The sequence below is a fragment of the Papaver somniferum genome, chromosome 7 (assembly GCF_003573695.1).
Source record: "Papaver somniferum cultivar HN1 chromosome 7, ASM357369v1, whole genome shotgun sequence".
Classification (NCBI taxonomy): Eukaryota; Viridiplantae; Streptophyta; class Magnoliopsida; order Ranunculales; family Papaveraceae; genus Papaver; species Papaver somniferum.
Window position 1 is genome coordinate 45,960,866 of NC_039364.1, and position 72,089 is coordinate 46,032,954.

A 72,089-nucleotide genomic window follows, 5' to 3' on the forward strand; every position below is an offset into this window, starting at 1 on the left:
GTTCTCTCTCTTTCTCTCTCCAGAAAAAAAAAACAAAAATTTTTCATCTTGCTCAGATTTGGTCCTTTTGGACCAGATCTGAGCAAGGATTATTGTTTTTCTTTAGTTTTAATAGATTTTCTAATAAAATAAGATGTTGTTTTTTAATTTATGGTGTCTTTTGACACATTTCTTCACCATTTGGATGATTTTGTCTTCGCTTTTTGGGCGATTTTTTTTATCGCTTTGGGAGCGATTATTTCTTCACTTTGATGGTGATTTGTTCAATCTTTGTTGGTTGTTTCATGGCTTGTTATTCTAGATTTGAGAACATCGGCGATTCAACACGGCATAGCTTTGAGTTCATCTTCAACAAAAGGGATTTAGGATATCCGGGGTTTTCGTTCACATATACAAGATTAAGGGCTAATAACTCCTTTGTTTTTGGAGCATCTCTTGTTATAGAAGACAAACATTCAAAATGGTCGGAATTGATTCCAGATTATACCATCTTTTCTCTCTACTTTTCATACAAAAATTGGATACCTTTGGGGTATTTTGCTCTTTCTCTTCGCGAATTACATGTAATTGGTATCTTTATTTGTATTTGGGTTTTAAGTTATTTGTATTTTGATGTTCTTTTTCTTGTAAATAATCATGTAATCATCTTTTTGGATTGAATGAAATGTGATCTGATTGTTCATCAAAAAAAAAAAAGTAATATATTCTTATTATCGTGCTCTATACGCCTATCAAAACTGAATACACTCCAGATGCGTATCCCATTCATCCACCACTTTGAAAGCCAACTATTAAAAATTAACGATCAAATTAAAATTGGTGGTATGCGGTAAGATTTCGTATTTCGGGATATGCTAATTTTTTGCAAAATTATAGAGCTTACAAAGAGTAACATACCACCACAAATTAGCTTCAGAATCATAATCGTTCGGGTTTTATAAAAAAAGTTAGTACCAAAAATTAAGAAATAGTACAAGAACAACTACGTCAGCAGATTTTCCCCATCAAAGGGTGAAAATCCGTTAAAAACTTAGGCTAATAATACGTACAAACAAATTTATGACCATTGTAAGTATAAATCCAAAAACTTATTTTTCTTTAGCTGTTAATTCTTTGACGCGTCTATTGTAATTCCTTCAAAGTAAAAAGTACAAGCTTACATCAAAATAAAATAAAGTAAGTAGAAATTAACAAAATTTATAACCGCAGTAAGTAAAAATTCAATTCAAACAGAAAATGCGTAAAAGAAAAATCTAAGAGCTTCTTCAATGGTTGTTGTGTGTGTTTCTTAGGTGGCAACACAAACAAGACATCCTCATTTCAATTTTTCCTTAAGTTTAGGGGTAAAAAATAATTCATCTCCAGTGGTGTTGTTTGCAATATTTTTTTGATTAAATATAAAATTTTATTTTTAGTAATTTTAAGATTTTATAAGAGCTAAAATGGTTATTTAATATATTAGAATTAATTTTACTTAAGCAAAAGCTTACTACCATAGCTTGACATCCTCGAGGTGAATGTGTAAAACTAGACATTTTCCTTGAAAATATCTAACAAAATTAAGTGATGTCACTGTTGAGATATATGTTTTAAAAACATTAATTAATTTCCGAATAGTTGTCTCTCATTTAAATGGTTTAATGTGACTTTTATTCTTTCTTTTAAAGAATAAATTTATTTCATTTTTAATGCCAAAAACTGTTTTTTGTTGAATAGGTTAATGGTGCTAATTAAGAACTTAATAATGCATGTCATTTAATCTTATTTAATTTTTTGGTTATTGAAAATCAGTTTTTGATAAAAAAAGAATTTGGAGAGTTGTAAAAAGTCTTTTTCTTATTGTGAGAGTTTTCTATCATGTTTCTTGAGTTTATTAGAAAATGAACTTTGTGAGAAAGAAAAACAAGTGTGTGATCATCCTTGGTTTTTTTAAAGAGTTTCTGAGCAAGAACGAAGTGTAGAAGTTTCACATCCTCTCAACGTGTAAGAGCGATTGTGTAAGAGATTGATCTCGGCTGTTTTATCCTGGGGACGACGCGTAATTGGAGAACTGCTTGCACAATCTTGGGCAGAGCCGCGAAACGTCTTAAAGAAAGCGACCTAGTCCGCGACTCAGCCATAACGTTAATTGTTTCGTGTTTGATTTTATTTTTTGTGCATGCATAATTCAACAATGATTCTAACAGTCACCTTCACAGTAATTTAAGATTTGAAAAACATATTCATGGAAAATGAATATCTATCTTATGTGGATTTAAATATTTATCTTCACATACGAGAAGCTCTAAGCAATAATCCTAATAAGATAATGTTTTATATGATAAACTTCCAAATCAGTTAGGCTTTCTGCTACTGATCCTTTCATTTACTTAGTTTAGCGAATAAAAGATAACAGAGTTTGGCTTTTATGTCCGACGATTGACCGAGACCAACATTCATGAAAACATGGAAACCAAATGATTCTTAAAATACGACCCATGCTTTATGGGAATGGTTTAGACTACCCCCTTCAATTATTTATTAAAATCTTGAGCAAAATTTTAAAATAATAAAAAACGTACAATATATAGTGGCAACATAACTTGGAGTTTTGTGCTTTCAAACTTTAGGGTCATTCATAAAATTTAAAATTTTCATATTTTCCATTATCTATGGCATGTAAAAATTATGCTCACCCTATGAGAAAACACAATGATGGCTCTCCGGTACTGGGATAAGCGCATTATACTTGGGTATAATAATCTGCTCAGTCTGTATTATAACCATGCAGGTGAGCTCAACTTCGATGACGCTATTCTCAATTATAGGTCCTTTCATCAGTTGTTGCTAGGGATTCAACTACTACTTATCAAGTTACAACTTCGTGTATTTTCAACCAAAATGATTCTTCAATTGACGAGGGTACCAAGTACACCACAATTTTTTCGATATTCACCTATAAGTCTGATATTTTGTGTGATATAATATAGACATGGGTTGTCAAGAAGATGACAACAACAAGGTACTTAAACTATATGGATCAACCCAAGTATTTGGATTAACGTATAAATGTAATTACTTTATTATAACTAAAACGATGATAATTATAATGTGGAACGTAAAGTAAAAGCACGCAACAAGATTTTGTTAACGAGGAAACCACAAAAGTAGAAAAACCCCGGGACATAATCCAGTTTGTAACTCTCAGAATTAAACCGCTTTACAAAGACTACTACCAATTTTGTATAGTTGAGACCAAGCAAACTACGTACCCCTAGTTACCTATGAAAAGACGAGGGTACCCAAATATACCTCAATCTAAAACTTTTCCACCTATAAGTCCTTTCTCCGAAAGTGATTGTCTATGGACGGAGTCGAGACAATACAACTAATCGGTTCACACTTCGTGTGATCATCTATGGATACGAGATCGAGACAATACGAAAACAAGATAACTTGTGTGATTGACTATGGATACAAGATCGAGTCAATACAACAACGAAGTATGTTTACTTGATAATAGGTTCGGACTTAACCAAACACAATAGAATTGCTATTAAGTAAATAAGAATTAATGTTTGTGTATTTTACTTCTAATTATAATTGTGGAAATAGAAAAGTAAAAGACACAACAAGATTTTGTTAACATGGAAACCGCAGATGCAAAAAAACCCCGGGACCTTGTCCAGAATTGAGTACTCTCAGGATTAAGCCGCTATACAAAATCTAAACCAACTTCGTATAGTTGAGACCAAGCAACTAAACCTATAGTTCACCTAGTTCCGTTTGTATCCCTGCGCCTCCAACTTGCAATAAGTCACGCACTTGGAACAATTTCTTTGGTTCGTATTCCAAACAGTAAAGGAATAACAAATATTTCGGTAACAACTCTTTTCAAACAAGTGATATGTGTTTGACAAAAGGCTCTTCCGTTTATCCCAATAAACTCCTTTGTCAGGTTCTTAGATCTATCCAATAACAATTACCAAAGTAATTGTAAAGATTTTGCAATCAATACTTCTTAGTCACAAAGACAATATATTGATGTCGATCTACTCAACTAATCAATCAAGGTTATCACAAAGATAAACCGATTATAGTAGGATCCCCAGCCGATCAAGTTTTGTGCACACCAAAGATTATGAACCCAAATCATAAATCTTCTTCGTCTTCAAATCTTCTTAGATCTTCAATAAACACATGCACACAATCAACTTGAATCTCTTGTGATCAATCACACACAGAACGGAGTCTGTTAACAATGGATTATTACAAGACGTATTTAGTTCTACAAACAGTCTAAAGATCCCCATCGAAACTTCGATCTAGTTTGAGTGAATCTTATATCAGAAGAGAAGATTCTCAAGCATAAACAAACCAGGTGCAATCAAAGTTCAACAACCGTTAGTCAATCAAATCAATCGAAAACTAATAATAAACTACAATTATCTAGTTTCCCACCAACGGTACTCGTGGAGCTTCCCAATACCAAAGAAGTCTTTAAAACGAGCGGTCGTAAGAGATTTCGCCTAATTAGGGTACTTTCCTCTCCGATTAGACGACTCCACCAGTAACAACACAACTAGGTAGTTTTGCTGGCTCTGAGGATTAGTTTTCTCGAAATGTAAACTTCAATATTTATAGACCAAGGAAGTTTGGACACCAAGGAATTTCCAAAATCGAATATTCTCAAAGATATGCAATAAATCCAAAAACTGTTTTCATAATTCCTGGAAATGCACTGTCCAAATATTGACCGAAATCTCAGTAGAAAATCTCCAACTCGTAAATGCACATTACTAATTTTTATTTTCTAAAGATATGCATTTAATTGCTGGAAATTAAAAGCATATAAAACTAAAAACCTTAATTAAAAGATTCTCAATTTATTTCGATCCGGGATTCTTTCCTTTAGCTATTAAGGAATATCTTTGAAGAATAAAATATAAGAGTTACTGCACATGTTCAAAGTATGTCGACATCTTTACTTTGTAAATCCTTTTTCATATTTACAATCTTGGAACTGATTTGCCACACTTCCAAACGACTTTAGAATTGGTTCATCTGATTTCCAAGAACTATGTGATTGATCAAAAACATTCAATCACCATTCATGGGTTTAATGGTTCTACCAAAACAAGTTTCGGTTCTACCTCCATGTGGGTACTAGGATCGGTCACACTAGTTACCAAAAGTTGGTTGACTAGGTACTAGGATCGGTTACCACATATATATGGTATAAACTTGTATTCGGTTGCACAAGTTACAGGATCGGTCATACCAATTACTAAAACTTGTTAACCTACTACAAGGATCGATTACACATCTTGTGATTAGTCCTAACCAAGTTCTAGGATTGGTTACTCAATTACTAGGAATGGTCACACCGATTACAAATATCAATCATACCATCTCATGTGATTACTTAAGATCGGTTTCACTAATAAAAGTCATCCAATACAAAAGTCAGGCCTTGTGAATAGTTTTACCAAGATACATAAACAAGTTATGAGCAGTTATACTAGACAGACATATTGGTAATCCAAAGATTTGCAATGAATAACAATACCAATAAGCCTAGCGATTTCCCTTTCGATTCACAAAACAAGTTTATGAATTGTACTTCCTTTAAACGAATGTAAAACACTGTTTCCTAGGACAGAATCTTCACCCATACCCATACACATTATCACAATAGCGTTCATATGATTATGTTGATGTCTTATATACGAATTCCAAAAGATAGACGTTATACTTCATATTGTAATTCCTTAATACTATGTCTAACTAGAGTATAATCATTCACAGCTTGGCAGTTATGTTTTCAATATGCACGACTTGAAAGATACGTTAGGAATGAAACAGTTCGAGTCAAATATTACTAACCTCAAGTGGAAGGATGATGTCGTCGTTGTAGCTCTTCACTTCTTCACATTCTTCAAGTCTTCACGTAATACTTGTAAGTCTCATATCCTAGTAACTTTCTAGCTAACCTATACGAAGTTGACTCTAGTAAATAATCAAGTGACTCTTTAAATGAGTTTCGATTCACTAAAAATATGACAACCAAACTTGACATACCAACGCTTGGTGGGTTCAACCGAGCTATGCTCTAACAATCTCCCTCTTTGTCAATTTTAGTGACAAAACTCTTACATCATATGGATAAACAAATTACAAGAATTCATTACACATACGCTTGATTCCAAGTTTCAACAACACAATAACATGTATACATTCAATCCATAAAATACCGATGTTGACATTATAATAACAAAGCTAATACTCCCCCCAAAGGTAAGATAGGTAGATTTTCAATCTACACATCTTTGTTATTCACTTTGTAGTCCATATAACTACAAGTATCAATATGATATGTTACTCCCCCTTAGTCTATGATTTACTCTTTCGTTAGATATAACATTTAATCATCATTGTCCTTTCCTTAGTGATACCAAATCACTTGTTTACTATATATATTTCTCCCCCTTTTTGTCACAAAATGATAAAGGTACGAGCAAATAAAGGACAAACCGAAAGGATCTTACAAATCTCAAAAGACTTGCAAAACCTATAAGAGTTAAGCACGAGGGTTCCACACACCATTTTTGATAACCAATATCAAAATCGAAACTACAAAGTAATTTTGTTTTGATATGTTACCAAGGAAACAGTTGCCCGAAGAAATTTTCCCTAATAGTTTAGCAAACCAAAAATCGAGTAAGCACTTTAGTTCCTTTGCTAAACCGATTGTACAAATACAATCGCTTGTTCGATAAGACCACAATAAAGATCAGAATTAACTTTATTTTTCTCATCAGACTCTAATTATTCAAATAATAACTTAGACCTTTCACTTTTAAACAAGACAAATACTAGGTTAGTTAACTAGCATTTCTTGTTAAGGCATTCGATTAGACTTGAATAACCGAAACTTCCACTTTGATAAGTCTAACTAAGATCAAATAACTTAGTTTCTCTTATCCGGAATCGAATTGGACTAAACAATTCATACCGAAAACTCTTTTGTTATGCCATAAACAATTCATACAAACCAGACAAATCAACTTGTAATTATTTACCTCAACCGGAAGCAATTGAAACAAACATAGACATTATAGTACCACAATTGCACCGAAATTTTGTAAGCCTAAACAATTGATACCAAACAATAAAGCAAGATAACAATAGTTTTTCTTAACCGGAAACAATTGGATTAAACACACATCCATACAAAAATAATGGAACAAACATCAATTGTACAGAAATTTTGTTAAGCAAAAGCAATAAATATATGCAATAAAATTAGGCTTTTCTTAAACAGGAAAACGATTAACTAACAATTTTTTTTACCTCAAGCTCCGCATCCTCTTATCCCCAGAAAGATATATCATTAAGCGGAAGTTCACATAGAACTCTCCCCCATTGTGTTGCCATCCTCTCGCAAGAAAAAAGAACAACAACAAGGACCAACCTTTACCAGATAAAGGTTGAAAATCGGTTCTAACTAATGCGATGCAAAAGTTGAAACCCCGAAACACATATGATTTTATGATAAACCAAATGATTCAACATATTGTAACTTTTTCACATATTTGTTTCAATCTTAACCCCTTATGATCCTTTGATAAAGCCTACCAACATGGGCTAAAACTTAATCCCGCTAAACCAAAAAGTCACCCAAACCATAAGGGTTCACACAGTATGATATCGAATATTAAGGTCATGAAAACCTAAATCAAACATCTCATAAACATACGTAGCATAAAATAAAGCATTCAAGTACATGCTATGTAATCGAAAACTATCACAAGAAAAATTATAAAATAATAATTTTATTCATAATAGACCTTATACAATTATTGAAAGAAATCAAAAACTGATGTCTATTCTCCTGGGACTTAATTAGTACCCTTCATGATCATGGGACCTCTTTCGCTTGACAGGAGTAATTTTTCGAATTCACTCTTTTAGTGAGCAAAGCTAATTGCTTGAGAAGATGAGCTTGAACAAGTAATGATTTCTCAAGACTTCGTTTCACTAATAAAACTTCCAACTTCGTTTCAGCACAGGTTCGAGCCATCTTGTGAAACTCTTTTTGATAATCGATCATACACGGAGTATGATTCATATCAATGTAGGATGGAGTTCCGTTTTCTTCGAAAATATGGAGACCGAAAGGATCACCGATCATATTTTCAGCATACCTTTCTGAGACCTTTGCATAAAGCTTTGCATGGTAATCGGTATTGTTCATGATTCTTTGTTCCAAATAGATGGACAAAAATCTCAACGACTACCGAAACTTTAAATACCAAAAGTTTCCTAAAACTTGTTCATCGATTATGGGAAAAACAAATATTCTTTCTTAATATGGAATAATCGAAATTAATCAATATTAAGATTTTAAGGAAGTGCAATCCTTGATTATTTTCGTAAATCTTGCAAGTTTTACACACTTGTGCAATAGACTCATCAAACATATGTTTGAGCACATCATGAGCCAGTGTGTTTCCCAACAGATACTAGGTATCCGGTTGAGACAGATTACTCTTTGCACAAGTTAGAGAGAAACTCCCCTTATCCGTTCTCTTAAGAATTTTATTCCTTTTGGTGGACAATAAAAACTTATCATAGAAATAACTATCATCAAGATATTTAGGTATTACCTTATGTGTTGATTATCTGGAAAGATTTTCACTCTTTTGTTTGTTTAGCTCCATTTTCTTCTTTGGGATCCACTTCCAGGTGTTTCCAGTCTTCAGATCTTCTGTCTTTCTACGATGAATGGACTTGGTTGAACTTTTTAAACTAAGGAGATCAGCCTTATGTAGGATGTTTCTTGAAGAATATTTCAAATTACATCTTTGACCAGAAAAAGAATGAGCCAATAGTTGACATTCTTTAATAACATGTCCCTTGATTCCACAACGATAGCATCGCCAGTGATGATGTTGAACACTCTGGTATGAGTTGTTTATCTTGGAATTTTCCGAGAATATCAATGCACTTCTAGGTGATGAAACTTTCTTTATAGAGTTTCTAATACCATTTTTTTTTCTTTTTGAGGGAAATATTAGATCATAAATATTGGATTTTTTCGGTGGAAGTTTCTGACTGCTTTTCTGATATTAAAGAATGCATTTCATCTTTAAGACACTTGACATGTTTCGTGACAGTGCTTAACTCAGAGTCATATGAGTTTTTTACAGCATTATACTCATCTCTAGTTGTTTTTCTCAAGATCTCAGTCTTCTTTTCTTGATCAATGCTTTTCTTTAGCTTTGATTCTAAGGATTGAATCCTTGAAGAAGACGTGATCTTGAGAGAGTCTAACTCAGCTTTTAAGGTTGTTAGATCAAGATTGAGTTGATCATTTTCAGCTTTCATATGACATAAGTCTTCAAGGAACTTCCTTCTCTTTTTAGTGCAAGAGTGAGTTCTGTTGCACATGCGAGGAATTCTTTACTTAGTCCATCCAGCTGAGAAGCCTTTATATTCACATAATCACTTTATTCTTTATCCTCATGAAGTAATTCAGAATCTGAATCATTGATTGTGATTACAGGACTTAACTTAACTTCTTCTTGAGAATATGAGGACATATTTTCGGAAGAGTAGGTAGAACTTGTATAAGATGCTCCTTCTAAACATTTTCTGAAATTAAACCCATAGAGAGTTATGCCCAAATCTTGTGGTACGTTAACTAAGTCTCTCTTTATAAGTTTAGCCTTGCTTTTCTTTTCTTGATTCATATCTTGATTCATATCTTATAGGTTGGATCGCACAAAACACAGATTTTTAGATCTTTTCATGTTTACCTGCTCTGATACCAATTGAAAAGACGAGGGTACCCAAATATACCTCAATATAAAACTTTTCCACCTATAAGTCCCTTTCCGAAAGTGATTGTATATGGGCTGAGTTGAGACAATACAACTAATCGGCTCATACTTCGTGTGATCGTCTATGGATACAAGATCGATATAATACGACAACAAGATAACTTGTGTGATTGACTATGGATACAAGATTGAGACAATACAACAACGAAGTATGTTTACTTGATAATAGGTTCGGACTTAACCAAACACAATAGGATTGCTATCAAGTAAATAGGAATTAACGTTTGTGTATTTTACTTCTAATTATAATAAAATATAATTTTAATTGCGGAAATAGAAAAGTAAAAGACACAACAAAATTTTGTTAACGAGGAAACCACAAATGTAGAAAAACCCCGGGACCTTTTCCAGAATTGAATACTCTCAGGATTAAGCCGCGATACAAAATCTAAACCAACTTCGTATAGTTGAGACTAAGCAACTAAACCTATAGTTCACCTAGTTCCGTATGTATCCCTGCGCCTCCAACTTGCAATAAGTCACGCACTTGGAACAATTCTTTTGGTTCGTATTCCAAACAGTAAAGGAACAACAAATCTGTTCGGTAACAACTCTTTTCAAACAAGTGATATGAGTTTGACAAAAGGCTCTTCCGTTTATCCCAATAAACTCCTTTGTCAGGTTCTTAGATCTGTCCAATAACAATTACCAAAGTAATTATCAAGATTTTGCAATCAATACTTCTTAGTCACAAAGACAATATATTGATGCCGATCTACTCAACTAATCAATCAAGGTTATCACAAAGATAACCCTATTATAGTTGGATCCCCAGCCGATCAAGTTTTGTGCACACCAAATATTATGAACCCAAATCAGAAATCTTCTTCGTCTTCAAATCTTCTTAGATCTTCAATAAACGCCTGCACACAATCAACTTGAATCTCTTGTGATCAATCACAAACAGAACGGAGTCTGTTAACAATGGATTATCACAAGACGTCTTTAGATCTACAAATATTCTAAATATCCACGTCGAAACTTCGATCTAGTTTGAGTGAATCTTATATCAGAAGAGAAGATTCTCAAGCATAAACAAACTAGGTGAAAGCAAAGTTCAACAACCGTTAATCAATCAAATCAATCGAAAACTAATAATAAACTGCAATTATCTAGTTTCCCACCAACGGTACTCGTAGAGCTTCCCAATCCCAAAGAAGTCTTTAAAACGAGCGGTTGTAAGAGATTTTTCCTAATTAGGGTACTTTCCTCTCTGAATAGACGGCTCCACCAGTAACAACACAACTAGGTAATTTTGCTGGCTCTGAGGATTAGTTTGCTCGAAATGCAAACTTCAATATTTTTAGACCAAGGAAGTTTGGACACCAGGGAATTTCCAAAAACGAATATTCTCAAAGATATGCAATAAAGCCAAAAACGGTTTTCATAATTCCTGGAAATGCACTGTCCAAATATTGACTGAAATCTCAGTAGTAAATCTCCAACTAGTAAATGCACATTACTAATTTTTATTTTCTAAAGATATGCATTTTAATTGCTGGAAATTAAAAGCATGTAAAACTAAAACCTTAATTAAAATATTCTCAATTTATTTCGATTCGGGATTCTTTCCTTTAGCTATTAAGGAATATCTTTGAATAATAAAAGATAAGAGTTACTGCACATGTTCAAAATATGTCGACATCTTTACTTTGTAAATCCTTTTTCATATTTACAATCTTTGAACCGATTTGCCACACTTCCAAACGAGTTTAGAATTGGTTCATCTGATTTCCAAGAACTATGTGATTGATCGAAAACCTTCAATCACCATTCATGGGTTTAATGGTTCTACCAAAACAAGTTTCGGTTCTACCTCCATGTGGGTACTAGGATCGGTCACACTAGTTACCAAAAGTTGGTTGACTAGGTACTAGGATCGGTTACCACATATATATGGTATAAAATTGTATTCGGTTGAACAAGTTATATGATCGGTCACACCAATTACTAAAACTTGTTAACCTACTACAAGGATCGATTACACATCTTGTGATTAGTCCCAACCAAGTTCTAGGATCGGTTACCCAATGACTAGGAATGGTCACACCAATTTAAAATATCGATCATAACATCTCAGGTGATTACTTAAGATCGGTTTCACTAATTAAAGTCATACCAAAACAAAAGTCAGGCCTTGTGAATAGTTTTACCAAGATACATAAACAAGTTATGAGCGGTTATACTAAACACACATATTGGTAATCCAAAATCTGCAATGAATAACAATACCAATAAGCCCAGAGATTTCTCTTTCGATTCACAAAAACAAGTTTATGAATTGTACTTCCTTTAAACGAATGTAAAACACTGTTTCCTAGGAAGAAATCTTCACCTGTACCCATACACATAATCACAATAGCGTTCATATGATTATGTTGATGTCTTATATACGAATTCCAAAAGATAGACGTTATACTTCGTATTGTAATTCCTTAATACTATGTCTAACTAGAGTATAATCATTCACAGCTTGGCAGTTATGTTTTCAATATGCACGACTTGAAAGATACGTTAGGAATGAAACAGTTCGAGTCAAATATTACTAACCTCATGTGGAAGGATGATATCGTCGTTATAGCTCTTTACTTCTTCACATTCTTCAAATATTCACGTAATACTTGTAAGTCTCATATCCTAGTAACTTTCTATCTTACCTATACGAAGTTGACTCTAGTAAATAATCAAGCGACTCTTTAAATGAGTTATGATTCATTAAAATACGACAACCAAACTTGACATACCAACGCTTGGTGGGTTCAACCGAGCTATGCTCTAACAACCTAGTTTCCTCAGTATCCTTGCTCCTACAACAAATATAGACAAGCACGCGAATCCCAAGATAGAGTCCACTATCTTAAGTTACTCCAGCCGCTGTGAAGACTTCAAGCACTCAACTCTTTTGGATCGTCTTCCGAAATAGTAAAGGACTAATATTTTTGGTAACCACTCTTCCAATCTCAAGAATTAAATCAGAGATTTGTGTTGATTTCAACAAAGGCTCTTTCGTTTAATCAAATAAACTCCTTTGATGGGTAAGATCGATCAAAATCTGAATTACCGATATAATCAGATCTAGATTTACAAACTATCAGATCCGGATACCGAAGAATACCACCAAATGATAGCTTGTCGATCTACTACGACTAGTAAATCAACTTTCTATCAAAGGTAAATAAGATTTAGTTGGATCCCAGCCGATCAAGTTTGTGCACAAAGTTAAATCACAAAGATACGAAACCAATAAGATATTTTTATGTCTTCAAATCTTCAATGTTTTCTTCTGTACATGCACAACCAAACTTGATTCCAACTTATGATTGATCACACATAGAATAGAGTCTATTAACAATTGATGATCACAAGTCAACGTCAGATCAAAAACATACCTGAACTACCACTAATCCCCTGATCTTGTTTGAGTGACCTAATGTGAGAAGAGAATAGGTTCTCAAGAATAATCAAACCAGGTGTAATCAAGGTTTAACAACTGTTAGTCAATCAAATCAATAATCAAAAGCTAAAATAACGATGCAATTCTAGTTTCCCACCAACGGTACTACTTAGACGCTTCTTTATCCCAAATAGTCTTCTAACTAGTGGATGTAAGAGGTTTCGCATAATTAGGTTACTCTCATCTCCAAGATAGTATTACAAGTAATACTATTAGTCGGCTATAACAGTGACTACAAAATGAAGTGCTTACCTCATGATAAGTTTGTAAGAAGAACAAACTTCAATATTTATAAACTAAGGATACCAAGGAATTTCCTTAACCGAAAATATTCTCAAGATATGCAATAAGCACCTAAATTCGGTTTTGTCTAATTCCAACCAATAGCCAACTGTCATACCAAAATCCCTCTTGGATTACTACTCAATAATAGATAGTGTACAAGATACTTAACTAATATATCTTCCAGAAATAGGTTTTTTTTGCAGGAAAAATAAACACATATATATTCGGAAATCTTAATAAAAAGATTCTTAAACATTTCGGTTTGGGATGTCACCTTGAGTATCAAGGAATATCTTTGAACAACAAAATATAAGATTTGCGCACATGTTCAAATTACTCACTATGTCGACACCTTGAAATTTCTTATTTTGTAAACCCAATTTCCAAAATCACACAAGCCCTAAAGTGTACGTGACAAGAGAAATCGATTTTGCTTATGGGGATCGGTTCTACCTTGACTCTCAAAGTAGGTAGGGATCGGTTTTTACTTAGTTCCCCATATAGGTAAGGATTGGTTCTACCATGGTTCCCAACATAAGTAGGGACCGGTACTACCATAATTTCCAACATAAGTAGGAATCAGTCCCGTCTTAGATCTTCAATGAAAACCGGACCACCAATCAATTTGATTTCTTTCAACTGTGAAACAAGTTCGTAAGTCTACTTTCTTAAACTTATACAATTAAACATAGTTTTCTAGGCATGGAATTAATCCTAAGTTGTGACGGACCGGAAAATTACGCCTGGCGCTCCCAGGTCATAACTTCCCCGATGCGCCATGATGATGCTACGATACATGCCTTAACACTAGGCAAATGCACGTTCATTCCCTTGCAAGCATGCTCGTGGAGCATGATGCGACTAACTTATCTTCCACACCGTTCCAATTTACCCTTGTTCTGCAAAGGGTAATAATCCTTGCCTCAACGTAGGGAATTCATCACTGAATTTCCTATCTAGCTGAAAAACTGTCATACTGCCGAATCTTTTCTAGGTATAAGGCATGGCTTGGGCTTACACATAGGCCATTGCAGGCCTAATACCCCTTCTTCACTTAGCTTAGGCATTGCTGAAAGAATGCACTTGTCTTGCTCGTGTCAAGGGTGCATCAATCAGGCTCATGCCGTACTCTCCTTAGGCTTATGCAAGATCCGCTAACTTTCCTCTCGATATAGCTTACTTTCGTGGCCACGCCCAATGCACTATTGGTAAGTGCCTATGTCGAACACCTTGATATGAAGTATGAACATCTAGTGAACGACATGCAACTAGCCTCATCATGTTTGGACACAATCATCTCTTACGTCGAACTGCGGAGCCATATGATATGAGAGGCCAAAATGTCGCAATCATCTCGCATTTAGATGATATGAGCGACAAGACGCTGGACCGGCAATGCTGCGACTCATTGCGTCTGCCTACGTACCCTTCCATACTCTAAAGGGATCAAGCGCAAACCGTAGTTCATCCTCGAAGGGATAAGCAACTTAAGCCAACTCGTTTGCAAGGTCGTGGTCAAGCAATAATTGTAATGGCCTAGTCCGTATAGGCCGTTCCGTCAAAATGCATCCAAGGAATGCATATTTGTTCCGAGGCATGGCATAGTGATGCCCATGCTTGGTACGCTCCATTGGCTAGGCTACGCAACTATAAATGAGGCCTAAGCATCATTTATACTCTTTCGGCTAAGCTATGAAGATTACTTGGTGCATGGTCCGCATATGCACCTTCAACCAACTACCCCTCCCTATATACGTTTTAAAGACATTTTTACAACTTAGATTAGTGGAGCAAAAATCATTCATCAAGTCCCAAGGACGTGATGGTTGCACATTACTACCCTGGACAACTAAAATGTACGGCCGTGATGGTTGTACATTCAGTTCTGGCTCACAAACCAGTTCTGATGTCCGGCCATGATGGCTTAACATTTCTATCCTGGCCAACCGCAATGTAAGGCCGTGATTGATGTACATTCAGTTTTGGATCTCGGACCAGTTCTAATGTCCGACCATTATGGTTGAACATTTCCTCCTTGGACCATAGGCCACTCCAATGTGCAGCCGCGATGGATGTATATTGGCAAGGCCAGCATGCTCTGGCCTGATGCAACATAGTGATGCGATATTGGCCTTAGGTGAATGACATGGTAATGTGCTATGTTAGCACTAATTTTTTTCAAGGCCATATATCCAACTGTCCTAATGCATCCTTTGATGCGAGATTTGCCTTTGGCCAATATATCTTACAACTTACACTCTCTTGGTGCCATATTGGCCTTGACCAATATGCCATTTTTGGCAGCGAATTGGCCTAGGACAATGTTCCTTTACTACGCAATATAATCTTTGGATGAAGCTTCATCTCATGTCATGATGCATCTATTAGCATGCGCCATGCTAAAAATAAGGGGTGTTACATAAGTTCATTACACAATATAATAACAAGTTATAAATATTATGTTTATGTCGCAATTACGAAGTTCAAAATTTCGTAATTCAATACACCAAGGTTGTGAAACAACTCGTATACTCTTCCTTGACACTTTGATCATAATAAGATGATCAAGTCTCTAATACTAGAGTTTCATGTTTTGTTTTCAATCTCAACAACTTAAAAGTAACGTAATATAAATGGAAACAAGTCAATTCCTTTATCACTAACCTCAAGTTGAATGATGATGTCTTCGCTGATGTCGATACGTCTTCAGAATCTTCAGGTCTTCAGAGTAATACTTGTATGTCTCAACATTTCTACACTTTCTAGTCTAACCTAACAAAATTGAGTCTAGTAATCTAATCAAGCGACTTTTGAGTTTTGGTACTAAAATATGACAACCAACCTTAACATACCAACGCTTGGCGGGTTCAACCGAGCAATGATCTAACAATCCCCTTATTGTTGAAATTCAAGGGGTGATATTAGCGCTAAAACTAGCTCTAAGAATGCAATTTGAAAACATTATTACAGAAGGTGAGTGTCTCCAGCTGATAACAATTTTGAAGTGTAAAGCGTTGGCTACTCTTAAGAAAAATGACGTTCGGTCGAAGACATCAACGATCTCTCCAATCAGTTTGGATCAATAACATACTCCTATGTTGAACAAGATGCCAACTCGATAGCTTACAATCTCGCAAAAAACTCGCTACGCCATGGGTCTTATACATGATGGACTTTTCCAATCCTTCATTGATCAATTAGCTAATAACGCGTTCAGTTTTTTGCTTTTTCGTTGTTCATAATATGAAAAAAATAAATAATATTTTTTTGTTTATAAAAAGAAAAAAAAAGACAAAAAGATTCCTCTTCACATATATAGTGAACCTTGATTGTAGTTGGGTACCAGGGGTTTATAATAGCACCTTGGACAACTTTTTCAAAAATTATCAAAAAGGATTTGTCTTTTGCAACTATTATAGTTCTTAACGTTTGTAACTATTTTAATTCTTAGTTTCTAATACAGTCTTAATATTTCATGTCAAATAGAAAATCCTCCGGAATATGAACAACTTTGAATAAGGATATGGAGATAAATTTGTCGCACATGGAGGAAAGTGATGCAAATGGATGGTAAAAAAACCCAAAACCATTGATTGTAGAACATCGTCGTTCAATCTGATCATTTATTTTTAATATCTCTTCGAATCCTAGAAATACCTCCAAACAAAGAAATATTAAAAAAAAAAACCTTAATATTTAAAACAATATCTAGTTTTAGAATTCGTCATTTAATCTTGAATAATTGATCTTTTTAGTGTTTGTTTTAGGATGGACCGGTCAATATGATAATTGTCAGACGTTTAGTTTTAGACTGTTGGATATTTTTCCCTATATTTTTGAAAAAATGAATAAAAATAGTTCATTAGTTTGTTTATGTCTCGGAAAACTAAATGGTAAGCAACAAAACGAATACCAAGTTTTAATATTCGTATTAAACATAAACCCAAATTAGGGTTTCCGACTTGATACTCTCTCTTTCCTTGGAAAATGAGTCTTTTTTTGATATTCGTACAATTCGGAAGCAAGTAAAGGTAACGATTGTAGGAAGTTTTCATTTATTCCCTAATCCAACAATCTAAGGAAACTTCGAAACGACATATCTCTCAAAATAGAGGCCAGAATCTAAATATGGAAAAATCTATTTTCACCTATAACAATTTATAGTGGAAGGTATCATTTAATATGGGGAATTTTTAAAAAAATGAAAAGACCTATTATCCAGAGACAGAGGTAACACTTTCAATGGTAAAAAAAAGAAAAGAATGAGAGAAGTAAATAATCAATCCTAATCCAATTGATTTGACTTTTGAAGGTGGTAAATAAGACAATCCAAGGACTGAAAAGCAAATTTTTTTATTTACTTGTGAGAGATAAAAAATAGGAAGATCTAGGGTGAAAAATAAGAAAAAGCTTGTTAAATTTCATATATTAATTTTACCTTTATGTTTTTTTTCCACCAATTGTTATCTCGCAAAAAATTACTTTTATATGTTTTTTAACTCATGTTATGTTGCAAAATCCTCCTTCGACTGATAAAATTCCAGCAACCATGTACAGTTTATGGCCATAATATACGAAATCTCGAAATTTTACCTTTTTTTTCCTTTTTTTTCTCAGTTGTCGATACAAATGTTTTTGAGGTAGAAAATTTTAAAACTCTTCATGGAGTGAACCAAATTTTTTTTTTGAACTTTGTCTCCAACATTTAAGAAACATTATTTATTAGGCGGATGTACGAGTTTTTCTTTCTAAAATGAAACCATGTTTTTAGTTATGATATAACTGAGTTTAATGGAGACTACTACTTGATGATAGAAAATGGGTATTGGAATTTGACGCTACAACTAAAGTTGCACAGGAACCGGATCAGAGTCGGGGAACTAGACCAGAACCGATAAATCCAGATCGGAACTGGACCAGAACCGATTGAAGAGGTGCATGTAATGGGACAAAAAATAGTAAACGATCTATAGGGGTACAACTACTCGGTTCTTAAGGAAAACAAGAAGTACCTAATCGGAAAGACCAATTAATACTGACAGTTGACTATCATTTTAGAAATGAATCTTAGTCATCCAATGTAGGTATTGTGATAGGAATGATAAAATAGTTACCCGATTTGTTTCTTAGTTCTTCTTCACTTATTTGTTCGTTGCGACTGCGATAACACCACCAACACAACAAATTCTTAAGATAGTTTACTTATTCTTAACTCAGTATGTTAGTCTGTTTTTTTTTTCATTTCTTTTTCTCTGTTCACTTCTTTTGTTTCAGCTGATTGGTATATTTAGGGTTCTTTTGTTATTCACCTGCTACTGCTAGCTACTAAGGTAAAATTTGCCTTGGGGTTTATTTTATTACTTATTGTTGTACTTCTCAATGTTCTTATGAATTACATGCATGTTTGATTTAGGGTTAGATTGAATCGATTTATTTTGTGGAACTGGAAATTAAACAACATCAAGTCGAGAAATGATTGAACTAATGTGTTTTCTGATATGGTTTTTTAATAATATAATCTAGCTAATGTTTAATTTTTTCAATTTTTTAGAGAACATATCAATTTCTACTATTTTCGGTTCTCATAATTAGGGTTTACATAGTTTTGTTTGTGTATGATTCCATAAACTCTTCTTACATGATTTTAATTTTGTTTCGCTTACAAAAAATTGGAGTTTAATCGGTTTGTGTTGTACGTGGGATTGTTTGTATCGTCACTTCTTCCGTCCTTGTGATTATATCATAAGGAATAATAGTAAGAACAACATATTTAGGGACTAAACGACTTAATGGCTAATGCTGATTATTTAGTATGAACTAATTTATTTCTTTCATCCAAATGTTACTGAAATTCCAAATATTTCAATTGAATATTGTAATGGTGGTCAATTGAATTTGATGATATGTGAGACTATAAGCATGTTAACTAAACTTGGTTAGCATGAATCTTATAGTCCCGTTCATTAAGATCATTGAGTTTTGTTTGTTTGTGGTATTTCAATGATGGTGCTCTAATTTACAGAATATTCATTGTTCATTAAGTTCTGATAGTTTGTGGTATTTCAATGTTTGCTGATTGTTGTTAGATGGATACATCAAATTCAAGTCAAGATACACCAACTACAACTCAACAAACTCAAGTTGGATCGTTCTCCAATAAACCTGCATCTTGTTGGCTATTATAGACATATTAGGTGTTTTACAAATGTCAGACGTTTATGGTCCTTGATGTTTGATATTCATTTTTTGTCGCAGTCTCGCAAACTTATGGAACAGAAGTGGAAGTGTGGAATTGAGAACTATGGAAATACTGTTTTAATTTATTTTTTTAATGTTGAACATTTGAATTTAAACTTTAAACTAAACTTGTTTTAAACCTTTGTTGGTAATGTACTTGTTATCTTAAAAACATAAGTAGTTTTTTTTGATGAAAAATAACAAGATTTATTTAATCTAAAAAGATATTGTTGTAAACCAGCCCAATAATTACAATATCCCGGACCACAACCTCAATCTCAGAAACAAAATTATAAATAATCTTCTAACCATTTTCAATGGCAATTTTCCAATTCCATATTATATCTCCCAGATGGACATTATTGAACCAACAGAACAAGTTTTCCCATTGATATGTTAGCCTATTGATCTCAATTATTAACATCTCCTTGTCTCTCCTTTTTTTCTTAGCCATAACCCTTCAGTTTCTTTCTCCCCAAAAGAGCCCATATAATGGGAAAGGGCAGTATATACCAAACATTCTTTACTAATTTTCTATATGTATTTGAGTGCCAAGATTTGAACTGATCTTTAAGATCCAGTTTGTGTGTGCAGAGGGCATAGAGAGTGAGAGAAGTATCTCCATATCTTTTTTGAGAAAGGGAATAATAACAAAGAGTGGTTTACCTCTTCATCATTTTGATTGCAAAAAATGCATGTAATCTCTTGAATCTTGCATCCTCTCTTGTTGAAATTGTCATTTGTGGGGATTGCATTATGAATGGCTAACAAGACCATGATTTGATCTTTAGGTGGCACCTTCTTTCTCCAGACATACTTGAAATGATCTCCAGAGTTTACATGTTGATGTTGCATTAGCCAATGATATCCCTCTTTTGCTGAATATGTTGAAGTAATGATGTCTTCTGTATCAGACAAATATGGAGGTGTACCCAACAGGTTCAATAAGTTGAGAGTTCAGCTCTTATCTATGCATTAGGATGTTGTCCCAATTGGATATTCCAACTTATGTTTTGATTATATCTGCCACTTTGGCTTCCTTGTTGTTAGCTGCTTTGAAAACTTTCTTGTGAGTCTGACCGAAGGGAATTTGGCTCTTCTAAGGATCCATACAAAATTTGGCATGAGAGCTGTCACTAAACCTTTTTCATTTTCGATTCCTCTCCAGAAACCTCTGCCATAGACCTCCTTGTATTCCTTCGAAAACAAATCGTCTTTGTCCGAGAGAGTTTGTACCAGATGATTTTTCCACAAGGCATCCTTTTACTGTGTATATCTCCATCTCTATTTAGCTAATAAAGATTTATTGGATGCTCATAAATTTCTAATCCCTAAACCTTCATACTTCTTTGGATTCATTGCTCTTTCCCAACCTATCGACACATTTTCTTTTTATCAGTAGATGTACCCCATAAGAAGTCTCTCATACATTTAATCATCTGATTTCTATTGACACGGGCTTTCAAATGAGAGACATAAGGTAAATAGGAAGACTTCCAAGTGCACAATTGATTAGATCAATTCTGGCTGCTTTGGAGAGGAATCTTCTCATTAATTTTGCAAGTTTTGCTTTGAACTTCACTAGAATATCTCCTCAGATGCTATTTTGCTTTCTTGTTGCACCTAAGACCATGCCAAGATTCTTGAAAGAGAGGTTTTTAACTTCGCAGTTAAGAATTCTGGACAAATCTTGAATCTTGTTGTCTGCACCAATACTCATAATTGTGCCTTTCTTTAGATTGATGATGGTATTTTTCAATGATGTTGTAGTAAGATGATTCGTTCACTCAGATTTGTTGAGAATTTGTTTTAAGACTTAATAAAGAAAATAAGGAAAAATATATACACACAATTTGTCACAAGATGAAGAGACGCTGAGACGCGGGATTCCACTACTTTTCATATTGTTATGGTTTAGTCATTAACTCTAGACAATATAGCTCAAACAAAAGAAGTTGTGACTCTAGTTCTTTGCCAAAAATGGATTTCGTAAAATATTATTTGTAAGTTAAAAGCATGACGCATCTAAAGCATATAGAACTAAGCATGCGACATCTAACAAAATAACAAATAATTAATAGAAATCAAAAAAACAATTAAATTAATGCAAATAGTCAATAAAAGAGTTAATTCATTTACCACAATCATGAAAGGTTGCTTCCTCCGTCGTCCCAGTGATGGGGTTTAGCTCCACATGGTGAAAACACACTCAGAATAATTTTTCATTGCTCAAAAGTGCTTACAAGAGGTGAAAATATTATAAAACAGAAAAACTCTCTGCACCTTTCTATTATACGCTCTGTTTCTTCCCCTAACTCTTCATTCCCTCTCTGGCTCCCAGAAATCATTTATATACCCAACAGTCAACAAATATTTTGAATAAATGCTCATAATCTCCTCGGTAATGACATTAAACTCGAGAATATTTTCTTTATTCTCACGCGATTCTGAGTTGGCAAAGAAATCTCTTTTAATCAATATAATATAATCCAGAGAATAAAATCTTCTTGTTTTAGTCAAGTATCTCCCATAATAAACACAACATATACGTACTTCCCATTCTTGTTTTGTCGATAATAAATGGAGATTTTCCTTTTTATCCGATCTGAATATGTTACCCTTCCTGTTTTAGTCAATCAGGGTAATGCCAACTCATTCCCATGCAAAACTCTCCAAATCAGCACGTATCTTCATGAACAAAACCTTGAAAATATCTTCACAACTGTTTTCTTCAAACCAAGAATATATCCTTCCTTTTACGAATCAAAGGAAATTATTGCCCCTGTTTTACTGTTACAGCTCATCACCAACCAATCCGTGCCACAAATCTCCAAAAAAAGTCTCATAAAATTATAACCAAAAATACGTTGTTGAAGCCAAAACTTTCCCGCCAAATTCTGTTCATTCCGTGGAGAAGAAGATGGTTCTCCCCCTAACATAAATGGGGTGCGAATATCCATGGGGTGTGCATAGTACATAGTGTGCCCCTTAGTAACTGAGGTGCCCCTTAACCAACACTGAGAGTTCGAATAACACGTGTCCTCCGGGGTGCAAAAACCACTTTTCGAGCAACTTTTTCCACATAAGTGTTTATTGGCCAAAAATACCTACAAGGACATAAAATACCATAATTAATACATAATCGAGCACTAACAGTACAGAACATTGAGAACAAAATAGACACAAAAATGCGTCTATCAAATACCCCCAAACTTATTATTTGCTAGTCCTCGAGCAAAAACTAAAAAATAAAACCGAGTTAATCTCGGGTGGGTTTATCAGAGGTGTACCCACAAAAACCATGACTTCTAATTGGTCACAAGTATCGAAAGAGCTAAGAGGACATACATATTCTCAATCTATCTCCAAGTAACTAGAATGCCAGAGAAATTAAAGGTGTCAGCTCTAAAGCTGACTGAAGAAAAGGGGAGACACATCCACACCACTGCTAGATAAAGAGATATCCGCTACACAGCTAGATAAACATTGCAAGATGCGTCCGCTGCTTTACAGCTGGATAAGATTAGGAGAGAGATAAAAATGAGAGGGACATCTGCTACACAGCTGGACTAATTACGTGTGATGAGTTAAACCAGTGCTAGAAATATCTTGTGCCAGATTGAAAGCAGACTAACAAAGCACCCAAAATGCATCTTTCTTCGACTCTCTCACAGTGCTCAGTAGAAACAACGCCTTCTTCGGTCTTCAACTGTTGATGATAAACTCTCGAACCTCATGGAACCTTGAAAATTAACTCTTCTCTTCGATTTCTTGCCTGACTTATAAACTTCTTCTTCCCTATGGCCTTATTGAACAAAAAGAACGTAATGATGTTTCATTTTTCATTTTTTTTTCTTCATTTTTTTTCATTTTTTTTTTTTTGAAAACAAAAAATTACAAGATAAAAAATTACAAGGCCATGAGAGAAGGACTTTAAAAACTTGGATCTTCGCAACTTAAGATGTCTTGGTATCATGAATTCCAACAACTAACATCATTTGCTCTTACAACTTCTTGTAATTAAGTCTTCAATTTTGAATTTTTGAATTATTCTTTTCTATTGTTGCTTCTAAACCTTAAACGTCTTCAACTTTCTTCATAGATTTTGATGTCGCTCTGTCTGTTGATGATGATAAGTTTCTATTGAGAGAGAGTCGTAATCCAGTAACTATGATTACATTGTGAGGTTGCTTTGTCTTTCTGGATGGTTAGGTCCATCACGGTTACCCTCTAATAGGAACAAGTTCTCTCCTGAATTTCAAAGATCTCAATGTATTTTTCTCTAATGTCTCAATAAGTTGTTATCCCTAGCATTCCAATTTCTATCTTTTCGGTGAGAAACAATATGTAAACTTAGCTAACCGGGTACCATGTGACGCTAGAAGTTTCAAAAGTGCAACTAAAAAGTTTATCCCATACCCCCAAACTTAAATCTAACATTGTCCTCAATGTTCTAAAGATAAAATTAAAAGCATATGAACAAGGAGAAACGGTTACCATTTGAAGCAAAAGAGTTAAGAAAAGATATTACCGTGTTGCATGAGATTGGGTTACCTCCCAAGAAGTGCTAAGTTTAAAGTCTTCAGCCAGACATCAGAAGAAATTAGTCACCTCATAGAATCATATAGAAGTAGCCGGAATAATTGTGGGTCATCTGGATCAAAAAGTGCTAACCACAAGAAGAGGAAACTGCAACAGACCAAGAAGATACCGAACATATCCTTATTTAACTTTTTGTTTAAGACAACTATCTCTAGTTGTGGCTCAGGTTCAGGCTCTATAAAAGGGTCTAAATAAAATGTTTTCATAGGCAGGACTTCCTCAAAAGAAGGATTCTTAAGATCAGGTTGTAGAGTCTGGAAATACTCAAGTAGGAACTTAGAAGCACATAACAATAACCTGAACAACTGCGGATCCTTAAAGTCAATTAGACTTGACTCACAAAAATGACCACAATGAAAGAGTTGGTCTTCCTTAAGCAAATGTGTCGACCCTATTCTCCTAAAGTAATTAGGTTTAGTCTCAAAACTTAATAACCGACACATCTTAAAATCAAATGTTCCCACAATTGGAAGAAAAGTATTTGGTGGGAAAACAAAGTCAATCTTGGTATCATAGCCTGGGTTAACCACATCAACCAGAGGATGGGTTTCTAACAACTGAGCTTCTCTCTGGACATCATTAGGTTCAGGAAAAAGTGCACGAAGATAATCTTGTAAGATGGTTGAGGCACAAATGTCAAGTCCTACACGAGGGAACTTTCTAAGAGTTAAAGCACACGGAGAATTATAATAACCCCCAAACTTAGAGTTTTCTGTGTCTCTAGAAAGACTAGTCACAACTTTCCTAATTTCTTGGTCATCGGATTCCTGAAAATGGTCAATTGATTCTTCTAAGTCGGGTTCATCCTCACTCATTTCTACGAGTTCATTTTCTTTTTCTAAGTCTAATGTTTCTAAATTTCTAGACTCTAAAACAATATTCTCAGAATAAACTCGTTCCTCAAAACTATCATCGGCTTCGTAGACAGGAATTACTACATCGTCTAAAACGGGGGTATCTCTAGTCAAATCCTCGTCCTTTTGAATAGGTGAATAATTAGTAAAATTATTTAGATTTGTACTAGAAACAACACTATCATTATAAATCTCAATCGGTGTAACAAATTCCTGATCACTATGCCTACATATTTCATGTTCTTCATCGATACTATCCTCATCAAAGCAAGTAGTGTTACCAATTCTAACCTCGTCATCTTGATTATGCAAATAACTATCCTCATTTTTAAGGGTATTATTGGAAACACTATATTGGAAAGTAAGATTATTTCGAGAAAGTCTTTCGTTCGTCTCAGCCATTAACTTGAGGGATTCCTCTATAAAAAGTTCTCTTTCGTCAAAAACTAAGTTATTCATTTCTGCTAACTTACGTGTTGACTCAGCTAATTTACGTGTTGACTCTAGTAAAGAGGAATTATCAAAAGGATCATAAAAAGGACTACTTTTCAATAGTTTCATTGCATCCTCCAAAGACGAGGAACTAGTGCTATAGTCTTCTTGCTCGTATGACCGGTGCGCATGTGGATAGTAATTGGGCTCACCAAGGTATAACCGATAACCTTCAAAAGTTTTGCGTTCCCAATCGCTATTCACACTATGGTCATAAAAAGGATAATGTCCAAGCTGCTCCGTCGGATACTAGTTGTATTGGCTATTATAATACCAGTTCGACATCCAGACTGCAAGGGAATTCTAAACAAACACAAAGAAGGCTGACTCGACCACAACAAGCCTATTTTATCTAGCAAACAAAAAGCATGATGGTTCCACTTAGATTGTTTTTATACTAGATTCTAATCCTTAGAAAGGGAATTCGTTACAATTTAAGCAAACCCCTCTGGAATCAATCCGAGTCAAAGTAAGCTGAATAGAGGCCAGGGAAGCTGCGTGGAGCTTTCATACCCAAGGCCTCACCGCATTACAAGGCGGCGCAGTCACGCATTCAACTCACAGAAACCATCATGAACTTCGAAGTATGCTTAAAAGAGTAACCAATATTTCTCGAATGACTTTTTTATTAAGCTCGTTACCCTGTCGGTCTCGTTCTAGTCAAAATTTTAGGCTTATGTTCGCGGTTGGTTTCGTTTTCCTAAGGCGGGCAAGAAGAGAACGGTGATGAATCCAAACCCTTATCTTGTATGGCCAGGCCTTTCCCTTTACTAGGAAATTAAAACAGCCGTATTCGATTCCTCAACATATATGCATACAAAATCATCCAGTAAACCCGCTGACAGGAGATTCGCGGGTGTTTAGAATTCTTACCTCCCGTTCCAGACGGGGATGAACCGTTGAAGTCGACTCGGGACACAACTCCAATGTCGTGTACAAACCCAAGGGCCCGAGGTGATATCGTAATCACCGTCCTTCTCTGCAAACAGTTTATTTAAAATTACCCTTCCGTAGGGTTTTTAAAAAAAATAAAAATGTCCAATGTCCAAAAATAAAAATGTCCAAAAATTAAAAAGTCCAAAAATAAAAATAAAAATTACAAAAATAAAAACCTATTTACAGTTTCTAAAAAAAAAATAAAAAAAAAAATCTCTATATACAAAAATCTTCTTCTTCTTCACTCCTTTTGAATACCTCTTTTCTTTTCTTCTTTGGCTTAGCTTTTGTTTTCAAAACTTTCTTCTCTTTCTTTAGCTTGGCTCCAAATCTGAAAACAAATAAGAAATACCAAAAGGCGTAAAAAAGAACAAAAATAATAAAAAATAAAACCTAAAAACAAATCTATAAACAAATCCGCGTCGGCAGCGCCAAAAATTGATGGTATTTTTCAATGATGTTGTAGTAAGATGATTCGTTCACTCAGATTTTTTGAGAATTTGTTTTAAGACTTAATAAAGAAAATAAGGAAAAATATATACACACAATTTGTCACAAGATGAAGAGACGCTGAGACGCGGGATTCCACTACTTTTCATCTTGTTATGGTTCAGTCATTAACTCTAGACAATATAGCTCAAACAAAAGAAGTTGTGACTCTAGTTCTTTGCCAAAAATGGATTTCGTAAAATATTATTTGTAAGTTAAAAGCATGACGCATCTAAAGCATATAGAACTAAGCATGCGACATCTAACAAAATAACAAATAATTAATAGAAATAAAAAAAACAATTAAATTAATGCAAATAGTCAATAAAAGAGTTAATTCATTTACCACAATCATGAAAAGTTGCTTTCTCCGTCGTCCCAGTGATGGGGTTTATCTCCACATGGTGAAAACACACTCAGAATAATTTTTCATTGCTCAAAAGTGCTTACAAGAGGTGAAAATATTATAAAACAGAAAAACTCTCTGCACCTTTCTATTATACGCTCTGTTTCTTCCCCTAACTCTTCATTCCCTCTCTGGCTCCCAGAAATCATTTATATACCCAACAGTCAACAAATATTTTGAATAAATGCTCATAATCTCCTCAGTAATGACATTAAACTCGAGAATATTTTCTTTATTCTCACGCGATTCTGAGTTGGCAAAGAAATCTCTTTTAATCAATATAATATAATCCAGAGAATAAAATCTTCTTGTTTTAGTCAAGTATCTCCCATAATAAACACAATATATACGTACTTCCCATTTTTGTTTTGTCGACAATAAATGGAGATTTTCCTTTTTATCCGAATCTGAATATGTTACCCTTCCTGTTTTAGTCAAACAGGGTAATGCCAACTCATTCCCATGCAAAACTCTCCAAATCAGCACGTATCTTCATGAACAAAACCTTGAAAATATCTTCACAACTGTTTTCTTCAAACCAAGAATATATCCTTCATGTTACGAATCAAAGGCAGTTATTGCCCCTGTTTTACTGTTACAGCTCATCACCAACCAATCCGTGCCACAAATCTCCAATAAAAGTCTCATAAAATTATAACCAAAAATATGTTGTTGAAGCCAAATCTTTCCCGCCAAATTCTGTTCATTCCGTGGAGAAGAAGATGGTTCTCCCCCTAACAGAAATGGGGTGCAAATATCCATGGGGTGTGCATAGTACATAGTGTGCCCCTTAGTAACTGAGGTGCCCCTTAACCAACACTGAGAGTTCGAATAACACGTGTCCTCCGGGGTGCAAAAACCACTTTTCGAGCAACTTTTTCCACATAAGTGTTTATTGGCCAAAAATACCTACAAGGACATAAAATACCATAATTAATACATAATCGAGCACTAACAGTACAGAACATTGAGAACAAAATAGACACAAAAATGCGTCTATCAATTGACCTTCAAACCAGTTATGGCTTCATAAATCTGTAGAACCATTAACATATTATGTACTTCTTCTTCCTTAGCATCTAAGCAAATCAGTGTATCATCTGCAAACTGCAGGTGAGATATATTAATATCTTGAGGAATCTTGAAACCAGAAATCATCTGCATATCCTCAGCTCTTTTCAGCAGTCTAGTGAGTGTTTGAGCTACTAGAAAGAACAGAAAAGTGGATGCTTTTGTATGTCTAGTTTGCATAGAATTCCAGGTTTCCTTGATTTGAGTCTAGAGTCTATGAGCTCACCTGCGATAAGAATATGATCCTGTATTTGTTTTCCTTGTATAAATGCACCATGATGCTCACTAATTAGTTTAGGAATTACCACTTTGAATCTTGCAGCCATCGTCTTTGAGATTTTTTTGTAGATGCTCCTCACCAAGCTAATGGGTATGAAATGCTGAGTTCTACTGGCTTCTTCTTTTTTGGGGATGAGGCTTATGAAAGCACAGTTCAATCTCCAGTCGGCTCTGTCTGCATCATAAAACTCTTGAATTACTTCAACTATGTCTTTCTTGATGATTTGCCATGAAGCTTTGATAAATTCCATTGGGTACCCGTCAGGTCCAGGAAATTTGTTTAATCCACAACTTTTTACCACAAAATAGTTAAATAATAAAAACAATCAGTTTTGGACTTTTGTTGGTTATGTTACTTGTGTATCAAAGTTGTTGGTAAAAAAAATCGGTACATATATAGAACCGGAACCAAACTTTTATTTACATAACCGTGATGGGTAAAAATCCGGTGTCGGACTTGTACCAGAACGTTCTCATAAATACAATTACGAGTACAAGTACTGAAACATGGAACCCGCCAGCCGGTGACTAGACTCAGCTAGCCAAAAAATAATGAGGACTTTGCTGTTTAGTCCAGTAAACCCGGCCCGGGTTACTGGCTAGTCCAGCGGCAAAATATATTTACTCCCTAGTCCATAAAAGGTTTGAAAAGAGTAAAATTACTCTACTAACCCTAACATATAATATTACGTATATTAATACATATGTAGTATGTAGTGATAACATATGTAATATGTAGTATACTTAGATACTTGTATACTAGTATAGTATACTACTAGTATGCTAGTAGTATAGTAGTAATATGTTATATATCGTCAATATGTAGTATGTAGTAATAACATATGTAGTATGTAGTATACTATTAGTAACTAGTACTAGTACTAGTAGTAATATGTTATATATTGACACTACATATTTGGGCCGATCGAGTGAAGCGAGGGAGGACCTTTATATGGCCATTTTTTTGTAAAATGTAAGTGATCAATTGACACAAAAAGATTGGAAATGGTCAGGGCCGAAAAACAAAAAATGTCCCTTCCTTTTTTAGCCCGATTACTATAACTCTTTGTGTATCCTATCTTTCAGGGGTATAATTGGAAAGCAAACTTTAATATAACATATCTAAAAATCCGTGCCTTGGAATTTTACAAATTTTATCTCGTTGGAAAGGTTATAAAAAAGTCTACGCAACAAGTACAAACAACAATATCAAATTTAATATCTTACAAATTTAGAGTTTTTAGAAAATTAAATGTATATCCATTATGCAAACCACAATGGATACATAATACTTTATGTAGCAAAATTTTGGTTTATGCATCAATTAATTTTCCGTTGCAACTAATAAAACGATGTACTCCCTCCGTTTCAAGAAAAATGTTACTTTCATTTCAGGCACAATTCTCGAAAATTGAATGCATAGCCATTATGCAAATCGCCACAAAGGATGCATAACACATCATGCAACCATATACTAATTAGACCTGGAAGGGTATTTTAGGCATTTAGAAAATACACTTTATAATCTCCACGAAATTTTTGGACTAGAGAGTAAATAATTTAGTCCAAAAACATGTTTTTGGATTAGGGAGTAAATGTTTTTCACGGATGGACTAGTCATTAACTGGGTCATGAAAAACTGGACTAAACAGTAGTTCCTACGAATAATATTGGATTGAAATGTGCAACAAAAAACGAGTTAAAGTCGTAGATAGACAAATCAAAATGATGATACCCTCTCTCCCTACGTCACAGTCTCCTATTATGTGTATAATTGAAATTGAGAAATTAATACCATTAGTAAATGATAACAAAGTGGGTTTGCAAAGGAAAAAAAGATAATCCGTTGCCGAAAGGAACTTGAAGTTCAGGCGATATGATGAATGATGATGTTTTGTTTGTTTATTTAATTTCTTTCAAGAGAATTTTGACATTTGATAAAGAATTCAAGTCTAGTTTTCCAACTTTTCTCTTAGTCCATAATCATTTGACAATGTTTTCTTGGACTTTTTTTCTTCAACACACTCATTATGCCTTTGTTTGGAAAAGTAAAGATGCCCCTCCGTTTAGAGTCTTTAGACCTGCAAATTATTCTGATATCTGATTTTTTCTTTAGTAAAAAAATTCATAACAGCGTGGTAGAAATTCGTGGTTCCTTTTTAATAAAATAAGAAGAAATTAGTATCCCGCTTCCATAAACGTAATTAGGGTTTGGTTTTATAATTACTGTTCCATTTCTATTTCTATGTAACTATCTACCACCTATTGGATTAGTAAAAGAATTACTGGTTTCCATAGCAAGAATTGTCAATTAAAAGTAAAGTAAAAAGAAAATACTTGTCATAATTTAGAATAATCAAACAGGCGCATTTAGGTCCATGATGATAGTATATTGTACACTGAGCCAACTGAGTATTTCAAGGCATGAAGGTAGCAGGGCAATGAGAATGAAATCATGACAAGCACCACATTGGATAATTTGGTCATTACAGAAATAAAGAGATATTTTTTTCCCTGATAATATGAAATCATGGTGTAGTGTTTATCTTGCTGAAGCCAATGATTGTGATGAGTGCGTGTCGGAGTATTATGGGGACAAACGTGACACGCACGCCTGTGTTTGTGGACCTACATGTCATCTCCTATCAGTCGAGTCCAACTTTTTTTAAATTGGTTGCCACGTGTTCAACTTACACTCCATAAAGTACATGTTAATCCACGTGACTTCTGGTTGTTTTCATTTTCTCTCTCTCACCATAACCTCCTAATTCCTAATCACACACCCCTTCCCCATTCCCACGTGAACCCCACTCGACTTTGTTCCTTCTGTGGGTCCCACTAAACTTACCTCACTAATTAAGAGAGAAAAACATAACAAAAATCATAACCGTACAGTTTATGTTTGGCAGACAACTACATCAGTGGCTGCCATCGTAAACTTCTTATTGTTGGCTGAGATAATTGATTCGGATACTGCGGCCACTCGAATAATGTTGGTTCCAATAACCAAGTGGATCACAGATTCACCGGGATGCTCATTATTTGGCAGGAGGATTGACGGTGTATATGGTTTCGAAATTTTAGTTTTTGGTGAGCAGCCACTTGATAGTTGATACACATGACTAAATCAGAATTAGAATTAATTACACGTCCGTTCCAGCTATAGAGAGAGGCCCGTAGTCATAGAATGCTTAGGAGTATATGATTATTCACATAAATGAAAGATTATTGAAAATGATTTTCATATATGCATAAATAATGAGCAAATAATAATTGGTGGATGGTATAAAACATGAATACCCTCTCGGCATTAATTAGCGGCTGCCCAAACGGTTTGGAGTTAGATGATGAATCCTACTCGGTAGAAAAAGAAAAATAGAGGTGAAACCGATAAGATCATATTTATGACCATCTTAATGTAAGGGTATTATTGCCATAAATAAATATCTCAGCTTACTTTTTAAAGATCTCATTAGTCAATAGTCAATACGAGAGAGAATCCTAAGTATTTAACTCTCTTGAATGCACTATACAAGATCTAATTGATTAGCAACCATGGTTAGTTAATTAGTAACTCAGGTCAAGGTTCCTGGTTAAGTTTGAGTTGGGCACGCATGATGATAATTGGTGTCCCTGACACAAGTCATGATTGAACGCCAAAGGAAAATAAAATAAAAAAGTAAAAGAAAAGAAAAGAATAACAAAGTCTATATAAAGCAGTTACTCCTTAACATTACCAACAACACTGTGTACTGAAAAAGCTGTGAGAAAAGGATTCATAAAATCTTTCCCTCATTTATGTCTCACAAACCCTAGAAATTAACGATACCCCCAAACCCTACCAGAGAAGAAAGAAAAAATCTCTTTATTTAGGAGAACACACAAAGTTGAAATTGTTGCAAAACAAATTGAAAAGAAAGAAGAAGAAAAAGTTTGATTGAATTGGAGGTAAAGATGTTTGTGGAAAAGGAAGATTTAGGATTAAGTTTGAGTTTATGTTCATCAACATCAACAACAACAGCAGATAATAGATATCCATTACAACTAAATCTAATGCCTCCTTCTGCTGCTTCAGTCTCTAATAATCCTTCACCATTTTTGATTCATCATCAGAAGACAAACAGTATTACTAATTGGAATGAAGCTTTCGGATCATCTGGTACTTTTTCTTTACAATTTTTTTTTTTTTTTGGAATTTCTTAAAGCTACAACAATCAGATTTCGCATGCAATAACAGATCTGTGATTTGAAGCTATTGATATGTCTTTAAACCTTAATTTGTCTCCTAATATTATCATTTTCCTTAATTTATTGCAGATCGGATTACAGCGGAGATGTACAGAGGAGAAACAAGATCATTTTTAAGAGGAATTGATGTGAACAGAATGCCATCAACAACAGCAACAATAGATTGTGAAGAAGAGGTAGGAGTTTCATCACCAAATAGTACAGTTTCGAGTATAAGTGGGAATAAAAGAAGAAGTATCGAAAGAGATACCATAAATTGCTCTGGTGGTGATGGTGAAGATAATGAAATCGAAAGAGCTTCTTCTCGAAGCGGTGGTAATGGAGGAGGAATGAATAGTGACGATGAAGACGGTGAGAATTCAAGGAAAAAACTGAGACTCTCTAGAGATCAATCTGCCATTCTTGAAGAAACATTCAAAGAGCACAACACTCTCAATCCAGTAAGTGACATTTTTTTTTCTTTTGGTAAATCTATGGAATCAGTGAAGGGTAATTTTGGAATCGTATCAATATCTTACTAATTTTGGATTTGGTTTGTTTTTATCTTTACAGAAACAAAAACTGGCATTAGCAAAGCAATTGAATCTTAGACCTAGACAAGTGGAAGTTTGGTTTCAGAACAGAAGGGCAAGGTAAGAAGCTTCCCTACTGATTTTTTCTTTTTTTCATGTGTATTTTGTGTTTATACCAGATTTACCCTTGTATTTGTGGTTTATTTACTTTTTCTTTTTGTGTGTGTGTGTTTGTTTCTGCAGGACCAAGTTGAAACAAACTGAAGTTGATTGCGAATTCCTGAAGAGATGTTGTGAAAATTTGACAGAGGAGAATAGAAGATTACAGAAAGAAGTTCAAGAACTGAGGGCATTGAAATTGTCCCCACAGTTTTACATGCAAATGACACCGCCAACGACTCTCACTATGTGTCCATCTTGTGAACGTGTTGCAGTCTCAGCTTCAACAAATGCATCAGCGGCAGGATCTACCCCAGCTGTTCCAGCACCATCAGTTGCTGCTGAAGCTGCTCACCATCGACACCACCAGCAAATGAGCGCACAGCAAAGAGCATTGCCCACCAATCCTTGGTCCCAAACTCCTGTTGTCTCTAGAAGATGAATAGTTTAGTTAATTGTTGTTAGGATCTAGGAGATTAGTCTTTATTTTAGTTTTATCTCCTTTTTGGTTTTATTGGCCTCTTTATTTAAGCTTGTGACTCCTTTCGGTTTTCCATTACTTTTTGGAGGAATTCCAAAGTTTGCTAGTGAAAGGAAATAGATGAAAAAAACCCCAACTCTTTTTTGTCATATGGAGAATAGGTTTGGGATGTAAATTTTTTTCAAACTGATGTTCTGAAGTTTGAGTTAATTTCTAATCCAATGAAAAGGAAAAAAAAAATACAAAAAATACAGTAAAAACTCTTTTAATTAATACTCATAATATTTTTGACGGGTACCGAATTGGGTGCAACGTGTCAAATTAATTTATGTAGGTCCCATATGAAATATAAATTAATAATGCATTATATATATATATATATATATATATATATATATATATATATATATATATATATATATATATATCTACTAGGTATCACCCCGGCCTACGGTCGGGGCTCAACCTTTTAGAGTTCTGTTTATTGTTTGGTCGGTCGGCCAGTGTCTTCCCATATTTTAGTCCATCTATAATAGTCGGGAGTATATTTAGTTAGTCCGGTCAATACCACAACGGTCCTGATATTTAGTTGGTCGTGTCATATTATACTGTGTTAGTTAGTCGGGTCACAATAGCGTGTTCAATTAGGCGGGTCATAATAGCCGGATGGATCGGGGCCGTAGATTAGAAAATTTAAAAGCAAATATGATATCCGCATTAAAATTAGTCGTGATTAGGTAAAATCTATAGAGTCTTCAAATTAATATTTTTTGGTAAAATCAGAAAGGATATTTATAGTTAGTGCATGAAAACTTTTAAGGAAACCGACACGCATTAGGAAATGTTGATTCGAGTCACATAAGGAAATGTTGAGTCTCGTTTTGCACCGGGCCGGGGCATAATCCCTGCCGTCTAAAATAAAATATTAAAATAAGATCATCTCACAAACCGACGGACGTAAATATCTCTCAAAATTATATGTCTAAAACGGACGGATGGATAGAAATATCGCCAACTATCTTTCCCAGCCGTCGGATTGCCGAAATCAAGGGCCGTCTATTACCCAAGACAGACATCATTTCTTTTTATAACAGCCTTATTATTACTTCAAATTCATATATTCTTATCGTGACATCAATCCCGAACGTCCAAAATAATAAAATCCCTGTCATATATACAACGGACGGATGTACATTTCGCGAACTAACGGTCCAAGCGGCAGAATGGCCAAAGTCAATGTTTGGATATGTCCCACGGCTAATTTGTAATATGCATGAATCTAATATCTCTATACATGGTTCTAAAATTGTACATAGAATATTAGTAAACTACACCGAGTTTGTTTGTCCATTTTGTTGTACAACTTTGTCTCCATTCAGCAATTTGTACATTTGCATCCTCAAAGGTCTGATTGACCGAGTCAAACTTTTAAGCTGTTCATTTTTTATGTTTTTGGGCAAGGTTTTATGCTTGATCCTCGTGCTTTCTTTAAATTGCAAATTAAATTATGTCATTGGGTATTTAATTTGCAAGAGATGATTTCATGGGGTGCTATTCGTGTTTTTGAGTTCGTGTCTATTTGGTAACATTTTCTTTTTGCTTTGTCTTAATTTGCTGCGAAAGGAAGAGAATGAAGCACCAGGTTGCACCCAGGTGAAGCTTCCTGCCCAACAACTTTCTCCAATTCCTTACTTTACTTTACCTTACCATAACTTAGTTAGTTTAACTTGATACCTAGTACATATATAGATATTGTGATATCATACTAATGTCCTACGGCTGTCTACATTTTTTTTTGAACTTTTTTTTGCATTGGTTTCCTTTTTTGTTTTTTGTTTTCCCTTGTAGAAAAAACGTAAGTATATCTCAAAACGTAGTCAGATAAGGAAATTTGAATATATCCCTTTCCCATATTCTTATTAGGAAACGTAGTTAACGTGGTATTTTTTCCCGATATATAATGGTCAAGACATCTTATTATGGAAGCATAGTCAAATCAGGAAACCCAACAATCCGACGGACGTCTATATACAACATATAACGAACCGATCCACGCCGTGGGATTACGAAATCGATGGTCGGATTTATCAGGCTACACACACAACACTTCTTTTTATAATATAGACTAGGTATCACCCCGGCCTACGGCCGGGGATCAACCTTTTTCAAGTTTTGTTTACTGGTTAGTCATCCTGTAATGAACAAAGTCGTGTTTAGTCAGTCGGGTCATAGTAGGCCCCGACCATGGATTAAAGAATCTAGAGTCAAATATAGTCCCCGCAATAAAATTATCCGTGATTATGTTAAAATCTAGAGGGTTGAACCTATAAAACAGACCTCCTGATGTTTTGTTGAGCTATCAAATTAGACGCGGTTACACCCTTAAATTCTATTTGAGCTTATAGGCGAGAGACTCAACCTTTTTCGAGTTTTTTTTTACTGTTTGGTTAGCCAGTCAGTACCCTCACACGAAATTATAATCAGACCGTAATGATCAGGGTCGTGTTTAGTTATTCTAGTCATAATAGTCGGGGCCTATGGCCCCGACCATGAATTATAATCAAATATAATCCCGTATTAAAATTAGTCTTGATTAGGAAAAGCCCCGATATTTTGTAGGCTTGATCAAATTAGACTCGGTCCCTTAAATTTTCTTTGAGTAACGAAGAAGATAAACAATTACCTTTCTTTTTATTTTTTCGTTTGGCAGGCAGCAAAACCCCTAACAGTAAAAATTGTTTTACTGTATAAGGGATCCACATTATAAAAAGAAAAACGCGCTAGAGTCCTCACTGATTCTATAGATTCATCCGTGGTTTGGCATTTGTTCTGAAAAAGAACTTCGGTTTCATTATGACGGATTACGGAGGGGTTAAATAGAGTCTCAAACTTCTTACAATAATTAGCTGCTCCATCCCCAATAATTACATGTAGTTGTTTCTGGGTTGTACTATAAGACACATTTCTCTGAGTGATCAATTAACTCGGCAATGAAATCATTAGTGAGTGGGCGCCCCACATTTGAACGTGAGATATACTTTTCAATCCATATCAACGAAGTAATAGCAAAGGGTGACGAAACAGATTTTATTGAATTATTAAAAAAAAAGAAAAACATAGATGCAGAGTGCATCTCATGAGTTAAATAAACTTATCGTAAGTAGTATAAAGTACGAATCATTATTCACTCCAAGATGGTTGGCAGTCACATAAGGAATCCTATATTCTTTCCTAATTTGGTGGTCGGGCAAAGCTAGGGTCAGACCCATGTCTAGCTTGAGATTAGGTTCGGCAAGGTCCGTGGCATAATCTACGCCGTCCAAAATAATTAAATTGCAAGGATCAGACGGACGTCTATATAGGACATATAACGAATCAACCAATCAAGGGTCAGATTTATCAGTCTACACACACAACACTTCTTTTTATAATATAAATATTATAAAAAGAAGTGGTGTTGTGTGTAGCCTTACAAATCCGTCCATCGATTTCGTCATCCTACGATGGAGATCGATCGGTTATATGTCCTATATAGACGTTCGTCTGATCCCTTGGCTTCCTAATAAAAATATGATTCTAAAGATTATTTAACGGCGTCGGATCCTTTGGATTTCTTAATTTGACTGCAGCGTCGGATTTCCTAATTTGACTAAGTTTCCGTTAATATAGGCTAACACTAAGTAGATGTATTTACAGAGCAGAAGAGCATCATTCTTTAACGGTTTCACCAACAGATGGTCTTTTATCTATAGTTCCTCCCCTCCATTAACGACTTCTAATTCTTAACTTCGTCTCTCTATATCATAATAATACTGAGTTATTATTATGGATGATTTAAAGGATGGATACGGTGAAATAAAAGAAAACAGAGCTGATGATTCAAAAGAAAAATTGGTCTAAAGAGGAAAGGAGAAGAAAGAAAACCTAATAGAGGAAGAGGAGTGAATTGGGTAAGAGGTTTTATGTTTAATGCAACCAAATATCTCCTTACTAATACATCTTCACGGAAAACATATGACTAAGGGTCTGTTTGGCTTATGTTTGGTGGATGACCCTCCATGAAGATTATTCGTATACACCAGATATACTCTGGTCCATCGAATAAGTCATTTGAACGTTCAATCATCCAATAAGCATAATGATTTGTACCATAACTTTCTCAAGAAAATTGAAGTTAGCCTCAACTAATCTAAAAGCTATTTTTTAAAAACAAATAAAATAAAAAACATGGTAAAGATTTATGTGCGAGATTTAAGTGTCACAACCCCGACCAACAAAACATTAGGGAATGTTTAAGGGCCACGGTCGGGACTGTAATCCCCGACTAATTTGACCCGACCAACAAAATACTATAGTATTCTCAAGGGACCACGGCCCCGGCTAATTTGACCCGATCAACAAAATACTATGGTATCCTCAAGGGACCACGGCCGGGGCTGTAAGCCCCGACTAATTTGACACAACCACAAATACTAGGGACGCAAGTCCGAACTAACTTATAAGCTCGATATTTGACCGTTATAATCTAATTAGTTTTGCGAATGACTAAAAAAGATTTTGGTAGAATACGGACCAGCCGATCAAACAACAAAACGAAAACGAAAAAGGTTGAGCCCCGACCGTAGGCCAGTGTGATACCTAGTCTATATTATACAAAGAAGTGGTGTGTGTGTAGCCTTACAAATCCGACCATCGATTTCGTCATCCCACGATGGAGATCGATCGGTTATATGTCCTATATAGACGTCCGTCCGATTCCTTGGCTTCCTAATAAAAATATGATTCTATAGATTATTTAACGGCGTCGGATCCTTTGGATTTCTTAATTTGACTGCAGCGTCGGATTTCCTAATTTGATTAAGTTTCCGTTAATATAGGCTAACACTAAGTAGATGTATTTATAGAACAAAAGAGCATCATTCTTTAACGGTTTCACCAACAGATGGTCTTCTATCTATAGTTCTTCCTCTCCATTAACGAATTCTAATTCTTAACTTCGTCTCTCTATATCATAATAATACTGAGTTATTAATACTAAGTTATTATTATGGATGATTTAAAGGATGGATACGGTAAAATAAAAGAAAACAAAGCTGATGATTTTAAAAAAGAATTGGTCTAAAGAGGAAAAGAGAAGAAAGGAAACCTAATAGAGGAAGAGGAGTGAATTGGGTAAGAGGTTTTATGTTTAATGCAACCAAATATCTCCTTACTAATACATCTTCACGGTAAACATATGGCTAAGGGTCTGTTTGGATTATGTTTGGTGGATGACCCTCCATGAAGATTATTCGTATACACCAGATATACTCTGGTCCATCGAATAAGTCATTTGAACGTTCAATCATCCAATAAGCATAATGATTTGTACCATAACTTTCTCAAGAAAATTGAAGTTAGCCTCAACTAATCTAAAAGCTATTTTTTAAAAACAAATAAAATAAAAAACATGGTAAAGATTTATGTGCGAGATTTAAGTGTCACAACCCCGACCAACAAAACATTAGGGAATGTTTAAGGGCCACGGTCGGGACTGTAATCCCCGACTAATTTGACCCGACCAACAAAATACTATAGTATTCTCAAGGGACCACGGCCCCGGCTAATTTGACCCGATCAACAAAATACTATGGTATCTTCAAGGGACCACAAATACTAGGGACGCAAGTCCGAACTAACTTATAAGCTCGATGTTTGACCGTTATAATCTAATTAGTTTTGCGAATGACTAAAAAATATTTTGGTAGAATACGGACCAGCCTATCAAACAACAAAACGAAAACGAAAAAGGTTGAGCCCGGCCGTAGGCCGGGGTGATACCTAGTATATATATATGTATATTCAATACATTAATTATTTACGAAGACTTTTTAAAAAATGATTTAATTGTCTTATGTTTTTTTGTTAAAATCATAATGCATTGAATTTCATCTCTAATTTTTCGTATCATTGTAAGAACTTTTGGTGTTGTTGGATTATCCTCTTGTACTTGAATAATGCTCTACGAATTTCATCGGTCACTGTTGATTTTTTAACACCTTTAAGATGAAAAGCCATATTTGTTTGTATGATTTGTTTTATGTTAGTAGTATGATTTCATATTGTATTTATATAAAAAAAAATTATTTATTAGTAGTATGATTTCATATTGTATTTCTATATGAACTATTTTTTTTGATAAAAATTTATTTAGAAAATATGATTTGATATTGTGTTTATATAAGAAATTAAAAATATGATTGAATATTATATTTATAAAATATGATTTGATATTGATATTGTATTTATATAGGAAATATAAAAGATATGATATGGTATCTTGTTTGTAGAAAAACTAATTATTTGATATGAAATTTATCTATAAATTAATAAGTATTAATTTATCGATTAATTAATATCTCGGTTAATTAATAATTTTTGATGGTGCCGATGGCATTAATTTATAATGTTTCTACTGTATTTTAATAGTAAGAAATAACTCATTCATGGTATTGATGTTAATAGTATGTTAAGCGTTTTAGTCGAAGCGAATAGGAGATGGAGCCACTGATCAGATCTAGATTCACTTCTTAGGCATGGTATTGATGCTGTTGTTACAGTTCTCAAATCATTGGAGTAGAGTTTGGAGTTAGGTCTATCGCCAAGGACAAAATGCAATGACATGTGGTGTCACTTATTCTTGAATCATTGATGAGCAGGAGCAATGTCCTTCGGAATACATGGATTGGGGACCCTTTGGACTCTCCTATTTCAACCAACTAATTTACTTGATGGCCCTAATAAAACTCTTGATTTTTTGGTGAAGTCGTGGTGCAGATGACTGTTACTCGTAAAATCTGGCAAAATGACCTTTTTTGTTAGTGTTGACTGTTGCGCAGGCTTTTGGCAACATGATATCGATCTAGGGAGGACGAGTAGTGGACAGAAGATAAGATAGGGGACAAGGGCTATCTGCTATTTAATAAATTTGAACAATGTCGGGTTCGACTTGTATAGGTCATACAAATCCAGTTAATCGGCAAATTTGTTTCCTAATACTATGTCCATTTAGAAATTTGTATATTAGAACATGAAAGATTTTTACGTACGATAAGAAACAACCCTTTAAAGTCAAACGGATTGATAACTTTTTTTTTTCCTAATTCTTGTGATTTGATAGGACTAGAGTAGAGAGTCAAAATTTATGAGTTCTGGAACAATATCAAAAATTGGAAACATAATCCTTCTTTTGCTTTTCTATCTTTAATTTCTTTTACCTATCTTGATAAAATATAGTCTAATCTTTAACGTGTTTAAGACCACCACATTAATCAGAAACTAGGATTCTAGAATGAGTGGTTATCACGGTATGATGTTTTCTCATTGGATACTTCTTATCTAGTTCAAGACTTTCATAAGTTGACAGTCGGTTTCAGCACATTGTTTGTAGTAGATGGTCTCATGGATCAGACCAAATGACCAATGTTATAAAGCAAAGAAGGAAAAGTTAAGCATGGTAGAATGCGTGAACACCAATCTTTTGGCTCAGAAGCTCATCAAGTAGTATTCTTTCTGGTTTGGCCGGGGAAGTATCTTCCTTAGAAGTCCCCTGAAACACCCAGGAGAACCACAATCTCGTTGACATCTCATGGAATGCAAGAACTCTAGCTGTGGCCCAAAAAAAAACAGGTGAACTACACCAACATCGATAGCCTCACCTTACTCGCCCGCTGGAGCTTCTCTTGAAAAATAGTTGCATCATGATGAATGAATTCATCAACCACTCCAACAGAGAGAGAGAGATGAGAATTTTCTTAAGACGAGACAGTTTAGGTGCTTTTGACTAGCGGAAGGCCAAGCCAGGCTTTGAAGTTCAAAAGACCCATTTGGAGTCCTCAGCCTTCAGACAATACAGTTCCACCGTATATTAGAATCAAGCTAAAACAACTATGAGCAGAAAGTTAAAAATACAAAAACAAATGCTAGAAACCAAATTATAACAAATTTAATTTCTTGTTTTTTGTTAACAATTTTTCAAAAGAAACAAGGTTACAATTTCACTATACAGATTGTTTGGCATCACGATTATGATACACTAAATGCTAAGCCAAAACAAAACTAACACAAACCTACTTCAAAACCTCAAATCAACTAAGTTCCAAGTCGTCGCATATAGAGGTACGTATATTTAGTTTCTCAACAACTTTATATTTATCATCAGCTGTGATGAAATCCTGTTACAATCTATACACTCAAATCTGATCAAGGACAAAACGAGACGACCAAAACACAATGATCTGTTTTCTTTTTTACTGGGTAACTGGGCAAGGATGCATGCACATGCCAGAGAATCCCAGTCAAGAGTCTTTTATAAAAGAAAATCAACAGAGTTTAAGTTGCAGATGTTATTGTAATTTGGATTTCCACTCCATAATTGCTGCAAGAAGAGAGTAATTAGGTGTAAGATTCATATCAGGTAGTGCCATATTGGTCATAGGTGATTTGTCATTCTCCGCAAGCCAGTTTTCTATTGCCTTGCGATCATATGTATATCCATCTGAAGCAACACAGGGGTTTTCCATTACATCCTGCAAAACAAAGTATAGATATTTTATGTCAAATGAAGAACAGAAAAAGGAAAAAAGAAATAGGAACTGAGAATAATTATACACAAAGGAATAAAACTATGAACCATTCTATGCCTTCATGTATGTCAGTTTTATGGATGTTAAACTAACACACCTAGAGGTTGTAAGTGACTTACCTGAAGTATAGGGCATATAAAGTGGTTTGCTGGGGCAGATTGGACAGAGTGAGAAAATTTTCGGTTAGCCTTATCGGCAATTCCTTTGAGTTTCTCAAGAAATGGTAGAACTGTAGTTTCCAAATCAGGTCTATCGCATGAACTCAGTTCCACACAGTTCATTCCTAAAAGTGCTAGTTCTCGTGTCTCCTCAATTGGCCAATTCCCAGCCTTGGGGTCCAAAAGTTCCGCTAAGTTCCCATCTTCTAACGCAGTTTCGACGTTATAGGCCAAGGCTAAAGCAGGTTTCGCCGTTAATAGTTGCAGGATCACCATCCCAAATGCATAAACATCAGACTTGGGTGAAATTGAACCACTCCTTTGGTACTCGGGGTCTATGTAACACAGGGTTCCAACAAGGTCTGTTTCGGTGTAAGTGGCAGATACTGAGGAAGTGACCGAGGGAAGCCAAGTAGAAAGTCCAACATCACCAATTTTACTAACAAAGTTATGATCAAGTAAGATGTTTGCAGGCTTCAGATCACGATGAATGATTGGTGTTGGCTTCGAAGTATGTAAAAAAAGTAAGGCAGATGCTACTTCCCAAGCTACGCGGTAGCGATCGAACCATGGCATCGGAGGTGTATTATTCTTCTGAAATAACCTATCTTCTAGATTACCATTCTCCATGTATTCGTAAACAAGGCAACCTTTTTCAGGACATGCACCAAGAAGAAGTAGCAAATGCGGATGCCGTATTTTGCTCAAGATTTCAAGCTGCAAAATTGTGGACAAAAGGTTTAGTTAATTAAAGGAAGAATAAATATTTTATCAAAATAAAACTTCAATACACTCTCCAAACCATTTTACCTCCTGTTGAAATTCCTTGTTCCTTTGACCTTCATTTGAGTGGAGTACTTTCACCGCAGCTGTGATATTCTGCAAATTACACTTGTAAACAGTACCAAAAGCTCCAGCTCCAAGTTTAAGGTTCTCGGAAAAAGATGATGTAGCTGAGACGATATCTTCCCATTTATACTTCATGTATTTATCACCAGGATCACCCAATGCCTTTTCAAACTTTTGTTTCTCATTTGTATCACGGGCAGCTTTACTTTCAGCGTCTTTCCTTCGCAAAGATTCATTTTTAGTACGTTCCATCACAAGTTCAAGTTCCTTTTTTGCAGCTTCATGTTTCTCCTTCTCTTCACTGGCCAACTCTCTCGCCTTCTCCTCCCTTAAGTTTATTTCTCCGAGCTTAGCTGATTCCTCTATTCGGCGTTTTGTTAGAGTTTTTAGCTGATGGAGGGAAATAAAAAGAGAATTGTGAGTAAGAATGTAGGATGTAGAATCTTTCTCATCTGGATCCTAATTGTGTACAACTTACTTGACGAGAAGCATTAATTGTTTCACTCTGAGCTACTGCAAACATTCCTCGGACATGTCTTATCTCAACCCTCAGCCTTTCTAGTTCAAAATTGATATCTACCTGCTGCACATATGACGCAAGGAAAAAAAGTCGATATACTATGCAGTCTGAATGTTGTGTCAGAAGAAGCTCCAAATTGTAGCAATCCTTTGAGACAATTTATACCAAGTTGCAAAATAAAGGGTTAATGGGTTACCTGGTCATCCGATGAAGATAATTTTTGTTGCTCATCTGATGACGCTGGCTGGTCGGAGTACCAAGATGGAAAATCAGTTTGAAAGCTTCTATACCTATCCGAGGAGTAAGAACCCCTACCATCTCTTCTTTCATTGACAGATGGATCTCCAGAGTGACGAAGCGATGGTTTTGTGTTATGAAGGGCCTGGTTAATAGTTGAAAGTGCTTGAAACCGCTGAACATCGATCGTAGGATACTTGATGGGTGAGTATGAATCCATGGAGGCTTCTTGGTCTGTTACAGAAGAATGAGATGTTTTTCTTAAAACGATACTAAAATGTGAACCCCTAGGGAAATGTTCAGGGTACAAGATGAGATTGTTGTTAAGCAGTCATAATTTTCGTATCTTTGAAATAGCAACGTCGATTTCTTAGGTCACACGTAAAATGAAAGAAACAGAGAATAGCAACCAAAATACCTGTTTGCAGACTGTAATTTAGGTCACTACCACTAGAGCTACTAGTATCAGTTCTTTCATAAAAGATAGTTCCAACATTATTATCTGAAGTAGACAAAGTATCACTATTTTCATCTTTATTACTTCCACTTGAACTAGATTTAACGTCAGAATTGTTGTATTTGATGAGCTTGTCTGTCCCTGAAGGACGAACAGTTGTCAATTTCCCTTTTGAAATGACATAAACTGTACAGCAACTTGGCGCGCATTCTGAGATTCTTGACGCCAGGTTCTTACTTTTCCTACAGATATTAAAGATGAAAGAAAATCAAATTACATTTGGGAGAAGATTCACATACAAAGAGCATATCATAAAGTAATTGTCAATTGCAATAATTTTGAAAACCTGTGTTATACATTAACGACTAATAAGAAGGATAACTGGGAAACCAAGATTGCTAATAGATATGGTTTCTCTTTGCCATGAGAAAAAAAGATCGAGTCACCAGTTGAGAGCAGGATTAGATGCTATTACCTTGAAAACATGCCAGAGGCTGAGGCACCAATGACTAACTCAGTATTTGAGTGTTTAGCAATCTCTGCTGCTATTGCTTCCGCGATTTCATCAGCTTCGATTACCACAACATCCACCGCCACCTGCATCCACAGTCATGCATTTGAGGTTCCCGTTTTACATATATGTGATAGATACATAAACATTTATATACTTTTCTTTGATCCCTTAGAAAATGGTTCTCATTTCACCGCAAAGAAGAAGATTTTACCTTTCTTTCTATAAAAATTTGTTCAAACGGAGCAAGCATTCTTCGCGCTTTCGCCTCTACCTCCATCTTATACGCATCGGCTACTTCAGCTCGTACTTGTGAGAGTGAAATATAATTTCCCACTGGAATACACAACCATGTTAATGCCCACAATGTGACAATAGTACATACATACAAGAGACAGACAAGAAATAAGCAAGCAGTGTCATTTTTGAACTTGTACACCTCTTTCTCTAAGGTAAGTAATATGGAGATTAAACCTATGGAACGTGACCGGATTACCAACCCAACCAAAATGGCTTCCGTCAGATATGAAGATAAACCAAACAGAACTCGGAAATAGATGAGGTGAACCGCAAAAAACAAACGTTCTATAGATAATTCAGAGATACTCTTTCACTAATCAATCTAAGTATAAGACCTTGACGGGATTTAACACAAGGAGATGAACAACAACGTCAATTTTTCGTTAATCTTCTTTTAGCTAAATAGATGGAGAAATGACTTACTTGGCGTCGGGATTGAGGTGACGCATGGACGAACATGTAGCATTTTGAATTTGTTTCTACCCTCTGGACCAAACTTCTGCAATGCCCAACCAATTGCATATACGCTTCTTCTACTTACAGTAACAGCCACAACGACCGCACTTGATGTAGGAATTATAATTGGATGTTCATCACCAGTTTCAAGCATTTCCATTCCTTCCACCCTTATGTCAAATCACAATAACCTAGAAAGCAGAAGAAAAAAACATAAGGTCATAGACTTATTTTCTGTTTACAGAACCTACCGAGAATAATTGCGATTTTCCCAGAAAACATATCGAGTTGAATGCATAAAAACTGTAATCAAACGAAAGATGAATCCTGAGAGCCTAAACAATTCACATTTCAGAGTTCAATACAATACATTCCCGGTTGACTAATTTGAGCAATTCTATTCACAACTGAAACCCGATAATAAATGATAAACAGGTAAAAATCAAACAAAACACACAAATTCGTTTTGTTTTCTCAGTATGAATTGGAAGGAAACAACACAAAAATGAAAACAAAAGAAAAGAAGAAGGAAATGTGAACTTACAGTTAGTTGAAGAGAAAGTCAGAAAATCCTGCTGTAATTGCAGAGAGAGCAGCCTAACTAGAATATACAAACAAATCAACAATCATTTTGTTTCTTGAAGGTAGTAATTTTGGCATAGAAGTAGAGATGAATGAAAAGGCAAAGAAGAAACTGTAGTCAAAGTTTGGATGAATAAGATAATATTAATCACGAGAATATTCAATTTTGTAGCTTTATTCCCATTAGTTTGTTTATCTGCATAAGACGGTACAAGTCAAAGACAGTTTTCTTCTTACCATAGATTTGGGTTGGCTTGGCTCTTTTCTGTATCCAAGTAACCTAGTTTTACCAGTTGTCTTCAAGAAGATAACAGAACACTACTCACAGGACTGGAGTCATGATTTATGCCTTGACTCTTATTATAACGAGCAGTAAATGAGCGAGCCTCATTTTTCATGCATTTTCCCAACTACCCTGGATATGCTTTGACCAACTTTATCTTTGTCGGACTGCAGTGACTAATAATTGGGTTCCCAATGATTTGCAAATCCTTTAGTAGTCGGGAGTGCTGAAATTCTATGAGAATCGTCGTTATCTGGATGGCACCGACCAGTAGTAATCCTGAATGAATCGTCATTGATTAATTTTATACAATTATATTCCTCCGGTAGGAAAATCGCACGAATCTTTTAGGGCTAATAGTTTAAGAGTTCTTCAAGGGTCCTAATAAAGAAACCCTCCTCAACCCTGGCGTATCTCCTAGCAAACAAACCACTTGGGAGTTGGGAGCTCTATGCCGTATGACTCTATTCGAGATTGTAACTCATAAACATATCAATTTTATCATAAAAATGTCGTTAATATGACTTGAATTATTAAGATTTTATGATCCAACTTTTACAGATACGTAGGAATGAAGTTTTGCTTCTTAGATCCCGTTATAAGGATTCAGTTGGAATAAAAAAGGATTAATTAAGGGATATATATACTTAACCTAGGAATAAAACCCAGTCTTGCTTACAAAAAGAAGAAAAAACCCGAAGACAGTTTCTACAACGCCCAAGACATGACGTACATTCATTCCCAAGACATCTCTCTGATTTAACAGATAATCATTGTATATTATATTCCCACAAGTAGAACTTAGCAATTATGGAAGCATGCATCTGACATCTTTTTGATCCACAGTATGCATCTGACATTACATTACACCATTTTTCTAATAGGATTGGAGAAATGCTGGTGGTATATGTGCATTCATATTTGTCCTATTTAAATGATGAACACCGTTTGCTAAAATAAAAAAGAAATGATCGATGAAGCCTGCAATTTAGACTTGAAAATTCCAAACTCTCGTTATTCTATCGGAAAACTATACTATACTGTACATATATACCCTAGTTAGGAGAGTGAGTAGTTGGAATCCTAGGCACAAGTATTTCCTACAATATTAATTCACGAAATTTTCATAATGTCTATATAAAATACACAAAATTGGTTAAAAAAATCAAAATCAATAATTCCTGGGTGAAATGGACAGTTAGATTTTGATACTGTTTAAATGGACAAAAATGTAAAAATATGCAGGATGTAACCAGTTTCATCGTGCCCATTTTCAAATATTTTTTCTTATTTTTAATTTACACAGGATGTATCCAGTTTCATCTTTACTATTTTTTAAATTTAAGCTAGGATGAATCTAGTTTCATCTTGCTATTTTTTTTTGGCCATTTCACCCAAACTATTTTTTACTCTTCCATTTGAACCGTGATTTAAAAATATTTGGACAAATGACCCATTTTCCGTATAAAATACCACTGAACTATTTATTACTTGAACTGTTGTCACGATTGCTGGATTAAGTTAATGTGATTACACATATATGCTCAAGTATATGCTACTTCAGAAAACTTAAAAAAATACATGCTACTAGTTGTATGTATTTATTAAATTCACATAGACCATTAAAAGTGAGAATTTGTATGGTTTGTCATTTAAATGGTCAACAACCGGTATGTTTCTGTTTTTGTTCGAGTATCAGTGTCAACTGGATCAAGCACGTCGAGGTAGACGTGCAGTTTAACTAATTTCAAAATCTAAAATTAAACAACGAAGATATAGAAATGTCAAAAGTATCACAATGTTATATTATGCCTATGGGTTGTAAGGTTTTATTCCTTAAGGAATGAAATACTATATATTGGAAACACATATCATGAAGGATGTTCGATATTAATGCTCCATATTCGGTAGAAGTAGTTGGCGCAATCCGAAACCAAGCAACAGCACCTTGCATATGCATACTTACATTCCAGTTCATTCAAGGTGGCGTTCAAGCATTGCCCGGAGAAAGTTTGTCAGCTGCTTAGCTGCTTAGAACCCTGGACAAGAATAAAGAAAAAGCGTTATGAGAGAGGAGAGACAAGTGAATAGAAAATCCAAATTTCCCGTTAAATTATTAATGGACGTGCAATTAGGGGCGGAATAATTGAGTTTGAGACTCGTCAGCATCGGGGTGGGGATCTTCTCTTTTCTTTTTTCTAGCTATCTAGGCTTGTAGGTAGTAAACATTTCTGAGGTTTAAACTTTAATATAACCTTTGGGCTTTAAACCCAACTTTTAAAAAAATTGGGATATGATAATAAGACAAAATATTGATTTAAATAGTAATTCAGAATCATCCCATACCCATGTAATTTATATAATTTCTAATTTACCCCTTGTTGATGGGTGAAAACGATTCGCTGGTTTTTTGAGGAAAAGTGGAGAGGAGCGATTATTCGAACGAGCAAATTGCCTAAACCTTTAGCAAACAGACGCACTACACGAGAGTGCTTTGAGTTCGAGAGATCAATCTGTAGGACTCCGGCCTAAACCGAAACAATGGTCGTTCCAGAGTCAATTCGGCCACAAAAAGGGATGAGGGTCGATCCGTAGGAGGGAAGCTGAGAAGTGTGTGATATCAATGATGATCAAGGATTGCAGATGTGTTGTAGACTTCTGCAAGTTTTCTGTGAACTGTTGAGTTCGAATAAGATAAGTTCTGATCGATTAAATTCTGTTCTGTTGAGAATTCTTGTTCAGATGAGAATTCTGGTTTTTGTTGAGATGAGAATTCTTGTTTTCGATTGTGGATCGAGGAACTTATTTATATTGCAAGAGTAGTAGACACATTGATCCCAGTAAGTGTGACGGTTGCAGAGGAGTGGAAGAGTGGGAAATCGTGGATAAACCAGTTCCACGTGCGTGGGAGACACATTGATATTGCAAGAGTAGTAGACACATTGATCACAGTAAGTGTGACGGTTGCAGAGGAGTGGAGGAGTGGAAAGTGGAAAATCGTGGATAAACCAGTTCCACGTGCGTGGGAGAATTGGTTGAATGTACATCCACTACTTTGCTAACTCCTTCAACTGCTTGCACGACTTACTCACATTTCTCATCGTGGGTGTACACACGAGCCGTAGGCCTACATACCAAAACCTCAGTGAATACCCACCCCCATGTGACATGATTTATGTCTCATGAATGTGGAGTCTGCATGGCAGATGTGTATTTGATTGTCAATTGTTGACTTGACTAGACATGAGTCTTAGCCTTGGTGAGTCGAGCATAACAGATGAATGTGATATACTCTGAGACTCATGGATTGATCGTGGTGTCTGCTGGGATAGAATAATGCATAGACGTTGAGTCTTGATGAATGGTGATATATCATTTTACCAGTTGAGATAATATTGATATTTCTGCTAATTTTGATTGATGTGCATGCGTCAAATGAGATTGCTCGATCATGGACCTATTCTGATATGTAGAGCATTCGACAGGAAACCAGATATTGCTGAATTATGCAGAATGCTCATTCCTGACCTAATATGTCATGAATTGTCAAAGGAAAAATTAGGAATCAGAGTATTAGATTCGATGGTCGGTCGTCCGAACCATGTTGCGCAATCGAGCAAAAATGGTGGTAGCAGCACCGAACGTTAAATATAAATTAAAATATTGATTGTTGGATCAATATAAAAGTTATCAAGAATTATCATAAATTCGAAACCCTAATTTCGGAAAACTCTGGATCCTGGAGATGGAGAGTTGTCCAATGTGGGTAAAGAAATATCGACCAATCAATGGTCATGAGAGCGGGCTATTGATGGTGAATGGACGTCCGACCGTGCAGAGAAATGTCCCTGAACGAGGATTCATTATTGGAGAATCCTGAGAAATATAAATTATTATCATTTAAAATAATAATAGAGAGACGTGGGACCGGCCGTCCATGACCGTACCTGGTGCTCGGGCCACCATGTCCCTCACGTGTTCATTCCTGAAAGTTTCAGATTTTTTTGTTGTTGGTCGTTTGAGCGATTTTCAGAAGAGTTTGATATTGACTGAAATTCTCAATTTTGCACGAATGAGCAAGTAGGACTTTGCTCGTACGTCCATATTTTAAGAATATTAAAATAAATATTTGTCGTAAGAAGCCCGGACGGTCGTGGAACCATTTGACTTTTTCGGAGATTTGAGCAATATTGGTGAAATATGAAAAAAATTAGGTTTTTGCTCAAACGAGGGAATTTCAGAGACGGGGGAAATAATAATAATATAAGGAATTGGAGAAGCGTGGGAACGGCTAAGGCCGCGACATGGACGTCCGGACGGTGGCTCCGGTCCCTTGACGCCTCTTCCCTATTTTTTCATTATTATTCCTTAGCTCTCCATTTCCTTAGCTCTCCATATTTTTGGGTGCTCGTTCGTGCATTATTGATAAGTACACTCGCACCATTTTCTCGGGGCTTACTAGGTGGTGGCCCATATGCCCGAAAAGTGAATATCTATAAATAATCCATGGAATTCAGCTGAAAAAAGCTATGAGTTGAAGTAATGAGGTATTATGATGAAAAATATATTATTTTCGAGGAATTCAATTGATGAATATTGCGACTAGAATTAATCATTTGATGGTTCTATACTAGCAGGCAATCTGTCTAGGAGCACGATATTTATTCCAGAGTCGAGGTATGAGATGGTATAAGCATCATACTCGTTCTGAATGTTTATTATGTATAGTCAGGAAACGTTGCGACATCCTGAAGACATTATCGCTCTATACTAGCAGGCAATTTGCCTAGAATCCATCCAATCATTAAGATTATATACATATGTATTCTATATAGTCAGGGAACATTGCGACATCCTGAATACGTTGTCTCTATATACTAGCAGGAAATTTGTCTAGGAGCCGTCCAATCGTTTTTCGATTCTATATAGAAGCGTGTACTAACATTGTTCAGTATAAATTATGAAATACACAAAATATTGAAAGCTCAGTTGAGAGGCTTTAATAATTACATATGCATGCTCTGTAAAGGTTATACGCTCGATACAGAGGTCATCGTGACATGAGATTTCATGTCTAAATCTTAAAATACGAGTTTTGCATATTCGCCTAAAGATAGGATAGAAATGTACAGAACGATTTTACAATTTTAGCCTTCGTCAAAAATCCACTATCAACACCTCTCACTAATCATGTTTCGTAGTTAATTATAATCAGTTAAGTTAATAGATTAGTTTGATAATGATTAGTATAAATCATTATCATTTGTGTAGGAGTTAAATATCGCACACGTTAGTAATCAAGCAAAGTAAAGAATACAACCTAAGCGAACAGTATCGCACACAACAAAGTTGAGATGACGCACCAGATGATGTCAGCAAAGTCACGAGTAAAGTGTGGAGAACTGTGCGAAGAGGTACTCTATGTGGAGATGAGCGATTGTATATGAGCGAATGTGTCGCATAGTGATCCTGAAAATAGTGGGTATCTTAGCTGTCATCCACTATGTAAAATTCTATATAAAGGAGGGAGGTCATTACTTATGGGAGGTTCTAGGGTAAGTCTTGGTCAAGAAATAGAGAGAGAGAAAATGAATCTAGGTTTCAAGTAAAATTGTTGTAATACTTGAATCTATCTTGTAAACATTCTCAATATTCAATTAATCAAATAAGAATTCATAATGATCGCTTAGAAATTGGATTAGTTTTAGTGGAGTGTATTTGTAATAAATCTTACAACTACATTTTTGGCGCTAGAAATAGCTTTGGATGATAATTCCTGATAGTATATCATAGACTTTAAGGAAAAAAGTGTGGTCTAAAAATTTAGAAATGGTAAGGATCGAGTCTGTTGTTGAACAAGGAAGGACAACTAGAAGAAGTAACAAAATTGCTGAACGAAGACGAATTACAAATCTTGAGCAACAAGAGGAAAAAATGGAAGAACATCAAAGAACAGAAATTCCAATTGGATCTCAGCGAGAACAAGGACATAATAATGATATAGATTATGATAGAGTGAGTGTCCATACTGCAATGTCGGATTTTACAGAGGAAGGACAGAGAATTGGGAACGAAGAACCTGTTACAGCGAGTGAAGGAAATATGACGATTGCAGAGCTTAGGCAAAGATTACTAATTAATCGAACGAAAGAGAGAAGAAGAAGAGCGTGCGAATTTAATCCGTCAAAACGATGATTTACGAGAAGAGAATCTTAGACTACAAGAACAAAGGTCAAGGAGTGCTACACGTTCAAGGTCAATATCAAGTAGAAGTTCCTCCAGACAAAGTCAATCTAATCGAGGAAATGATAGGCGAAGGCAACACATGGAAGTCATTGAAGAAAACTCGCAAGAAAATGAAAATTTTGAAGATCAAAGGGAAAGGAGACGTATAGTTGACTTAACAACTAATCAGTATGAACATCCACGGGAACTTCTTCGTCGCGCACATATTAATTTTGAAAGGGAAGAAGAAGATCCAAGGCAAGGACAAATGATATTACATGGCAAAGAAATATTAAGAGACAAATGTGAGCGCGAATGAGAGACTGCACGTACAAGAGATAGACAGAGAAGAAGGGAAGAATTAGAAGAGAGAGAATTACAAAGCGGATTGCGTCATATTGATAATCGAGTAAAGGGACGCGAGCGTCATCACATAGATGATATAGATCAAGGTCGAGTTATACCACAAGAAAGAGAAATATCAAGACATCGATATGATCGAACAGGAAATGAAGAAAGACATGATAGAGTACAAATTGAAGCAAATAATGAAAGGTATAGGCGAAGAAGAGAAGAAACTGAACAACAAGAGATACAAGAGGCAATACGCCAAAACAATCATGAGAATAGATTGAGACAAGCAATATTAAAAAGGCCCATGCGAGAGGATTTGGATCAATCATTAAGCGAAGAAATTCTTGAGGAGATGGCAGAATTAAGAGAAATGATGACTACAAAAAGAAATGATGGAAGAAGACAATTAGAGGAAGCAGTGGAGGAAGCTGGAAAAACTCCATTTACAAAAGAAATTCAAAGAGCACCGATACCATCTAAGTGCAGTTTACCGGCATTTACAAGTATATTTGATGGAAGTGCATGTGCGATACAACATGCGAAATCTTATGCAAGATCTTTATTGCAGTGGGAAAATTATGATGCGGTAATGTGCAAGTATTTTGCTGCAAGTTTAGCAGGTGAAGCTTTGAAGTGGTTTGAAGGACTACCTGTAGAATCCATTGGTTCGTTTCATCACTTACAAAATGTCTTTTTGGGGCAATACATAAGTAATAATCTATCCAGACCAGGAATTGAGACAACATTCGGACTTCGCAGAAGAATAAATGAGAGTTTACGTCATTTAATGACACATTGGAGAACCATGTGTAGTGAAATGGGAAGACGGGTGGATGAGCGACATCTTATTCTTGCATTCATTAATGCTCTCTTTGTAACAAATCTATTATATACCCAAATCTTCAGAATAAATGATACAATAACAATGTCAGAGCTGCGCGAATTTCAAGAAGAATACATAGCACTTGAGGAAAAGCAAAGAGATATGGAGTCTTACCCAGTCGCAATATCTGATTTGAAAGGTGGAAATACAAGTTTACTTCCGAGGTTGACAAATGTTGTTGCGAGTACATCGCAGGGAAATCAAGAGAGGAATAATGCAGAGATTGAACAAAAGACATTAGCTATGGGCAACGTAGATCAAACAGAATTTGGTAAAGAGTACAGAAACAAGCAACTTCAAAATCGTGGAGGTACTGATACAATTCAACCAGGAAGTTCTGCAGGACAACAAACACATTATAACAAGAAAACTAGAAGAATAATGTGGGAACAGATAAATTTACCAAAGTTAAATACTACAGTGGATAAAGTATGGGAAGCCGCTCTCCTGATGGATGATATTCCAGAATCACATAATGTAGGCGAAGAGCCACCGCCAGGGAGGAGGAGTAAAGAATTTTGTGTCTATCATAGATTCCATGGTCACACAACAAGCAACTGTAGAAATGTGAGGAAGATTATACTGCGAATGGTTGAGCAAGGAAAGTTGGACCATTTCTTACTAAAACAATCAAGGAATTTACCACCACCACCACAACCTCAAGGAAACACATATGCAAAGAAGAAAGACAAGAATACATTTGTTATTGTGGTGGGCGTGAAGGCAAAGAATTTATATTGTAACTCGATCATACACTCGTTCAAAAACATTGAAGAATTTCATGATAATGTCTTAAGTCGAGTATATGCAAGAGATGCTGAAGGAAGGGAAATTCTTAACCTGGAAAAAATATCACCCTTGAAAGAATGGAAAAAGCAGAAAGTCTCGTTCAGTGCATATGAAATACCAGGAGGAGGAGAATCACATGAGTGTCCACTGGTGGTGCGATTGGGAATTAATCCGAAGCCATTGGGAGAAGATGAGGAAGAAAATGAGAAAAACACCTGGGCAATAAATAGAATACTTAAAGATACTGGAAGCTCTGTAGATATTCTGTTTTATCATACATATAAAACCATGGGTGGAAGAGATGATGAGTTAATCCCTTCAACATATAAAATCCATGGATTTAATGGTTCTGCAAATAAACCAAAGGGAGAAGTGACTATGCGAATTCTTCTGCAAAATTTACCAACAGATATCACATTCTGTGTAGTGGATGTCGAATCGCCTTATAATGCTCTCACTGGAAGACCTTGGCTGCATAGTATTAGCTGTTGCATCAACATTTCATCAATGCATCAAGTTTCCTTTACCTCAGGGTGTTGGCATTATAAGAGGAGATACAATTGAAAGTAAAAATTGCCAAGAAATTTATATTGACAAATGCGAAGCAAGAGAATTCAAAAGACGGAATTGGAAATCATATGCAGTGGATAGTCAATGAGCAGAGAGACTAATGGTTGATGTGGTGTACGAAGTCGGGGAAAAAAGTATGCGAAGTGTTGGAATAGATTCTTCTGCGAATAAAGAATGTTAATCAAGATTAACAAAATTTCTATGGAAAGAAAAAGCGTAGAGGCAAGATATCAAAAATTAAAGGGTACAATGATTTTGGCACACATCCAATTGAATGGTTATGCGAATGAATATTCTGGAAAACATATGCGAACTTAAGAAGATTTAAAAAGTGCAGAAGACAAATGAGTAAAATGAATAGTGTATCTGATTTTCTTTGTGCAAGATGATTCGATAAAATCATTTATGTACTAGGATTGTACGAGTTAAAAGATTAGAATGAGAAATTTCAATTTCATATGGTAAATCCATAATAAGAAAACAAAAAGAGAAATCTTTATAATAAGACCTTTATAAAAGGCTACATAAAATGATATTTATTATCAGATTGGTTAGGAACCCGAATGTGGCGTGCACCTTAGTTCGCTCATATGCAAGAGGCAATATAGTAAGACCTATCGCACGTCATAATTGGAAAGACCTAGAAGGCATGACTCAAGGGAAGGCTACACCGACCCCGAAATTTGAGTTGTGGAGATTTGGGGTGAGAATTAAACGATAATGCCCATCCGGGAGAGATACCTTAAATTTTCACTCTAAGATAGTAATCTTAGATTGAGAGCCTAAGGTGAGAAAGGCTCTCCCAAGGAATGCAGAATCTCGATCAGGGCGTCGAGGTACACGGTTGAGTCAAGAATGCCCGGGGCGTCTGGAGCGTACCTTGCCACTCTTGACAAATCCTGACTATGATGCACTCGGTCCGAAGATACCCCACTTAGGGTGCGGTCTTGCTGCCATAAACCCTATAGGTAGTGTATACGAGACTGCGAAATCAACGGGTTGTTGAAAAACTGGAAGGGAAGAGCCATAATCTTAACCCGATAGAGGTAAGCTTCCTTGAAGGGGCAATCAGGGGGAAGATAAGGACGGCACCCTCCATTAGGGAGCTGAATTGTGTCAAAAGTCGTAAATGTCACAAGACTTGTAACTCATACGAGTATTAAGACTTGTGATATTTATGCGAATTAACCTGAAGAGGAAATAATACAAGAAAATGATAAGACGAGGTCAATGGGTCAATACACTATGGTGTAAAAACTGCCTGCGATTTCGTCGCACATAAACAGAGGCAACGTAAGACCTTTACATAGGAAGGCAAAAATAAGACCTCATAGATAATACAAGAAATGAAATTATTCATAAAGTTACACATATTCTCGCACCAAGAGAAGTTTTTAATAAAGGATAGCAATCATATTTGGTCTGTCAAGATATGACAAATAACAAGAGGCAAGAATGGGAATGCAAAGGAAGTGTTATTTGCCCCATTTTGATAGTCTTATATGCATATGAAGAGGTTATAAATATGAAGCGAAGAAAAGAAGAATTATATTAAAAAGATGAAGACTGAATTTACAAGAATTTACAAAAATTTACAACAAAAAGTTACAAGAAGAAGAAGCAATCAATTTTCATCTCCCTCATTTCGCTCAGTCTCAGAATCACCAATTTCTTCCTCAGAATCTTCTTCTCCATCAGTAACTTGGATATCAGGAATGGGTACATTTTCAGGAATCACTGGAAAGCTGTATTTCGACAAAGGAATACCATTCTCTAGACAAACTCTTTTAGCAGCAGCCTCACGAGAGCGATTAGCATCGTTACTATTGATTTGGACTAAGTTAAACCAATTTTCCTTCAATTGCTGATACTTTGAGTTACGAGTGGATGATTCTTCTTCTTTAGCAGCCAAGCGAGTTTCTCGCTCTGCAACTTTGTTTTGATACTCCTTCTCTTTCTCTGCGAAGCATCGACAAAAGAGTTAAATAACAGACAATTACTCTTAAAGAATATGAATGAAGATCAAAGAACAACAAATGACCTTCATAATTGGAAATAATGTCTGCGACCAGTGTAGAATGCTCAGTGTGAAGGCTAATATTTACACCTAAATTATTTTTAGCATCATTCATAACTCTAGCAGCCCAATTAAACTCAGGTTCACTTTCTATAAGGAGTTGAGATCGAATTAAGTTTCTTTCCTTAATAAGAGTGTCCCTCTCACGAAAAGCTGAATCACGTTCTATTTTAACTTCAATAATGGATTCTTGAAATTGTTCTAGTGCCTTCGCACCCCTAAGAGCAATTTCACTTTTTTCAATAATAAGTTTGTTTTTCTTCGCCTCCAATACTTGAATTGCTTCTCTCCCCTCATAAAAATGACGTTTAAAATTATTGGCAGTGGATAATGCACTTTTATGGCGTTGTCTGAGGGTAATATATTTTAATCTTAACTCTTCCAAGCTAATATTTTCAAATCCTCGAGTAGGATAATTATTTAAAGAGGAATTGAGGTGCTCCAAAAGAATTTCAGCATCGGGAAGATTAGCCGCTTCATCTGAAAGGTCATACAGGTCTGCGAAAATGATTAAGTATGAAGTGCGAACGATCGCATAAAAGAAAAAGAGTGATAATATAAATTGCATACCAATGAGTTCCTTGTTTCTTTCTCGAGCTTGGAGAAGCAATTGAGAATTACTTAAATTCTCATTTCTAAGTTTTGTATTCTCGCCTGTAAGATTCGTATTCGCATCCGAAAGAATAAACTTCTCATGTTTCAGTTTGGCAATCTCGTCTTGCAACTTGCGAAGCTTTCTTTCATTGTCTAAAGAAATCACATAAGATATGCGGGCACTCTATGAATTGTAAAAGAAGCATTATAAGAAAAAGAAGAAATAATAAGGAAAAGATAAAGACAAATGTTGTAGAATATTACCAAGCCATTCATCGCAAATTGAAAATTTGGGTTTATCGCAGAGGCAGCTCCACGAAGAGATCGATCTCCCCAATCAGAAGCAGTACAGATCCTTGAGATCATCTTGAAGGCACGATCCGTTTCATCATCCTCGAGAATAGCAAAAACATCTCCAGAAAAAAGATCAGACAACTTCTTCCGATACGAATCGACGATACCTCTTCTTCAGAAACAAAAGTATCTCCATCTGAAGATTCCGAACTTGAAGAAGAATCATATCTCGCACGCTTCCTAGAGACATCATCTTTTAATGAAGTTTTCTTGGATACATATTTTTACGTGGGTTTCTTAGGAGTGCTCTTGCCTTTGCCTAAAGTTTTGTCATTCGAAGGATTCACCTACGCAAATAATCAAGATAAGAAACAGAGGCAACAATATTGTTAAAATTAGAAAGTGTGATTCTTACTTCCTTATTCTGCGAAGTTGATACCTTGCGCGGAATACTGACCTTTTTGGCATCCTGCGAAAAAGAAAAAAATAAGAGAAGGAAAGTTATGAGAATTTACAAATTGGATCAAAAGGAACACATACCGCTACTTTCTTTTCCTCGTTTGCGAGTAATTTAAATTCCCAAGGTTGGTAAAAAGGGAAATCTTCGGGCAGAGGATTGTCAGAACCATCCGCAGCTTTACCAGATACAAAGGACCCTTCTAAGATGACATGGCAATTAAGCCAACTAGAATCATTGGATCTGCGAGCAACGCGATTAGAATTTGAATTCCAATCAACATCTCGCATAATTTTATCATCTTCAGTGGTACTATCCACTCTCCTTATGCGAACAACCCATTTAGTCACGTTACTTTTCATAACAACGACGTAATAGTTCTTAAAGAAAATATCGAGAGTATACTCAGCAGGATCTATAATTTTATAACGATGATCCTCTTTTCGCACTTCATCAGGGTAAGAATTTCCAAGACCAGTTGCGCGACGAGCATACTCTAATGGTATTCTAATAGCATCACCACTCAATTGAAATATTCCTCGTGCGAATCTTTCATCAGCAAGAATTCTATAGAATAGAGGAATCTCAGGGTTATATAAAGGAATTGGTAGAAATTGAAGTTGACCTAACGCAACGATGATTTTTTGATTATTCCATTGAGCATATTTGATTAGATCAAGATTAAGTTTGGATGCGAAATTATATGAAGGAGGAAGAGAGAGTTCGTAACCCCTCTGGTTGAAGTCAGTTTTTAAACTGTTAAATTCAATCTCCATCTTTTTACCAGCAGGAGCCATTGAAGAATGGGAATGAAGAGTATAAAATTGCAGACAAGGTGAAGAAGAATAAAAGAAATAAAAGGAGCAAGGTAGAAGAGAATATATAGGAAAGAGCGACCCGTTTTTCAAGATTTATTCTCATTAATGCGAAGAAATGAACGGATAAAAACATACGGTTAAAAAGGACGTGTCGAAAGATGAGTGGTTAAAAGGACACGCGTACATAAGGAGAGCTTGAAATAGGGAAAATTGTCGGCAAAATAAAATGAAAAAACACAAGCATGTGCGATTTGCAAAAGGGGAATTTCTCATATCGCTCACTCTGAAGAATAAGCAATATGAGAAGAGGCAAATGTAGGAGTTAAATATCGCACACGTTAGTAATCAAGTGAAGTAAAGAATACAACCTAAGCGAACAGTATCGCACACAACAAAGTTGAGATGACGCACCAGATGATGTCAGCAAAGTCACAAGTAAAGTGTGGAGAACTGTGCGAAGAGGTACGCTATGCGGAGATGAGCGATTGTATATGAGCGAATGTGTCGCGTAGTGATCCCGAAAATAGTGGGTATCTTAGCTGTCATCCACCATGTAAAATTCTATATAAAGGAGAGAGTTCATTACTTATGGGAGGTTCTAGGGTAAGTCTTGGTCAAGAAATATATATATAGAGAGAGAGAGAAAATGAATCTAGGTTTCAAGTAAAATTGTTGTAATACTTGAATCTATCTTGTAAACATTCTCAATATTCAATTAATCAAATAAGAATTCATAATGATCACTTAGAAATTGAATTAGTTTTAGTGGAGTGTAGTTGTAAGAAATCTTACAACTACAGTTTGGGTAAGAGTAGAAGGAAAAAATTTGAGAGAAGGTTTTGGGTGAAAATGGGTGATGAGAAATGCTGCTTAATATTTAGCTCAACTATAACAAGGGGTCTATCTTGAATCTTCAGCTAATAATAACAATTCACAATTACAACTTTTTGTGGATCAAACACCCTTAAATCCTGATATTTATGAGCATGGATATTTTCATGAAGAACCAACCCACGAAAATAAACAAGCTCAACATACAAGCATTCCAAATACTCAGGTGTAGGTGTTGATGTATTGAATTTGAAAAACCTTAGTTCCGGCATAGTGGTGGTATGAATATAATACCGGCATGGTATTCATACTACCAACGTGCCGACAAACAATATCCCCCAATTTAAAATTTTCGTCGGTATTGTTTTTATAGAAGAAAATTGTGCCGACAGAAAAGTTACTTTTCACCTACCACGGAATATTCCACTATATATTCTGTCGGCATGGTACTCATACTACCAACTAAGCTGGCATGTGTTACAATGCATACAAAAATTGGTATTCTCTAAGTTAAATGCTGGCATAATCATTTTCCTATCGAGCATGCCGGTACCGGTTGTAGTAGGGTAAAAACTGATTATGGAGAAAAGAGTAAAAGTGGGTAGGTTGATGAGAAACGAGTCTAGACCCTAAACAAATGCACTGCACATGAGTACTTTAGATTCGAGAGATCAATTTGTATAATTCTGGCATAAACCAAGAAGTGGCCGCTCCATCTTGCTTCGGTCACAAAATGAAGGAGGAGGGTTGATCTTAGGGAGGGAAGCAGAGAAATTTTTGAGATCAGAGAGACAGGCTCTGTAAGATGTGAGTTAACTCAGAAGATGGAACTTGCTTGTGTAAAATGGAAGCTGTAAAGTTCTCTGTATTCTCTGGAAATTTGTGTTAGTTGTTGATTGAATATATTGAAAATCTATTTATATCAAGTCATAGTCGAACACCCTGATCTCATAGGAAGTGGGAGTGTGTGGAGTAGTGAAGTAGTGGAGATGTGTGAAAGTGCTAGAAACCGTGCTTTATTGTGAAGTTAGGACTGGAAGGTTGTGTACCCGCTTCTCATTTACTCGTTAACTACACGCTCTTCCCGTCACTTTCTCATAATGGGTGCATTGCATGCCGCATGCTGTAAACCGCCAGACCAATACCATGATGAACGTCCCCCAGTTTGTGACATGTTTGATGTCTCGAGTATTTTGGTAGAGAGTGGCTATTAGATGTGATTTGCAGGACTAAAATGTGCCTGTTTGTATGGTAAAGTCCACATGTTATGGAACAAGTCGTGTTACGACTAGTAATAGGAGGCGTGGTAGTTGCTGAGTGGGCCCACCACCACGACATGTGAGAGGTGGTCATGAATAGTGGAAGAATGAGTATGTGATTATTCAGAAACTAACATATGTCATGATCCTTGTATGTAAAATCTACAAGTAGAGAAATATTTCGACCAATCACGTGCAAGCTATAGCAGGTGGTCATAAGTGACAAGTCAAGTCATAAGAATGGGACTTGCCGTGAGTAGTACTCGAAAATAGCATATGGTGCTTTTAGGTTAAATAATTAAATAAATAATTAAATTATTTATAGGATTTATACCCTAAAAATATCATTTGCAAACAATACATGTGAACTATGGTTTTCATGCAAGCAGCTCAAAATATTCGATGCATGTAAAGCATCGTTGTATAGAGCCTGCCTGAATTTGTTGCAGATTTTGTTAGAGCACTGCTCGGTCGAACTCGCAAGCATTGCTTTCTCAAGCTTGTTGTCAATTTTAGTTTCCAAAACTATAAGTCTTGATTTCTAGTCTACTTATAGCTAAGTCTCGGATTAGGATAGAAAGTGTAGTTGAGCATTAGAATTCACGGCGTTCATCGATTGAAGACGAATAACTACTAAAGGGAGCTTGTGGAACTTCATCAACAAAAGGTATGTGGAGACTTGAACTCATCTATCACTCAAAAGTCTATCTACTCTATCTCCTATTTGAGACAAAATTCGTATAGCTATATAGACTTCAATTATACACATTTGATATTTCGAGCTGAGTTTGACTCGCTTACATATTTCTCGAAATATGTGTTGGTAAGCTTTCACTTTAACCAAGTTCATCTTATATTCTTGACGGAAGTCAAAAGATGATCATGTGAAAATCGCCTTGCAACATCTTACATGATTTGTGTGAGACGTACAATCATTTGATGTAGACTCAGAATGTTTCATATTGATCATTCGATCACTTGAAAATTGCTTTGAAGCTAATAGTTTGTGTGAGACAGCTATTGTCGTCTTCCAAGAATGTTTCAATGATTGAAATGGGAGTTTATAAAAAATAACCATGATTCGATATAGCACAATATGTGCACTTGTATGTTAACTGTTGCATGTTATTCCAAGTTCGGGAACCATAGTATGCATACCCGTATGCGTACTGGTTGGTTTAGTGAAAGTCCGGGAACTTAGTATGCATATGGGTATGCGTACTGGCGTGAGGTTTAGTTCCGGTAATTTCTGCTGATTTTGGAAGGTATGTGTACCCGTTCGCATACTGGCGAACCCAAACTAAGTCCGGCCACTTAGGTATGCGTACCCGTTTGCATACTTGAGTAGGTTATGTTCAAAAATTGATTTGTTCATGATTTAATATATTTGTATATTTCTAGGTTGTTCTTCGGGAATATAAGTCCGACATATCAATTGGTTCCTGTTCACCTTGATTTATCAAAAGACGGAACAAAACTCATAGTATTTCTGTGGGAGACAGATTTATCTATTCAATAGACTTTTCTATGTGAGACATATTGGTTTATCAAGTCTTCGACTTTGGGTCGTAGCAACTCTTAGTTGTGGGTGAGATCAGCTAAGGGAATCAAGTGCGCAGTGTCTTGCTGGGATTCAGAGGCGTAAGGAACGCGACTGTACCTTGATCAGTGTGATATTGGTTAGGACCAAACTACATTCCAGTCCGAAGTTAACTTGGAGTAGGCTAGTGTCTGTAGCGGCTTAATACAATGTGGTGTTCAAATATGGACTAGGTCCCGGGGTTTTTCTGCATTTGCGGTTTCCACATTAACAAAACTTCTAGTGTTTGTGTTATTTCTTTTCTGCATTATATTTGTTTATATAATTGAAATATCACAGGTTGTGCGTAAGTCCAATCAATTGTGAATCCAACCTTTGGTTGTTGATTAAATTGATTGACACTTGGATATTGGTTTTTGATACCGTCCAAGTTATTTCTTATATTCAATCGGGCTCGAAAATTCCTATTTGTTTGATTGCGGATTTAATTAATAATTTGAGATACAACTCTTGGATATACTTTTCTTAAGATTGAGTCTGGTTGTCTAGTTGATTTTCTTAAAACTATATTGGAGTTTGTCCATACATATTGCTAAGAGAAATATTGGGTGTGGTTGTTAGACCCCCGCTTTTTCAATTGGTATCAGAGCAGGCAAACACGTTTAAGACCTTATAAGTCTGTGTTTTTAGCAATCTTACTCTATGGGCAGAGGTGTTATCTCTATAAACGTACCACCAGTCTTCGATGGCTCGAATTACTCACGGTGGAAAACTTCTATGCGTGCCTTTCTTCAAGCACATGATTTTCAATCATGGGTTTATGTTGTTAATGGCTATGATCCTCCAATGGTTACAGTAGACGGTGTATCTATTGCAAAGGATGTTGGTAGATATGAACCTAACGCGATTCTAGTTGCAAAGCAAAATTCTGACGGTTTAAATGCTATCATACATGCCATTACCCCGGATCTTCAGCACCATGTGACTACGTGCACTAAGTCTAAAGAAGCCTGGGATATCTTAGAAACTGTATTCTAAGGAAATTCCTCTGAGAAAGAAGCTAGGGTTCAAAACCTATGTTCTGATTGGGAAAACCTTCGTATGGCTGATGAGGATTCATTTGATGAGTTTAATCATAAAGTGTCTGAAGTTTTTAATGCATCTTTTGCGTTGGGTAAGACTATTCCTGAAAAGGACATTGTGATGAAAATTCTCAGATCGTCGACAGTAAAATACGATTCTAAGAAGCATGCCATCGTTGAAGGAAATAATTAACTTTGATACGCTTTCCAGGAATACTCTTGTTGGAAAGTTAAAAATACTTGATCTAGATCAAAACACAGTCAGAACATCTGCATTCAATGCTGTGACCAACACAAGCGAATCTTCTAACTTGTCTTGGGCTGATGAATGTTGTTCCTATCATGTTGATTTTGATAAATCACTCATTACACAAAAGATTAAGAATATTGTAAGAATAATCAAAAGATGTAAGAAACGTCTCTTTTTGGTTAATGCTTCAGATGATTCAATGCGAGAAAAAACATCCCAGGGTGTCAACACCTTGCATACTTCTGTTGTGTGCAATGAATCTTCGGCTCTCGTAGTAGAAAATTCTTCGTACTCAAATTCTGATTCGGAGTTTGAGTATGACACTGAGATTTTTGAATTCTTGGATAAGTGTGAAGAAATTCACCAATAAAACCTTCAACTAAAGGCTTCGTTGGAGAAACTTGAATTACCACTTCAGGTGAAAAATCTTGAGATAGATTGTATTAATGATGAACTCACCAGAACCCATTCTCTGAAAGAAAAAAGAGATTAATACTCTTAAGTGTGACCTGCAAAGGTTGTATGGAAGTTCTGACAAAATCTCAGCAATGTTATTCGGTCAGAAGTCTTTTGGAAACACAAATGGTTTAGGGTTCAAGAGCAAAACTGTGAGCACAATCAACTCTTTTGTTCCAGCCGGTTTTGGAAAATTGACGATGGATGTTGTGATAAACAGGAAGTAAATAAGTAAGACAATAAATATTCCCTGATTCGTTAGTTTTGTGGAAATGCAAATCATGCTCAGAGTAAGTGTTGGAAATTCAAGAGGAACAACAAAAAGATTTCCAAACTTCAAAATGACATGCAAAGGATGAATCTGGCCTTGGGTAATCAACATGGTACTCCTGAAGACAAGAAGAAATCCAAAAGAACCAGATTCAGACGAGGTAAGAAATCTGTTTATACAACAAACCTTGATAAGTCACTATGTGATAAAAGATGTGAGCATTCGGCTCACTCCGTCACTATCTAATACTTGTGACGTCCGCATCCTCATCTTTAACTTGAGAAAATGACGATTGCATCAAGGTTTCTCAAGTTTTGTGTAAGTGTTAATTTCTTATTTTATTTATGTTAAGAAAATGTTTTCTTGTTAAAATAGATAATGGATCATGAACCATAAAAGACTTGTTCGAAGTTCTTCTAGGGTTTGGCTGTCCATAGGTCTATTTATATTCATTTCTGATCAAAATGCCCTTCACTTCTCTTATCTTTGAAAGATACAGTTTCATGGCTCCTGTAACTAGAGGTACCACAAAAAGGGATGCAGTTGAAGCAGTTAATGTATATCTCTGTGAACGAATCATTTCCTCAAATAAGAAGAATGAGAGATCTACAAATGATGAAGAAGGTTCTTCCTCTAACTGCCTCTTGTCTGTTTGTCATTGTGATAATAACTTTAGAGGTATGGTGAAGGATTTCATCAACAAAAGAAATGATTTAAAATCTCAAATCATTTTATCTTTAGAAAATATAACTCACTATGAACATATGTTGTCTCTAACAAAGAACACCTTGTGTGGACTAAAAAGAGAACTTCGTGAGTTAACTGATATTTATGAAGATTTGGAGGAATTGAACGATCCCAAAAATCAATGGGTTTTTCAATAATGAGAAGTAATTCTCAGTAGATGCTCTGAGAAAGCTCTACGATGTCTAGGAAACTTCTTATGAGAATTTATTCTTGTGTTTTAAGAAGTATAACTAGGGTTTGGAATAACAATTATTGTGAGTACACATAGCTATTTCCAACGATTTTCATCTTGAAATGTTTTTAGATTTATTTATTTAAATTCTAAAGTTTATTTGGAAGATGATTTTGCAGTATTAATCTTTATGGTTTTATATATTGCAACTTGTTATGGGATATGTGTGTTTGCGTCCGTGAACTATGATTGTCCCATATATGCTCAAAAGTTAAGTCTATCATATGTTTATATGTGAATATTGATAAAAGATATAATGAACTTTTGACAACAAAAGTTAAGCCTATTATGTCATTATGCAAATATTGATGGAAGATAGGATGAACTTTTGTTTACAAAGATCAAGTCTATTTCATGTCTCTATGCAAATATTGAAGAAAAATAGAATGAATATTTGAATATTCCGCAGTATTGGTCTTTCCCTGATCCACTTCTATGTGAAAGTACTATGTGTCTCCATAAGTTCTCTTATGTTGAGCATTTCCGATTAAATTAATCATAGGTTCGCTTGTGGTTGATTTAATTGAGTTTTATGAATACAAATTCATGTTTCATGTGATTTGTTAATTTCCAAATAAATCCTTCTTTTCTTGTAAAAGTAAGGTCGCTCTTGTTGTTCTTTCAGGAATGACATTTTATGGGGGAGAGTTCTTATTTGAACTTGTGCTTAATTGCCAAATCTTGAAGTGCGGCTGTGGAATATTATAGGAGTTTTCTTGTATCTTTATAAACTCCTTGATGAATACACTAAGTTTCGACTATGTGAAATCATCGAAACAAAGTTGATATGTTTTATTTTAGTCATGAAGTGTCTCTATGGAAATTTCATTAGGATCCCACTTGTTTTCGTACCTTTGCCAATTTTTATTGACAAAAAGGGGGAGAATTAATGTGTAGTTCACACTATAAATACATATGGTTTACGGATAATTATGTAAGGGCCGGACCAAGTTTGGGTTTCGCCAGTACGCGAACTGGTATGCATACCATCCAAACCCAACAGAAATTCCCGGACCTGAACCTTACGCCAGTACGCGTACCGGTTTGCATACCGGGTTCTCGGACTTTCTCAAAACCAACAGGTACGCATACGGGTATGCATACCATGGTTCCCGGACATGGATTACATATATGCAAGTACACATACTATGCTTAAATCCATTTGTTCTAAACTTTATTTCAATCATTGAAACTTTCTTAGAGGATGACAATACTTGTTTTCACTAACTATTAGCATCAAAGCGATTTTCAAGTTATTGAAATAATCAATACGAAATATTCTGAATCTACATCATGACTGTATCACACAAATCATGTTAGATGTTACCAGGTAATTTTCTTATGATCATCTTTTGACTTTCGTCAAAAATATAAGATGAACTTGGTTAAAGTGAAAGCTTACCTATTACATATTTCGAGAAATATGTAAGCGAGTTAAACTCAGCTCGAAATATCAAATGTGTATAATCGAAGTCTATATAGCTATACGACTTTTGTCTCAAAGAGGAGATAGATTAGATAGACTTTTGAGTGATAGATGATTTCAAGTCTCCACATACCTTTTGTTGATGAAGTTACACAAGCTCCCCTTAGTAGTTCTTCGTCTTCAATCGATGAACTCCGTGAAGTCTAATGCTCAACTACATTTTCTATCCTAATCCGAGATTTAGCTGTAAGTAGACTAGAAATCAAGACTTGTAGTTTTGGCAAGTAAACTTGACAACAAGCTTGATATAGCAACGCTTGCGAGTTCGACCGAGCAATGCTCTAACAATCTCCCCCTTTTTCAATTTTAGTGACAAAAATATCAATACATATGGAATACAAAATAAATAAACTTTGTAGTTCTCAATCCAAATGCTTGATTTCCTTGGTTCTTCAACATTACTCGAAATCTTCGTCACTTCCAAGTACTCCAATGATTCGGAACGTGTTCAACTCAGCATCATAGTTGTTGAAGATCCGTAGCTATAACAATGAGAAAACAATTGCTCTCGATCATTGTTATATAATGTCATAGTATTATTACACAACATCAAAGTTCAATTGTATCACAACTTTGGCAACAATACTATGGTGATATGTATCACTCCCCCTTAGTCAATACTTCATTTCACATGAAAACCACTCCCCCTTACATATTGATCTGTAAACCATATGTATTTGTAGTGTGAACTTGATGTAGTACATCCTTTGCTTCAAGACGGTATCAACCATGACAAGTTGATCCCTTCACTACTGAAGCAACTTTAACAAGTTGATTCCATTCAACTGAAGCAACCTCGACAAGTTGATTCCATTTTGTAATCAACTTTGTTTAGTTTACTTGTTATTCAAGACTCTTCTTTCCTAGTTTATGATTGATTTCCTTTTCTTTCTTTTTAGTTGGTTCTTGTGAACCTATTTAAAGGCTATGCCTTCTTGTTTTGAGAACACATCTTATCATTATTATCAATCCAGATTATTATCTTTATCAATTCTTTTAATTCTCTTCTTCTTAATCTTTTGATTTCATCTTATTCGTATCTCTTTCGTCTCTTCGTATCATCTGCAATCTCCGTATTGCTTTCTTCTTAACAAGTTCTACATTAGTTAGTACCACATCCAGAGTTTTTAGATTTTTATCTAGAAACAGATCCTTACACAGCTTCCGCAATAACTCAAAACCCTAAATTTTTATAAACTTTTACTTCTTTTCTTCTGTAAGTTTCATTGGCAGATCAACCTCTCCATAACTGATATTGAAAAGCTCTTGAAACCAAACTTGATACGAATAAAACAAGCATCAAAGATCTTACAGAAAATTTCGAAAAGAAACGCGGTAAGATTGACAATTTAGAAACGAAGTTATATATACAAGGAGAGTTCATAGAAAAATTATAGAAACACGCTGGTTTTGATGACAAAGACATGCCTAGGTTAGACGATGGTAAAGAAGAAGGAGAAAAGAAAACATGGGAAAAGGAAGATGATGAAACAAAGAAAGTTAAGCCAAGTTCTTTTGTTCAGAATACTTCTATCCCTGAGGAAGTTTCACAACTTCTTACGTTCAAAAAGCAATTTGAGAGTTTTCTTAACAATCCCTATAAGAAGCCTGCAACTGTAAATATTTACACTGATGAATATGAGGAAAATATTGAAGAAAATCAAGAAAAAAGGTGGGAAGATGATTAGATATTGACTTAGATGTGACGGTTCTCTCAGGTGAATCCAAGCTTTTAGAATCATCTGGTAATTTCTGAACTGGCACGTTATTAGAGATAGACTCGTCCATAATCAGATCGCTACAAACACAGACTTATAAGGTCTTTAACGTGTTTGCCTGCTTTGATACCAATTGAAAAAGCGGGGGTGTAACAACACCACCCAATATTTCGCTTAGCAATCTGTATGGATTAACTCCGAAACACTTTCTATAGAATCAACTAGACAGACATACTCAATCTAGGTAAAAGTATCTCAAGGAGTTAATATCTCTCTCTTGTTTTGACTTACTCAAGATAATAGAAATCAGCGAGTCTTTAATCAAACACAAGGAATAACTTGGACGGCACCAAAGACCAATGTCCAAGTATCAATCAATGTTAATCAACAACCAAAGGTTGGATTATACTAATTGATGATCTAAACGCACAACCTGTATTATTTCAATTATAAAGATAAATCAATATAATGCGGAAACTGAAATAACACAGACACCATAAATTTTGTTAACGAGGAAACCGCAAATGCAGAAAAACCCCGGACCTAGTACAAATTTAACAACACTGTATTAAGCCGCTACAGACACTAGCCTACTCCAAGCTAACTTCGGACTGGACTGTAGTTGAACCCCAATCGGTCTCCCGCTTATCCAAGGTACAGTTGTACTCCCTACGCCTCTGATCCCAGCAGGATACTGCGCACTTGATTCCCTTAGATGATCTCACCCACAACTAAGAGTTGCTACGACCCAAAATCGCAGGATTTGACAATAAACAAATCTGTCTCACACAGACAAGTCTATCAAAGGATCAATCTGTCTCCCACAGAAAAACCCTAAAGTTTTTGTTCCGTATATGATAATAATCAAGGTGAACAGGAACCAATTGATAATCCGGTCTTATATTCCCGAAGAACATCCTAGATTAATCAATCACCTCACAACAATCTTAATCGTATGGTAGCGAAACAAGATGTTGTGGAATCACAAACAATGATACGAAGATGTTTGTGATTACTTTTTATATCTTGCCTATCGGAGATATCAAATCTCAAGCCAATCAATCTAATTGTACTCGTACGATAGAAGATGCAAGATCAGATCACACAACTACGATAAAAGTAGTATCGGTCTTCTTCACAATCCCAATGAAGTCTTTAAGTCGTTAACCTGGTTTTAGAAGAAGAAAACCAAAGGTTAAAGGAGAACCGACTCTAGTACGCAAACTAGTATCACACGTAAGGGGTGGGGATTAGTTTTGCACAATACTAGATGTCTCCTTTATATAATCTTTCAAATCAGGGTTTTTCCTTGGTAACAAAGCAATCAATATTCACCGTTAGATGAAAACTTGATTTAGATTCAAGCTAATATTTATCAACCGTTAGATCAAAAACTTAGCTTGTTATACACAAATGAACTGCACGCTTCTAGGTTTGTTAACCGTACCCAAAAGCGTACTTGTTGGTTCAACAGTAGTAACCAAAAGGTTAGCCATATGAGCATTTCATATCAACCATGCTCTTCTTCACCATAACTAGTTCAAATGACTCAAATGAACTAGTTAGAGAGGTTTTCAATTGCAAGGAAATCTTATGTAACTACACAAGACACAATTGAAGCAAAGGTGATTTGATTCACTTGAATCGGTTCATGAACTTTTATAGCCAAGGTTTGCAAACTGCATTCCTTAGTCTTTTTAAAGTTTAAGTTCAGAAATCATCTTCAGATATATATAACCTTCTTAAGTTCGCACACAAGGTTCGCGGACTTAAGCAACTGGCAGAGTTTA

At 35.4% G+C, this 72,089-nt stretch overlaps 2 protein-coding genes across 4 annotated transcripts; one reads left to right on the plus strand and one right to left on the minus strand.

Annotated features, from left to right (window-relative positions):
- The first annotated feature begins 32,700 nt into the window (after positions 1–32,700).
- On the plus strand, positions 32,701–34,662 carry LOC113297178 (homeobox-leucine zipper protein HAT4-like). The gene is made up of 4 exons (XM_026545595.1): positions 32,701–33,148; positions 33,307–33,677; positions 33,790–33,869; positions 33,993–34,662. Exons 1-4 carry the CDS (start codon positions 32,944–32,946, stop codon positions 34,348–34,350), a joined length of 1,014 nt encoding a protein of 337 aa, XP_026401380.1. The 5' UTR covers positions 32,701–32,943; the 3' UTR covers positions 34,351–34,662.
- A 7,875-nt stretch (positions 34,663–42,537) lies between these two features.
- Positions 42,538–47,401, minus strand: LOC113297179 (U-box domain-containing protein 35-like). 3 transcript variants are annotated; one of them, XM_026545597.1, is made up of 11 exons: positions 47,321–47,401; positions 47,046–47,102; positions 46,469–46,692; positions 45,960–46,081; positions 45,710–45,831; positions 45,196–45,476; positions 44,737–45,011; positions 44,499–44,603; positions 43,982–44,410; positions 43,133–43,888; positions 42,538–42,956 (listed from the first exon to the last, which is right to left on the minus strand). In XM_026545597.1, exons 3-11 carry the CDS (start codon positions 46,659–46,661, stop codon positions 42,774–42,776), a joined length of 2,466 nt encoding a protein of 821 aa, XP_026401382.1. In that variant the 5' UTR covers positions 46,662–46,692; positions 47,046–47,102; positions 47,321–47,401; the 3' UTR covers positions 42,538–42,773. The 3 variants fall into 3 exon arrangements, with proteins under 3 accessions (XP_026401382.1, XP_026401383.1, XP_026401381.1); XM_026545598.1 differs by lacking the exon at positions 47,321–47,401 and having other exon boundaries at positions 44,499–44,600; positions 47,046–47,304; XM_026545596.1 differs by lacking the exon at positions 47,321–47,401 and having other exon boundaries at positions 47,046–47,303.
- Positions 47,402–72,089: the final 24,688 nt, after the last annotated feature.

Excerpts from the sequence above, each read along its gene's own strand:
- LOC113297178 (XM_026545595.1), top strand. The coding sequence starts at position 32,944 with ATGTTTGTGGAAAAGGAAGATTTAGGATTAAGTTTGAGTTTATGTTCA. Across the intron at positions 33,149-33,306 it reads TGAAGCTTTCGGATCATCTG|ATCGGATTACAGCGGAGATG; the intron begins GTACTTTTTCTT and ends AATTTATTGCAG. Across the intron at positions 33,678-33,789 it reads AGCACAACACTCTCAATCCA|AAACAAAAACTGGCATTAGC; the intron begins GTAAGTGACATT and ends TTATCTTTACAG.
- LOC113297179 (XM_026545597.1), bottom strand. The coding sequence starts at position 46,661 with ATGGAAATGCTTGAAACTGGTGATGAACATCCAATTATAATTCCTACA. Across the intron at positions 46,082-46,468 it reads CACCTCAATCCCGACGCCAA|TGGGAAATTATATTTCACTC; the intron begins GTAAGTCATTTC and ends TGTGTATTCCAG. Across the intron at positions 44,604-44,736 it reads TATCTTCATCGGATGACCAG|CAGGTAGATATCAATTTTGA; the intron begins GTAACCCATTAA and ends TCATATGTGCAG.